This window comes from Oculina patagonica, chromosome 7, assembly GCF_052425735.1.
Source record: "Oculina patagonica isolate OP01 chromosome 7, crgOcupat, whole genome shotgun sequence".
NCBI classification, from domain to species: Eukaryota; Metazoa; Cnidaria; class Anthozoa; order Scleractinia; family Oculinidae; genus Oculina; species Oculina patagonica.
In genome coordinates this window covers 27,232,535-27,303,104 of record NC_135764.1, presented here as the reverse complement: position 1 = coordinate 27,303,104, position 70,570 = coordinate 27,232,535, and the positions used below count along the sequence as shown (strand labels likewise).

Here is a 70,570-nt window from a genome sequence, read left to right as displayed (position 1 = left end):
CATCAAGATCCTCGAGATGACTTATGCTCACAAACTTATGCTCACACAATAATACAATACGCCGTACGCCAAAACAAATATACGATAGGGTTCACCACCCCTTGAAGTTTTGCAACATTTTTTATGAAATAATTTTACGATCGCTAATGCATTTGTTATGAACCTATTCCCTGAGAGCTGAAAATAAGGAATAGTTTATAGGGGTATATTGACTTTTTCGTTCTTACTTTTTAACCATCTTTTTTTCAAATCTATTAGTTTTTCCGTGATTGTTGATGCGATTTTTAGAATACACAGGTCAAAAGCTTTCACATTGTATATCATACATGGGTATTTATTAAATTGGACAAATTCCTCAGTTATTTAGTGCTAAAAGGGTTAAATAAACATCCTTTAGGACATTCTCGAGATGGAAAAGTGAAACTAAATCCTAAACAGGCTCCGTATATCAATAAAGTTTTCTAGACGCCCCATTTGTGACCTGATCCGCCTACGAGTTTTTGGATTCAAACGCCTTTTAAAAATTCCATTCTCGCACGTTTTGTTTTGTAGGCCATTTGGTTTGGGCAGTTATATAGATTACAGTTAAATTTCAAAAGGGACCCATACTTTCGCATTTCGCAGCCTTTTTGCTATCGCTACTTTCTACTTCTCTCTTTTCTGTTTCCCAGTCAAATTTGAGCCTCGAAGAGTGGAACTGTTTTTCTTTCACAGAAAGGAGAAAGACTCGACTGCGACCAGGGTGCTTTCTGGAGGCTAAAACGTGAACTAAATTTAGCCGGGCCGATGCACGTTATTAAAACAAAATACATATATCTGTTTAGGAGGGTGGGGGGAGGTGAATAGATTCGCGGATCGATTTGGCCTTGAATGCGCCCGCACTGCGGTTTGTTTCTGATATATTGAGCGCATTCGCAGACTTAACAAAAATACAGCGGATCGCGCATTAGCTGAGAATTTTGGCATGTCAAGGAGCTCTGATCGTGGATACTAAAACGAAGTTCGGATCACTTTGGTCGGTCTTCGGCGGTATGTTGGCGAAATTGTCGCAAAAAGAAGCAGCTATTAAACGAAACCTCTTGAAAAATTGACATAAAACAGCATCTACCGTTAGTCGCAGTGAACTGAACTATATCACACAAAGTTTTCGAGCTCGAGAAATGCGGATCCGGATTTGAACGAAAATAGTGGGAGATTAACTGATTTGGCCCCCCAAAAAAAGAACAGATCGGCGGATTTGCATACCACTTTTCACCTCCCCTCTTTAAGTTTATGGACGTGCTGGAGTTGAGGTCCATTGTTAATATCCATGCATTTGTAAGGCACTTCTTGGAAATTGAACCAAGATTGCCGACCAGACATTACTAGAAAAAAGATTTCTACGAAGTGAAGCAAACAGTTTTCTTTTGCTTAAAAAGAAAAAGAGAAATATAGAAAAGAAAAGAAATCGGTGAAACTATAATTATTGAGGTTTCCATCTTAGCGGTCCGTTTTGCAAATTCGGATCGCTCAAAAAACTAATTAGACAGTCGTTGTTAGAACGCATATTTTTCAGCACGAGACCAGTTTTAAGATGTGATAAGATTCTTTAATTTATTCAAAGTCTGATCTGCACATTTTCAGGTTTACAGTGAGGCTGTTTTGTATAAGCAGCATTAACCGCCGACCGTGACATCAAGTAGAACATGAACCCGTCGAAGCGTCAAACTATTGCCATCATCGGTGGAGGAGCTGGTGGTTGTTGCACTGCTCTGGAATTGGCACGGACTAGGCGATTCAACATTCATCTCTTAGAAAAAAATGACGAATTGATGAGAGAAAGCAGTGACGCTACACCAGGACGCATGGGGCTGGGCTTCCATTACGCCGACAAGGACACTGCTTTTTACTATCTGCATGCCACCGTAGAGTTTACCAGAAGGTTCGGTCGATTTCGGCAAGAGGTGGGTCGAGATCTAGCGCATCCGCTACGTCGAGGCAGATACTTCATTATGAAGAATTCCATGGTGCCTATCAAAGAGATTCTCGAGACTTACGACGCATTGAAGGAGGAGTACACCAAGATGGTCCGTAAAGATGCAAGTTACGAAGTCTTTGGCCCACCTGAACACTTTTATCGAATTCTGGAACCCTGTGAATTCGAAAAAGACGTTGCAGTGGAAAACGTTGAAATGGGAATCGAGACAGCAGAAGAGTTGCTGGATTGGCCCAGACTGAGGAGATTTATTATCAGTCAACTAGAGCAATTCCAAGAGGACAACACGGTTGCAATTAGGACAAACACTGAAGTTGTTGAGATTACGGCTGTGAGTGATCACTGCGGCTATGTCGTGGATGCAGTGCATACGTTAAACGGTGGTGGCGTTAAGATTTTTGCCGATGTAACCGTGAACGCCTCGTGGTACAACATTGCCAAATTCAACAAGATGCTTGGCGTTTCGGCGTGGACTCGAAAAAGATGCAACCGGATTAAAGCAATCGCCACAGTGCGTCTACCAGAAGATCTTGCCAACATGCCTTCGATGTTCTTCTGCATGGGGCCCTTTTGCATGTTCTCCAACAAGGGGAATCGGGTTGGGATGATTACCTATGCGCCTGAAACAAACATTGCCGTGAGTTCCTCTGGAGAGCTGGAACCGGAATTTTCTCGTATTCACTTCAACCTGTCGGAAAATGAGAAAAATATCAAGGGCCAAAAAATTTTAGCCGGTGTTTCCAAATACATTCCCAAAATGAAAAATGCCAAGCTGGTTAAAGTGAAGATCGGGATTATCCAGACCTTCATCGATGAGGACACAATCGATTTCGGTTTCAAAATCGGAAACTTGGATTCGTTACATGACCCAGCCATGGGAGGGATTTACAAGCGAGATTACAGTGGAGTGGAGACGCCTCGACCTGGATATGTTATAAATGCATGTATGAAACTTTTATATTGCTTTGACAATGCCGAGCTTGTCAGAGAACTGATTATGTCTGAGTCCGCAAGCCGAGACCGTGCCAACAGCAGAGGCGATAATATGAAATGGTACGAATACTGAATGACATTGCTTAGTCTCTTGCCTACGCGAGGGCCTGAATGGGGGTACCTCGATAACACTAAACACTTAATTATTTGGCTCTGTAACATAAAACAGTTCAATTTTAGGCATTTTAACACGGCTCCAAAAAGGCCAATATTATTTTGTTTAGTATATCAAGAACGTTTCGGCCATTTTCCGACGATTGCCGATCATTTCGGAAGATTTCCGAAGACTACCAAAGATTCCCGAACAAACCAAGAAACTCGCTAGTCGTGAACCGAACTGGAAAGAGAATGGGGAGACGTTCTCTCTTCATACTCTCAGTGGATCGGATCCGCTCTTGTATATAATAAAGTACAGATTATAATTATATATATTACCAGGTTCCCATGTAACAAGAATTTGGCGATTTCAAAATTTTGTCTGGGGCTTTAAAGTTTTCTGCAGTTTCTATATTGGGCGAATCAAATTTTCCGGTGAATACTCGAGATATTGCAGAAAGCGGGGAGGGGCGGAGGTCTAATGTTTAATGAGCTGGATCATGGACTCCGGATCCAGCAGATCAACCGTTCCGGGGGTTCGAATCCTTGCCGGGTTCGTTGTATTTTGTGTATAAATGGGTCGGGTGAATAAAAATTTTGGGGCCGGACGGACTGGTATCCAATCCGGCGAGGGGGGGGGGAGGGAGTAGAAAAACTTTCAGTGGGTCTATGCTACGCTCTATGTTACCATTAGGCTCAAAGGCTTCATTGGGAAAGGGAGGGAGGGGAGGGCAGAAGAACGCATTTTTTATCTCTTTGAAATATGCAATTATTTCTCCTACAGTTTAGTCGACCGGAAATCTATGAGATTTCGTAAGACAAATTTTCGTGATTGAAAATAAAAAGTCATTGAAGTTCTAGAAAAATATATATTTTTTATTTCTAGGCCGAAATGTTAATCGTCTCCTTGTACCTAAATTTGTATCCGAAACAGTTATATTATCCGTACGGCAATTAATTGGGGACCATTTGCTTAAAAAATTTTTACAGGGTCTTTTAAAAGTACTGGAGAATCCTTTGTAACGTGTAAAGAGCATCCAGCTCAAATGAATATTGGAAATTGATAGAAAATAAAGTAAATAAGGAGTAATGAAAATAATTTACTGATGTCGATTTTGTTCATGGTAAAAAGGCACGTAAAACCCCGTATTATTGATAATGCGAAAACACCAGGGCCGTAACTAGCAAGAGGCAAGACGAGGCACTTGCCTCATCTTGATTTTACCCCAAAATTGAAAACAAGATATGCTTAGTAAAGAAAATAATCCCTAGTTGAACAAGTTTGATTTCTTTCACGAAATACCTTGTAAAAAAAGATAAAAAAGTGTTTCAGAGATTCTTAATTTCCACACTTTTTCTGAAGGGCATGCGGCTAGGCCTTTATAGATTGTGCTAGCATAGTTTTTGGCATAATTGGAGCTAAAAAGCATAATTTGTGAAACGAGCACTGCCACGGCATAATTAGCAATTTTTAGCACTTTTTGGAGCATAAATTCATAAAATGTAGTAAATATGGTGTACTTTCTACAGAAATAAATGAAATTTAGGTAGTTTGTTCTTGCAATGCGTGTTTTAGCTATACAATTGTGATTGTTAAGTCGTTGGAGGCATTTACAACGGTTTAGAGATGCGAGCGCTATTGGACAGCTGACGGCCGTGATAAACTGCCATAAACACAAAAAATTAAAAACAGTTTATTAAAAACTGAAATTGTGTCGACGCACCTCTATGTATAGATCTACGTCTTTTTGGCATATGGAATCAGAAGAAGGTTCTGGCATATTTGATTTCATTTGGCCTGCTAGTAGCATAATGCCACTTTTAGGAGCACAATCTATAAAAGCCTAGGCATGCCCCCAGAACCTTCTAGCAAGATCTTGCCTCGTCTATGCCAAATGTCTGGCATAGACGAGAACCTATTAGAACACTAGAACACATTAGAACACTAGAACTATTAGAACACTAGAACCTATTAGAACACTAGAACTATTAAACACTAGAACCTATTAGAACACTAGAACCTATTAGAACACTAGAACCTATTAGAACACTAGAACACACAAACGGACCATATTTTAGTTTACCTGTCACTATTGTTACCAATCATATTAATAAATTTCATATTTGTCAAGCTTTACTTCCTGTTGAGGGTTTGTGCTTCAAACTGAAATAGAATATATATTTTAGTTTTGTTCATCTTGCATCCGTCCTTTCTGTGCCGTATAGATCAGTCTGCTATCAGTCTGCTGTTTTCATTTATCTTTGAATAACGGTTTTGCTACTAAGAATGTATGTTTTTGTTTTATCGAATATATGGTCGTCGTCGAGAGAGGGTGCTTTTGTCGTTGTACAATTCGTTGTTTAACCCTATCTAGACCGGGGGGGGGGGGACGGAAAGTGCCTGCGTGCTGTCTTTGAACGCTTATAACTTTTTCAAGATTCAACCAAACGCTGCCAAACTTTGCGAGTTTATCTAAAATTCATCTGGGAATGATTTGGTTGGAGAGCACATGTTTCGGGGGGTTTAGACTGATTTTGTTTTTTTTATGTTGGGTATTTTCTGCAAAATCAGCCTGAAAATGTTCTTATAGGAGCTACGTCATAAACAACCCATCTTGAAAAAAAAACTGGCAAGTTTTTTGAAGTATGTCGTACGTAATCCGTTTTAATCTTCGTCAGTCGAAACCATCCCTGGTTATTTTCTAGTTTTTATTACTCCTTTGTTGTTTTTCTATGTTAGAAAACTATTATTTTGAGGTTTTTCGCTTCAATTTGGAAGTAATCAGAAAAATGGCTTCAAATATCGTGACATTGCTCTTTTTAGGTGTTCTAAATTAAATACTGCATATAAGAAAAAATGAAGGGGAGAAAAATTTATTAAATGAGGAAAAAAAAAAAAAAAAAAATAAATAGGGGGAGGGGGAGAGCTATTATAAAAAAGGAGCCATTTTTTTTTATAAAAGAACAATTTTTATTTTAAAGGTTGAATGTGTTTTTATGTATATGATAGTTCTTTGACCAAATTTCAGCCTGAGTGTTCTTATTCCTCTTGTTCTCTAATTTTACGCGGGTATTTTACTGTATCGGAAAAGGGGAGGTCACTTGCTTTTGGGGGACATATGTTTTTAAATTTTACAGCAAACTGTATGTCTGGTATCATTTACATACTGTGGTTTTCCTAAAGTTTCTGGTATGCTTTTTTACTATAGTACCTCGTGCTTAACTATTGATAGTGATTCCAATTTCTATCCAGAGACCGAAGAATTTACGATAATAATCCCAACCAGCCGGTATACGTAATGGGCTCCTGCCCCAACCTACTAATTAGCAGCGATCTGTCTACAAAAAATTTAAAATCGACCACTGCTTTTCCAGTTGCGGCTGTTTGAAACAGTCAGTAAAGTCAATGAACACCATTTTAAAACACGTAAAATATACTGTATATGGTTCGATTAAGCGCCTTGGAATCGCACTTAAAGAGAATTTTTGGACCTTGAGAGTGGACGCTAATTCGAGGCTAAAGGGCGCTTATTAAATTTTTCACCATTCTTAGTAAGTGGTTAGTTTATTTTAAAAATGTACTAAAGATTGGCTAATAGATATTAACTCGTTCATTGAATGTTTCTAGTACACAAATGAGCTAACAGTAAACTTGGTCTTGAAAGAATCTTTTAGAACGTAGTCAACAACATTCTTAGATGTTTACCCAATTGTCACTAAGGTCAATACTCAGGAGTGGGGTCGGCCTGGGCGCTTATTCGAGGCTGGGCTCTTATTAACTTTTGCCTCACGCTAATAGTGATGGGCGCTTATTCAACGCTGCGGTGCTTATTCGCATGGTTGGGAGCTTTTAATATAAATACAATATTCGGTATTTACATGGTGTCCTTTAACGGGAATCGTACGTTTAAGAAGTTATTAGAACTTTCCGTGTGCACCAGTGTACCTTAAGAATAAATCTTAGCTAGGCAGACACAACGCGCGCGCCAATGGAAGTTTTGGCAACAAAAATCGACGTTCGTTATATCAGGTTAATATTTTGTTTGTCAGTTTTGGTGTTTTTATACGGCAATAATTACCGCATGCAACTTCAATCAAATGTTCAGAGTCTTTCTGTTCAGGTTCACATCATTGTAAATTATATGAGTTTCACCGTCAATATTGCGAGAAAATTCCTAGTTGTACATGCTTTTCAGTGGAGGCCGTGTGTTATTCGTAATCACGCTTCAGACCATCCACGTTGCCACAACCAGCATCATAACCAAATAATTTCTCGTGTACCAAGCGTACGCGAAAATAAGCACATTGTATGTCACTGCCACCGCCAGACCTGTTGTTGAATGAGCTCGCTTCTTCGCTTCCCTGTCGCCAGCGTCTACCATTCCATCGTTGAAATGTTGTTTCTTGGCTTTTTTGCTTTTCTTCCCGCTGGCCGAAGACAGCTGTTCAAGCGATTCCACCATATTCATCTTGAAAGCCTTTGTGTTTGCCGCACAACTTCGGCGCTTTCCAAATAAAGGTTGAGTTTTCGAAGGCGTGGGATTTCGTGAACTTTGGCGAATTTTTAAAAGGTCTTGAAGGTCGATTGAAGAAGCTTTGCTGTAGATATCGATCTTTCGTCTTTTATTTTCAGATTTAAGATTATTAAGCTCAAGGGCTATGAAAAATTAAATTTATGGCTGTAGTCTGAAAGATAAATCACTTTGATAACGTCATTAGCTTTTGCCAGCCGAAAAGAAATGTAAATTCTCTTTTAAAAATTGTGATTTTGAGTTCCTAATTTTCTTACGTAAAAATAAACAAATAGCACCTATCGAGTTACATATTTACCACACAAGACCCCCACAATCATATGTTGAGCTCAGATTGTGCATCGCAACGCACTAAATTAAAATTCATAATATAAGCTATAGGATGAACAGATGGAGAATTCAAATTTAAAAAGCTTAACCACAGCTGTCAGAGCGAACGACAAGTTTTAATCAACTTCAGGCTTCGAATATTTTTCACGGATTTGCTTAAAATAAAGTGATCATTTAGTTGATAGTAGAAACCGAGATTTCTACTCTCCTATTTTACGAAATAAAATAGAAAATACGCGAAACATTTTGCTACGTAATGTGACACACGTTTATAATACCTGCGTTGGCCCGCGAAATATATTCTTTCTTTAAAAATGTATGCGAACGAGGCGAAAGGGCAAACAAGTGAACACAAGCAGAATGACCCTTTAGCCTCGTTTGTATGTTAAACCGCTGAGAACTTCAATCCACAGCTATTCAGACATGTGGGATTCGGCTTTTGTGGTTTATACACATCGCAACATTTCACAACTTGCGCGCGCGTGTATGAGCAAATCTAGTTCCTCAGGGCCTCCGCAGTCTGCATTATCGTACTGTCACTGAGCAGTAAGAACGAAGGCTCTTGGAACGGGTTTAGAGTTCAACTGTTAGATACTATTTGGACGACGGTGACAGTAGCTTCAAAAAGCCATTCATTATTGTTTTGTTTCATCAATCATCAAACAAGTTGCGTTTTTCTGAGAGAAGTTTTATTTGTCACGAAAGGAAATTTTTAATAATATTTAATTATGGTAGGAAAAAAACCAGCGGAATAAAAATCGTTAAAGATTAAAAATATGATTAAGAAGGGCGAACGTGGGAACTTTAGGACGCAAATCAGAAACGAAGCATCTATTACCGGAATTTAAATGAACGATGCACATAGTTGAGGTCAAGATGTTCCCCAAAACCACGAAATGTCAAACTAGTAACGCCGGAGTCTGCGCGAAATTCATTTCAAGCTCCTGGCACATTCAAGCTGTTTTCACGTGGGCATTTTTTTAATCTTTGCTGCTTTGGGAATTTGATAATGATAAAATTTACAAGTTTACCGACTTCGAAAGCGAGCCTCGAGGGTGAAATTTGCTGGTCTGCAAGATCCGACGTCAATGTGGATAAAAAAAAGGTATTAGGTTCTTCGGGATTGGAGCCCTAATAAATTATTTCTTGCCGATTTATTCCTTTGAGGTTAGAAAACCATTCCCCAGAAACGCCTCTGCAAGCGTCAAGAGAGAGACCGAAATTTTACCTGGATGTTTTCAACCGGATATATTTATCTTCTTGTGTATTTTATTACCTCTAATTATGCCATTAATATGCATTCCTCGGCTGATATCATATCTGTACGTGAAAAAACATGAAATCGAGAACTTGTTTTTTCTGCGTCTAACCAATGATCAGCCGCCAATCTCGTGAGATGAACCCTAAATGACCTTTGAATGTTCGTGCCGAAGAGGTTTGCATTCAAATCCCTTTGATAAAGAAAATAATAACTTCTAATAGGTAGAATCTGTCAGTTGAATTCGGAGAGCCTTGCCGTTTGATTGCCGTTTGAGAATTTACAGAGTCGAGGTAAGTTAAATAATTTTTGTCTTTTCAGAACAAATCGTCTTTATACCAGCAAAATTAGAGACAAAACATGTAAATTATAGCCCCGCTTTATCTCGCCTCATTGCGTCTATGCAGACATAAAATATTCGTCAAATGTCGTCCGGAATTTCAATGCATAATATTTGTGGACGAATTTTTTTAAAGGAACGTTAAATTGAGCTGGTTTGAGCACTTGTTGGGGTGGAGCTAGAAGAGCTAGGTTTTGGTCATTAATCACTCTCGATAATAAGAGAGCCATGTGTACTTGAAAGTAGCGAACAAATCACCTGAATACTAAGACAAGCCTCTATTTGGCGAGGAAAAAGTGAGTTGAGGTGTGAGTTCACGACAACGGCATTGGGACAAAATTAATAAACCGGGGTAATCGCCTATAAACTTGCTTTTTTGAATCATTATCGATAACAGCATGTCGGGCTCACGAAATCCCTAACCCATGTTGTTTGTACTTATTTGGCTTTTCCTGATCCATTTTGAACGTGGTTATCGAAGTGGCCAGGTCCTTTACTCGCTGTATTATATCTTCCTTTTTAAAATATTTATTTCATCTTGAAAAAAGACCAGTCGCTTTCTGGGTAGTCCTATATCATTGGTTGTACCCTATTACACGTATTGAAATATCACAATGCAATGCCATTACGATCATGCCGGGGTTACTTTAATACATCTAATTTCAATACCACCGAAAGCATTTTTATTTCTTCAGATTGTTTTTTAAAACCACCCTTTTCTGCTTATTATCACGTAATAAAATATTTTTGGTCAACATTTTCCTAATCCAATGATAGGCGTCTGTTATTTTTTTTTTTATTACTGATCGGTCAATACGTGAAGTAAAGACTGGCTTCAAAGTCCATAAAAACACTTTTTCATCAATTGAACGGGTGACACGTGCTAAAATCTGGATGAATGGACCATGAACTACAGACCAGTGTGATGTACATACTCGAAAGTATCAGTTGCGGTTAATTAGACAGCACGGCTCACATAAGGCGTAGACACGCTATTTAGATATTTCTGTCACGTATAACGCAAACTGTGTGTTCTTGAAGGGGCGGGGTCACATTATCGGTGGTGTCCATTACACGCACTGGGAGGCGCGGTGGCCTAATAGTTAGCGCGCTCGACTGCGAGTCGAACGGCCCGCGTTCGAGGCCTGGCCGGGGCGCTGCGTTGTGTTCTTGGGCAAGACACTTTACTCTCACAGTGCCTCTCTCCACCCAGGTCTATAAATGGGTACCGGCGAATTTACTGCTAGGGGGTAACCCTGCGATGGACTAGCATCCCATCCAGGGGGGAGTAGCAATACTCCTAGTCGCTTAATACTACGGAAACCGGGATAAGCTCCGGCTGTATGGGCCTCATGGCTCGGAGACAGACTTTTTACCATTACACGCACAAGCAACAAGCAACCCAAGCCCAAATAGGAGAAGGCAGACGTGACTCTTGCATGCAAGAGGCTCTTTTGCGGAGGGGATTGGGGATAAGCGTGTCTCCCGTCTAAATTTTAAATCTTGCGATGCCACAATTCCAAAAGGTGATCAAAGGTACGTATATGTCGCTGTTAGAATATTTCGTCCGACCGTGAGCATCGCATGCGCAAGAGCACAGAGCAGGAGTTTCTCAGACATTTCGATTAAGCAATTAAAACTGTTTTATTCCTTCTACAAACTAAAACAGACGGGAGTAACTGGAATTGAGCACCTCATTTAGCTAGTCAGAATTCTCGACCGATTTAAAAACGACGTGAGTACTTACATAAGTACACAGAGCAGGAGTTTCATGCAGGTATCTTATAAAAGTAAATAACACGGTTTTAATTTCCCTACCGGTAAGGTTAAAAATGACGGGACTAGAGCAGGAGTTTCTCAGGTCTTTTTATAAAGCAGTCAAAATTTTAAAGTCAATTCTCGACCGATGAAAATTTATCCGCTTATGAAAAAATCTCAACTGATAAAAAATTCTCGAACAATATTTTTTTTTGACCGATAAGAAGTTTACTTTAGTGCAATCTCAAAAGGCAACAAGTTTTCGATTACAGGCTTGCTGCAAATGAATTATCCAATTTCAGTTCTCAAAAGGTGGACTTGTATCTCGCAAGTTGAAATACCATCGGACGAGATCAAGTCTCCTTCAGCATCTCATCCCTTAATATGCTGAAATTATTCCAAAAAACGCGTTATTTTTAACCGTTAATCGATTTTCTTGGCTCTACGGTCCTAAATTTCTCTAACTTTGCTAGAATGCACATTTTGACACTGCATTAAGTTTATGATGACATTTCCATGTAAAAATGTACATCTTTTTACTTTGGCGCATGCGCATAAACATGAACCGTTCCGATTTTTTTTCCTTGCTCCTTTCCTTTTCGTTTTTCTCTGCTTTCTTATTCTCTCTATCTTTTACTCTGTGCACGCCTTCTACTGGCCGGAAAAGTTTTGATTTTAATCAATAGAAAAACCTGGAAAGGAGACCATGATCAAATACGGGTATATTGGCCTGTTTTAGCACCAATTTTACACTAAAAACTGATCACGTTTTTTTCGATTAGCTCTGTCGGAATGCAGTCAATGTTCAAGATAGACAGTCCTGTGGAAAGATCTATCCAAACTCTATAAGTTGCACGTCACAAACATCTGCTGACGTGTAAATTGGTGACGTCATAAGTGGTTGAATGGCCATTCCTCAAAATCACTGAATAATCCGGACTTAGCGTATTAAGGGTTATACTGCGACGCTTCTCGTCACTCGCTCTATTCCCTCTCTGTCTTAGAGAAATCTGAAATACGCTCCTCCTCCCCCCAAAAAAATCAATTCCCATGGTGCAGCTATGTAGAGATCTGTATCTTGTGTCTGATTAGTTGTTGCTCGCCTTTGAATTTTCACGCGCGCGTGACAACATTTTAGAGACACCAAGTTAAAATCGCGATAGAAATACGTCATCGATTTTAAATTCCTGACGTCTTCTTGACCCTTCATAGAGGGACCTGAAAGGGTAAAATCGGAACTGAAATTTGGGCAAATCTTCGTTGGGTAAATAAGATTTGGGTAACTGGGACTGGTAATCACAAGCAGAAAACAGTAGGATTTGGAAAATTGGGAAAACAATAGGCCGGGAAATGGGATTTTATACCCTCCCCCCTCCCCCTCCTTTCAGGTCCCTCGTCATAGCCTGAAACCGCGATAGTCATCACCCGTCCTCAGCCCAGGAATAAGGCTATAAGCGCTATTAAAGGGCGGAAGACTGACGTTTCAGACTAGATCCTTTGATAACGCGTATTCCTATCTTTTAGTTCTTATAAGCAATCATGCCAAACCAGTTCCAGAAAGAGTGCCTTGACAACCACAACGAGCTCCGTGCTCAACACGGCGCCCCGGCGTTAAAGTGGTCTGCAAAACTTGCCTCAGATTGCGAGAAGTGGGCAAAGGAGTTGCTACGCAATAACAAGTTGGAACACAGCTCTGGTGACTACGGAGAGAATCTAGCTTTCGCCTCTGGTAAGATATCCGTACATGTTAGGGAGCAGGGTAATTGGGTCGGGTTCTGCCTCTTTGTACGGGCCTCATCGTTGGTTCACAAAACAACAGCAAAAAGGTCATGATTGTTCGCTTGGTCCTAACGAGCATTAGAGGTACACGATTAAGGGGGTAAATAAAATAGAGGTACAAGGACAGGGGACTGTAAGAGCTCTATAACAAACGTGCAAGAATAAAGGAGGATTAGAAGTTTGTGGAAGAGGTAGTAACTTAAAGCGACAGCTCGATAGGTATTCTACTTGTCCCTCTCCACTTGCCAGCAAAATAGTTTTCTTAGGAGCTATTTTTTTGGAGACAGGCGTTTCGGTTATTGCTCTAACTGACGATAAAATGATGATTGTGGCAGTATGATTTCTAACACTTTCTTTTTTATCATTCTCAGATTGTACTAGTCTCCTTAGCAGCCGTTTTACGCATCATCCCCTCCCTCCCTTCCTCCCTTCCTCCCTCCCTCCCTCCTTACCTATCTGCCTACCTACCTCCCATCTTACCTCCGTTGCTACCTCCCCCCTTTCCCTCCCTCCCTTCTTCCCTCGCAGTCCCTTTCCAAGAAGAGTCAAGAAGATTAGAAAGAGTCTGTGAATTATTTGCTTTCTCTCAAATTTAGGTTATGAATTGACCGGGGCCGGAGCTACGAAAATGTGGTACGATGAGATTAAAGACTACAACTTCAAAAACCCTGGGAGCTTTGGGGGCACGGGGCATTTCACTCAAGTAGTGTGGGCCGGTTCGCTAGAAATGGGTGTTGCTAAGGCCGGCGAAGGATCCGGAACTCAATATGTGGTCGCCAGATACAGCCCCGCGGGGAATGTAATGGGACATTTTCCGGAGAATGTGCACCCCAAGGGTACAAAGGTCCCGAAGGGGGAAAAGAGTGGTGAGTACCGGTTTTAACTAGCTGTTTTTTTTTCGACAGATATATGTCGTGAGTAGAGAAATAAAACGTTAGCTGGCATCAATCAATCAATCCATCAATCGATCGATCGATCGATCTTGGTTGTTTCCTTGTTTCAGTGGTATACCAGGAAACTAACAAAAAACTAGGTATCTGGAAGCTGAGTGCATGATCACTTTTGAAACAACATTTCACATTTACAATCAAGCAATTAATTTTTACACGTAGTGCTTAGAGCAGTATGTTGGGAAATCAATTGCCAGTGCCTTATTTTGTAAAACCAAAACCAAAGCAATTACTCTGCCGCTTTCAATTTATTTAAGAGAAGTCCCAAAGCCATTTATTTTCTTTACACCAATAACAATACGACACAGGCCCAATCCAGTGAACCAATCAAAACTCGAAGCAAATACATGTACGTGGCACGAAGCGCGGGAAAAACCGTGCGCGAGCGATTTTGTTTGTCACAATTGGTTTTGGTTTTACTTCTGATTGGCTGAGAAAGTAGCGCGAGATTTTTAAGCCAATCACTAAGCGTAGTAATGACAAAACCAATTTCAAAGCAAACGCAAGCTAAACTTTTGACACTCAAGAGAAAACCAGCTCTATGTGGTAGTATGTTAGATTTTGGGAAATACAATTATGCATAATCCGCTTATTTTGTAGCAGCAAGAAAAGCATTTTACTTGCTCCTTGGCTCGTGACGACTTGCATTTTCCCAGTTAATTTATCCTTAACCTGACGGCAACATCACTGCAAATTCTTGGTTGATCATCATGCATTACCTCGAATGGTTGAGAGGATCAAACAGTTGGCCACACAGTAATGTTACATGAAATGATTACTTTCCCCTTTTAACATGTTTAATATTATTTTATTTGTTTCAACAGGTGGTGGGAAGCGCTGTATTATTCTATAATTAAAACCAAAATATTAACTTCCAAATAGAAGAATACACTCGTAAAGCAATCTAACATTGTCGCACATCAATCTTAACTTTAAATTGAAGCAATTAAAAAAATACACTATCTGTTTGACGCGTTAATTGCTGTCTGTCGTGATATCTCAGGCAACCTATATCCTTTGCCAAAATACTGGCGCCTATCGGGCTTAGATAAACGGACGAAGTTGGTGTTATTTGACCTGTTTTAAACGCATGTAAACAATTCTGGACGATGTGATTAAAAGAAACTGAACTGCTGAGTGGTGCTGTTTGATGACTCAATTTGTTTAAAATATTAGGGGCGGGAACCTATTCTCTGTATTCAACTTTTAAAACTTCCATTTTCTCCACTAAACAGCATCACCTCCGGGGGGGGGGGGGGTACCCAAAAAAGTTTTATAGGGGAGGTTCCGCCCCGAGCTCAAACCCCTTACCCTTTTATATGCCATTCTGACAGAAATTGGACCCCTTTTGTATACCTTTTACTGAAAAAAGGTACCCCTTTTATATACCTGAAAGAAAGTTTTGAAATATCGTAGGTTCGAGAGATCTAGATAACACTGACAACACAGTATGCCTTTATATGAATGCGAAGTCAGCGACATTTTATTATTGAAATAAGGTAACCATGATATTCTCATGTCCACTCATGAAGATTTTTATGTCAAAAATGAAAAGGTTGTTTTTGGCAAATCCCCACCATTTTTTAAAACCAAACTTTAAGAAGACCACGAAACAATCAAACAGTCTAATGTTTACATAAATGAAAAGCCATGAACAGCGACAATTTTCTGCTACTATAAAGGTTCTCCTGTCAGGAGCTATAATTCCCAGAGCAGTGCATCTCGTTGGATTTTCTTTGTCTGAGTTCTACCTTGCTAGCTCTATGCTTTAAGTACAAATATGTTTTATTAATCTGCTTATCATTAATATTGTCTCTTTCTAGATTTTTTTCAGTTTAAAGAATAGTTTAAAGATGAGAAAGGGATGTGGAAATAATATACTACTAACATTTTAATTTTCGATCGTTTTTCGCATGTCTCTTAGTTACGTGTATTACAGAAGCAATGACTACCTTCTGTTGTTGAATGCAAGTACAGCCCTGCAAAAAGACTGTGCTCGATAAATTACAAAACTTTATGAAACAGTGTTTATTTACAAGTGAATTGTCTGTAGTTGACGCAGGTACTCGAAGTTCTTATGACTTTCACTCTCCACAGTAGCGAAGCCAACATCCGGTAGGAGGGCCCAGCTCGTAGGCATAAAACGAACCACAATTTCTCACGTTGATGTCAGTTTTGAAGTAACAGCAATTATTTGACCAATGGAAACAAACTCGCCTTTGCACGATGCCTTCATACATTTCTGGATGCGTTCCATTAAACAACCAGCCTGGCGCATGCGTGTTACAATGATAAGGGGGAATGCATGTCGTCAGCATCTGGGTCCCAGAGTCGCCGCCGAATCGGTACCAGGACTTCTCGGTAATATCATTACGGTCGCATTTGATTTGGGGCGCCGCAAACGAGTGATGTCTGTCAGCGTCTGTTAGCCACTTGTACCCAGTGCAGCCTTCTGCTAAATCTGCAAGATTAGGAGTGGGAAATAGTTTTAACTATTGTTATGTTTTAAAAAACGTCCGAGGAATAACTAATTACTTATGGTTAGTCTCTGAACTTTGCCTTGTTTGTTAGCATGCTTGCAAACTTTATGATGATTTCAATTAGCACCTCAGGGGTGGCTGTGAATGTACAGTAATGGAACCAGGGGTGCTCAAATGGATTCAGGCAGGACCCAAGTGACGATAGCTCTTTTATTGTCTAACACAGGGGAAATCCTCGATGTGGGAGCAGGAATGGCGCAGTGGTGACAGTGCTCGCGTCTTATGTGGGTGTCGGTTCATATGTGGGTTGAGTTTGTTGTTGGTTCTACGTCCTTGCTCCGAGGAGTTTTTCTTTGGGTTCTCCGATTTTCCTCCCTCCACAAAAACCAACACTTCCAAATTCCAATTTGATCAGGAATACACGGCTTCATAAGCTTATAGCTTTAATCCTCACCGTGTCTAAATAAAGGTAATTTATTTATTTTATTTTATGGTGGGGTAAGGATGAAGGGGGGGGAAGGTGCTGAAACATTTTCGGAGGTGACGCCGCACAGTCTGTCACCGATCAACTGGGGCATGGAATTAATGTGCGCATAGAAATAACAATAAAATAAATCACTATATTTAAGTGTCAATGTATTTAGCACTGTTGTGCTAATTGTGGACACTGTAAACATATAAAACGAAATTGCAAATCGAACACAAACTTGTCAAAAACTCCAACTGGCAGAAAGCTAACGCATTCACCAGTACTTGCCTGCTGGAATGCAGCTTGTTTTTCCATCTCCAACGAAGCCCTGCCTACAGACACATTTGTATGAGCCCACCATATTCTGGCACAACGCGTCACTATGGCAATCGTACAACAGATCACTTTGGCACTCATCTATATCTGAAAAGCAAAAAAGGGTGTCAAAGCCAAGAAGTAGAGAATAAATTAAATTATAAATAAATTATATGTTAATTATATATAGAAAGTGATGGGCCTAAATGAGTCTGTTTCCTATCACTGAGGATTATGCTTCCTTGTTTCGACGAATTTTTACTATTGTTACACGAAGAGTTAAATTCTTTTTAAGATTTTAAGTTCTTTTTCTGTTGACAGTAACTTAGTGAAAGATAATAACACATCATGTAGTACCATTCTTCGACCAAAGTCCCATAAGCGAAGGACTATGAATTTATAAGCCGATGAAGATAAGACAGGATGGCATAACGCCCAACAGTGAGTTCCCCCTTAAATAATAATTTAAAATAATGTCAAAGATAAAGAAAAGGTTTACCATCTTGTGCACTTACCATCTACTGCGCTCATGTCACAGTGAACCAAACGCACTTCTCCTGGCGTAATGTCAGAATACAACCAGTACATACCGCTGACAGTCTCTGCTCCTTCACTGTGTTTTATCTCTCCGCAGGACACCGCGGGCAACTCAGGAATAGAACCAAGGGGGACTGGGGAGACATAATGATACAGAAAAATTTAACAACTTCCTATTCGTAGGCGTTTAAGCCGGGTTTACCAAGCATTTTTTTTTTATGTGACAAATATATTTGTTTGTGTAGATGTCACAACAATTATTTGTCAGCAGTTCACAGTTCAGTGCGCCAGTAATGACTTTGGACAGCAGAGATACGCACAGACAAGGGGTGCACGGTTCCCAGTGGGAGATTGGGGACCACCACCATTTGCCACATCTTATATAACGAGTCGTCTTCACGAGCAATTTTCGCATGTGAAAACTTTTATTTGCACAAAAAAGCTGCCACGCCAGCTACTCTGCAAATATATTTGTCACATAAAAATTGGCCAATTGTTCTCGTCTGCATGAGCAAATAAAAAAAATCACATAAAAATTGTCACATACAAAATTGCTTGTATAAACTGGCCTTCAGTCAAACGTTAGTTTTGCTGCATAGGTTTCATAAGACTGAATTGCCTCTACCTCTTTTAGCCCATCGCCTCATATAAAGACGGTCTATGTCTGCGACAAAATCCTCCGGCCTAGCCTCTTTTGTGCGGTCATTCAACTCGCAAATCCCATGAAACATGGCGTAGTTTATACTTTGGCATTTCTTGTCAGTATTACACTCCTGCACACACTCCAAAGAGTCTTCAGTCTGTAGAGTTTTAAAGATGTGACCGCGAAGCATCATGCCATAAACTGACGATTCACTCCCACAATTCTTAGCGGTGATGACGAACAGCTGACAAATCATGAAGAAAACCCGGATGCTGGGCAATTGATATCTGCCCATTTGTGCAGATAACCTTGGATTAGACCTTCAAGAAAAGCGGATAAGAATATCATTAGATCCTTTCTTTATTTTGAGCAATGCTATAATGAGTTACTTGTCTCACTTACTGCACCAGAAGATAGGGTAGTTATAAGAAGCCGCAGCTGGGCTAGCCTGCGCTGCAGCCGGACGTGTCACAAAATCCTCTATTCTGGCGGTTTAGACTATCTTTTTACGCTAGGCGTAATAAGATTATTTACGGATATATAATGTACCGTAAAATTCCGAAAACAAAATCAATAGTCTCCCCACCCCGGGAAATAAGTCCCTCAAATCTCAGACGCGAAAATTTCGCTGATAAATATTATTAGCGCTCACAGAAATAGAAGACGTTTCCGACTGAAAATATCCCTGTGGTAGGAGCTTGTTTTTGTATCTTACGACGGTTAAACTATATTTAGAATAGTTTAAAAACCATTGCTCAGAGACTGTAATGTTCATTTAACGCCTGCAGGGCTTATTTTGGGTTTTAATCTAGATATAATTATGTTTAAAGACTTTATGCCGCGTAATATTCTTGTATAAACCTAAAAATTTCCAGACGCAGTTTCACATCCAAATACCAGCCTAAACATTTCTTAACATTTCTTAACATTTCGTGTAAACGTCCAGTATAAAGCCCTTCCCTGACCGTGGATAAGTCCATCTGAAACGGACGCCGTGAGCAAATGTGTGCCCAGGGCTTATTTTCGGAGCTTTACGGTAAGCTTTAAAAACCTTCGCCAAATCATGCTTTCGCATTCGGCTACGGTCTTTGTTTCATTTTCCTCCTTGTTTCATTATCCAAAACAAATCGATCATAAAATGAAATGGCAGCGATTAATATTAAAAATGAATGACTTCGTTAACTGTCATGCACTCGACATGCATAATCCCCTTTTTAATACATTATTGCTCTTGACTGAAAAATTTGCACACGGATACGCCAACCGTCCACACTGAAACGGCGTTTTGGGTCACCGAAAACGGTACTTTTCTAAAAATGCTCTCCAAAGTGGGTATCGTTTTCAGATTTACCCGGGTTAATTTGGACGGAAAACATTTAACGCGGCGTTTTCAAATTTCTCCGTTTTCAATTTTACCCGGATCAGTGTGGAGGGGTCCTATATTCAGCCTTCTAAGTGTGAATTATGCATGAGTCCAATTCTTTTAGAGGGTTACAAGTCTGTAAAATAACCAGGTTAACATAAAAATGGAAAAATATGTCGTCAACTACAGTAGCATGAAATCCCTGGGAAAATCGGTGGAACGTACTGAGAATTCCGCTACCATAAAAAGGCAATAACTTATGTCGATATTTCTGTTTAAATGAAGAAAAGTTAAATTCTTGGCCACTGTCGATGACTCGCTCAAAGCTTCACAAATAGCTTGATCTCATAAAATGTATATAGGTCTATCTATGTATTTACGCATGGGTTACGTTTTGAGTTGGGCTTTTCGCCAGGGAAAATTTCAACGAGTTTTGGCAATTGTTCAAATTTGAAGAAAATGCTTCTAATTTTATTTTTTAGTCGCGGTAAAACGTCTTGAGATATCATTATCAAAAACCTCATTTTTCCAAAAAAAATATTCTGAAACCCGACGATAGATTTAATGATTAGATTTGCATGCTTAGCGTGCATATATTATTATTATTATTATTATTATTATTATTATATATCGAGTTATGGATGCACGTGAGAAGTTTGGAGAGCACAAAAGAAGCGTAAAGGGTGATTCTCTTAATTGTGATCGCCCCGATCGTTTCTATCGCCTCTGTCACTTCAAAAGTTTTCTTGCGATCGAGGCGATTATATGAGAACATTACACAGACGATCGCTCACGTTTTCGGCAATTGAGGCGATCACGATCGCTTGGATCGCCCGTTTCCATCCTTCTAGCTTTTATTTAGATCTTTTTATGTGTCAAATAATTAAATTAATTTTAAGGGCTCTTCCAAAATGCACGAAAAAACTTCTGCTCTGTGTACTTAGTTTAGAGTCACGTCGTTTTTTAATTGCTCGAAAACTACTGCTCGTTTTTAATTGGTCCAGATATTAAAAAAAATGAACCGCCTTTTTAAAATACAGGGGCACCAAGCAGACCGTTTCGTTGTAAATTCGGGTAATAGTATTTCTGTCCCTAAAATTTTCTGAAGTTTGAAAGTTCTAGCTAGCGTATTCGAAAAGATACACTTTTCGTAGTATTTAAAAATAAGGCTTTTTAAAAATTGCACAAAAAGGACACTAATATAACGTAAAAACGATGTTCCGCCACCTATAGTAAAATTTTCTCGTTGGGTGCCCCTAAAAATACCAGAGAAACTCCTGCTCTGTGTACTTAGGTTACTCACGCATTTTTTAATTGGTTGAAAAAATTAAAATATCTGAGAAACTTCTGCTCTGTTACTCGCGTCCGTCTTTAGGCAAAATGACGAAATTACGACAGCGGCATGCGGACCATTCTTAGTTGCGACATGGCAAGCTTTGAAATTGAGACGAGAGACATGTATACCTACCCCAACAGGGCCTCATGATTGTTTTTCGTAGGTCTTCGCTCATACCAGGCGATCGGGACGATCATATGAGAACTCCCGATCGCTTCCGATCGCTTCAATTGCCTACGAACGATCGATCGATCGATGCCATAGAAACGAGAGGGGCGATTATATGAGAACCAGACTTAAGAGTTGCTCGAGGCGTAGCCGAGAGCAACCCTAGCTTTTTGGGAAGTTTGGATATCGCTCAAAAAGCTAGAGTTGCTCTCGGCTTCGCCATGAGCAACTCTTACGCTTCTTTCGTGCTCTCCAAACTTCCCGCGTGCATCCATAACTCGATATACGCACGCTTAGCATGAACCAATTCTTATTAAATAACACACAATTTCCTTGAAACACGAACATTCTTCTTTTGGATGCCAAAAATCAATGAAATCGGTGATTTTTTCTGCCAAAAAGCGAAAATTGTAACCCGCGGTATATAAAAAAAAAAAAGCAATAGGCTCGGGCCACCTTAAGAAAGTAAGAGAGTTATGAAGACCTATATTTCCACATTGAATGCCATGCTTACATCTCAGGTTATTCACAAGCATTTTGTTAAGTTTCCGTTCTGACTCTTCGCGTGTCCATACTCGTTTATTCTAGATCTCCCTGGTGAGGAGGAACGGCAACCTGTTTTTACCAACTGATTCTCAAGAATACAGCGCAAGTAAAGCTAGAACTTCTATTTAACTGGAACACCGCTTTAATGACCCGAAGAATATTTGGTTCCTTTTTTCCCTTTGTGTACCATTATTTTGAGATGAATTTCGCTAACTTTTAGAGGATTTTGCGCTTCATAAAATTACTAAACTACACCGTGGGCAAAGCCCCGTTTAACGATTCTAAACCAACGAAGGCTGAACTCACGGAAGACCTAACTTGATAATTAACTTTTTAACGCCCTACCTTATTCGTATTCTTCGTGGCTGTTTCAACCTGCATGAGGGTCGCTGCAAATGAAAATGGTTTCAATTCATCGCGCGGCTATGTCTGCAAGCTTTAATTTCATCAGGTTATTTCCACTGCGAGAGTAGAAGACATTCTTTTTTATAAAACCAAATAGCCGCGACAGAAAATAAACCAGGCAATAAATAATGCAAGCAAATGTTTTGTAGCCAACTTACGTGGGCGCTATTTCTACCGGCTAAGTTTTAATAAGCTTCTTTTTCAGGGAAGCAAACCGCAGAATAATAATTACCTATCAGGTCATATTTTTTTCATTTCGTTGTGCACGGAATGAAGATTTTAACAATTTGTTGTGCACTTCAAGAAGATCGCACTCGCACTATAGGGTGTTTTTCGGGTGTTGTCGGCTTTACATTCGCACCGTCAGCTTTTAATTTCATTTTTCATCGCATTACACCTCTTTTTTTTATTACAGTCCATCTTTCGTGTGATGATGAAAAGCATTTTGATTGGTTCTCTCAGTGCCGTCCGAACTTTTCAATGCGCGTACCGCTAAGATGGACCGCAGAGGAATTAACTGTATTGCTATTTCGAAGCCTCGTACAAAATTAAAAGAGGTCGGTAACGTGATTGAACTTTTACCAATTAAAGTGGATAAAAAATTGTGACTCAACTAAAGACCTCAAAGTCTTTGAAGGATTTTGCTTGGCAAAATATTATCAGAGTTAATTCGAGGAAAAAATGAGGGGTTCGTAAAAATGCTGGGTAAAAAATCAGAAGCTTTTAGGAACGGCGTAATTTAGATAAGCAAAAACAAAGGTATTTTTTGCTAATCTGAAACTGTTCCCGATTTTTCCCCTGGGGAAGGGGAAAAAAACCAAAAAAAAAGTAAAAAAAACAAAAAAGGGAAACTTTCCCAAAGTCCCCCCCGGGGGAATGTCCCCCTGGGGAGCCCTTTTTTGGGCTTACATTTTCAGTCCATCGTTTTTTTTGAACAAACTGAATGTTTTTCAGCCTTCGGCCTCTTTCATAGGTATATGTTTAATTATTGATTACAAACTGAAATGCCATATTTTTGCGAGGAAAAGCCGAGGGCGTTTGTTTACAATTTGACTATAAGACCCTGGATGGTGTTTAATTGATAGCTGAGAATTAACAAAAGTTTAACTGTCGGCCTAGAAATGGCGCCGTTTTCCTGATAATTGACATCTGAGATCTACAAAATGTACTGATAGCCGAGAAATGAGCTTAAATTTTAATGCACGATTTATAAGCTAAGAAATCGCCAAGAAACACAACTGATATAACCAGTATACTGTTCATAGCCTCTCCTATTTTTTTTTTTAACGCGAAAGAACGTTTTTAGGGGGGGGGGGGGGAGAGGGAAGAGGGGGGGGGGGAGGGGGGGGGGAGGGGGAGGGGGGGGGGGGAAGGAAGAGGAGGAGGGAGGGGGTCTGGGTGGCGAGAGTTTTGCGCTGGCGCCCAGTTCTCTTGCAATTTTTCCCGCGTTCGAATTCAACGATCTAAGAAAAATGCGAGAAAATAGAGGGCTGTGAATTTTAATACCCTAACCAGAATATTGTGCAAGCTAAGCTAAGCATGTTTCCACTTTAAATAAAATAAGTATTGGTATTGTATTGTATTGTATTGTAGGAGGGGATTCATTTCTAATCATAAATTAGCTAGTTGGCGAAAAAAAAAAAAAAAAAAATATATTATAGAAATAGATGAAATAAAAAGTAACGTATGGGTGGCAAGATGACTATCAAAAACATATGGTTACCACCAAATAACTGTTTTCCTCTTTATAATTGTCTCGGCAAATATTACTACTTTGGCAAAGGGTGAGGGGTAAGGAGGTATGGCATGAATTCCTCTGGGATTTCATATGCTGACTTAGGCAGTCGGCTCCAGTGCAATGCGGCCATTAATGTTTCCACGGGCTACAGGGATTGTGGGACCTGCTTTTACGCGAAACAAATCACCGACTGACGGAGGAGGTCAAAGTCTGCCGGCTTGACAATGATGTAGAATAATTTAATACTTGTTGTCTCTATCTACAAACCTTTCCTACACTGGTAAACCAGTAGATGCCCTATAAAGATATTGATAACTAAAATAAAATATTTCAGAATTTCAAAGATAGCTCCGTCTAAATAGCTCTGACATCTAAAAAATATTCCCCTCCCTCCCTCCTCCCCTAACGAAAACGACAAATCAGCTATTCAGTTTGCCAAGCCTAAAGCCCATCAGGTACCCGTTTGCCACCCGGTGATAAACACTTAGTTTACAGCTGGTCATAAGCGCACGAATTTATAACCTTTTCGTAACAGGGGGTTTTTGACTCCAATAGTACATCTGCTTTGATTAACTATAAGTCAAAGAATACTTTCGTTTTTCGTTGAAAATTTCAGGCACGATTTTACTCTCGTTCCCTTTGCACAAACAGGCAAACAATCTGGGACAAACAATAACACTTAAAATCGCTTAAATTTTGGAATAGTGTACGATTGGACTGGACTTTCAGCTGCTGGACTGCAACACGTTAATCACAATCTTCATTCCAACAGAGTTGCGTTATCTAAATAAAATCAAGTTATAATTGCATACATACAAAATTTGCATTCTGTATCTTTTGTAAACAATGGCTGCGGTCACATCTAGACTGCTAACTATAGTTAAGACGGCGTTAACTATAGTTAGCTATTTCGGTAATGTGACCGCTTCTCTGTTCGCCCTAACTATTGTTAGAAAATTTACGCCTCGCTGATCCAAAACAGTACAGACTAACTATAGTTATACCCAAGCAGGGTTCATGGGTTATTGTCTTAAGTTTACAAACGAAAACCAATCAGAATGCGACAATTCTTTTCGCACGTGCGAGATGAACATAAATATATATATATATATATTTTTTTTAATGAACTTTATTGACAACACACAAACTTTACATGAAATTAGTTAAGTTAGTTGAAAGAAAAAGGGAACAAAAAAATTGCTAAAATTACAGTAATATAGTTTACATAAAATTAACATATCTTTTTAATTACAGTTATAAATAATAATACTTTATACAGTTACCCTGTTCTACTTGTACAAAGCGTGAAGGGAAGGAAAAACAAAACAAAAACAACATGCCAAGAAATTACATATCACCAATGTTAGCAAAAATAAAGGTTGAATTCTTCGGCTTCTAGCATCCTTACTTCATTTTATTTTCTTCAACGCCGACGGATGCCGTACAAAAATAGAAAAAAATAGAGGAACAACTAGACACAGATCGACAACAAGGGCTGTAACAAGGGCTCTAATTTAAATTCGAAATTATTCACAACCTAAACAGAACTAACTATAGTTAACTGCATTGGTGTGTCCGCAGAGATAACCGAAAGTACTAACTATACAGTTGAACCTCTATTAAGCGGCCACCCTCGGGGAAATGGCAACTGGCCGCTTAATAGAGGTTGGCCGCTTAATAGGGGTTTGTCAGAAATTAGCATAAGGTCTTTTTAAAAGGTTACATTATTTCAATACAAAATAAGGTGAAAAGGAATAACGGAATCACAGGAAGACGACAATAAACCTGTGTTTGAATGATTTTATCGGCCGTCACGGTCTGAGCTTGTTGGAAATTAATTTAAATATCGTATTTTACATTCTTATTGGCCGCTAAATAGAGGTAAAAACAATAGAAGAACGCTCATCGGGACGGCAGAAAGGTGGCCGCGGTCGCTTAATAGGGGTGGCCGCTTAAAAGGGGTTATATTTACAGTATTATACTGACAATATTTTCGGGACTTTAGTAACTGGCCGCTTTATAGGGGGTGGCCGCTTAATGGGTAGCCGCTTAATAGGGGTTCGACTGTAGTTAGGTATGACGTCACGTAACTTGAGACTAACTATAGTTAAACTTTAGTTACGTCGTAGATGTGACCGCAGCCAATAACAGAGTTACTTGAAATCAACTACCTTAAAAGGTTACTATTGTTAGCGGCTGTTAAAACACGTCTACTTAAGCGAGTTGGGCGAAAATCGTTAAATTTTGTACTCGCTAAAATTTGTCTCGGTCAAATTTAATACTCGTTAAATTTAAGTACCCACTCCCCACCCCAAAGGAAAACAAAATTAAACATAGTCGACTTGAAAATATCTTAAAAAATGGATGCCGGCAACCCTGTTCTTTCTGACAATGCAAAAGTGAGTTTGTTCTTTAACTTAACATTTTTCCACATTAGCTATCTGCTCATTGAAAACTGGTTACCACGATTAACTAAAATTAAAAAGGTCGCTAAATCTTGTTTAGAAAAAATCGCTAAAATTAGTAGCCGCTTACAATAGTATCCTTATGGTATTACATAAGTTGAAGCCTAAAACAGGTTATCGATTGCAGACCGATTTCCAGAACAAATCGATATAAATCTGCAAAAAACAAACAAACAATACAGCTGGAAAGATAAATAAAACACTTGCACCCTGAAAGAATAAAGAGTGGTCTTAAGACTGTTGGTCTGTCTACCTTTAGATTTATTCAGTAAATAAAATCAATCAATCAATCAATCAATTTATTTCCATTTTGGTCACTACATGTTACATAAATTTAGGAACATATAAAAGAATGGAGGAGGACTAAAGAAACCCTTACAGGCTTTTACTAGATAGTCCCCCTTTAACTAAGACCTTAATTACAAAGTATTTAATCAATTTGGTATCAGGATTCAGCTAGCGAGAAGTGTATTCATTACATCATTCAAAATCAACAAGTGTGATTGAAAACCTAGTACTAATATTAAATTGAATAGGCACAACAATTTGACAGTAAAAACTGTTTCATCTTTCTTTTAAATACATGTATTGAGACAGAACATTTTATTTCATTTGGAATAGTGTTCCATATATTAATTACTTTATTTCTTGTCGAGTACACACCCAAATTTGTCCTATTGAACTTTTTGTGTAAATCATTGGATTTTCTTGTAGAATGATTATGAATTCGAGAATTTTCTGTACAGAAATCATTGAAGTACGCTGGTAGAGAGTTCGACTTATGACTATAACAGAAGATGCTTATTAGAAAATCATTGATTTGGTTAATGTCTAATAAATTCAGTCTTTCAAAAATTGGACGAGAGGGAGCTTTATATGACGAGAATGTTATGACTCGCAATGCCTTCTTCTGGAGTTTGAGCAACTTGTCAAGCCTGGTAGGATAATTATTTGCCCAAATAGTATTACCATAAAAGAGATACGGATAAATTAAACTATTATATAACATTTTCAGAAGTGATTGATTAACATAGAAGCGGATTCGACAAAGAATACCTATAGTTTTAGAGATTTTTGTCGCAATATATTCAATATGACTTTTCCATGTTAAGTGCTGATCAATTATAATTCCAAGGAATTTCGTCTGATCTACTTTTTGGATTTCTTGGTTATTTAAGTTAATACACAAATTTGTTTTTATTTGTTTCATATGAGATTTGAATACAATAAAATTGCATTTTTTGACATTTAGTGTAAGTTGATTTAGTTTAAGCCATTCTTGAACATGGGTTAACTCGTCATTTACTGTAGATTCAAGTTTCTTAATATCTTTTCCTGAGCAAAAGAGATTAGTATCATCAGCAAATAGAATAAATGATAGCTTATTAGTTGACTTTATTAAATCATTAATATAAATTAAAAAAAGCAAAGGACCAAGGACAGATCCTTGTGGAACGCCACAAGTGATACTCATTTCCACTGATCTTGTGTTATTATATTTAACAATTTGCTTTCTGTTTGTGAGGTAGTCCTTTAACCAGTCATGACATTTACCACGTATACCATAAAAATATAACTTTTGCAAGAGAATGTCATGATTGACAGCGTCAAATGCCTTTGACAAATCGAGAAATATGCCAATTGTATATTCATTGTTTTCAATAGCCTTTGTTATTTTATCAACAAGTTCAATTATAGCATGATTAGTAGAGCTTTTACTTCGAAACCCATATTGATTACTTGCTAGAATGTTATGCTTATCAATATAATTAATAAGTCTTTTATACATTAACTTTTCAAGAATCTTAGAAAAACACGGAAGAACAGATATTGGCCTATAATTTGAAAATACATCTTTGTCTGATGACTTATAAACTGGCGTTACTAAAGCCACTTTTAATTTACTTGGAATTTTACCTGTGTTAAAGGTAAGATTAAAAATATGAGAAAGTGGTAATGCTATGTATGGAGCAACATATTTAATAATTCTGCTGTTTATTTCATCTATTCCAGAGCTAGATTTAGTCTTTATTTTATTGATTTCACTTACAACCTCACTACATGTTGTTTCATATAAGAACATGGAATTATTGAAATCACCTTTTAAGTATTTACTAAATCCATTTGATCTTTGATCAAAATCTTTAGCTAAATTAGGCCCAATATTAACAAAAAAGTCGTTGAAATTGTTTGCAATTACGTCTGGATCCGATACATAATTATTGTTATGTATAAAAGAACTAGGTAAATTTCTGTTTGTTTGCTTTTTCCTAATTAGTTCATTTATTGTATTCCACGTGGAGTTTAAATCAGTTCCAGCTTGTTCCAATTTTTTACTATAGTAATTCTTTTTAGCAATCCTCACTATGTGATTTAGTTTATTTCGGTATGATTTATATTTTTCTTTATTTACATTTGTTGGTTTTTTTAAGAATTTTTTATACAAACTTTCTTTCGTGGTTGAAGATTTTTTAATACCTTTAGATATCCATAAATTTCTTAGATTTCGTTTATTTCTAGTTTTAATTATTTTTTTCGGAAAGTGTTTATCATATAAATCATAAAATGCATCATAAAATGCATTAAGAGACTCTTTTGGATCATATAGCGATAAGACCGATTGCCAATCATAATTTTGTACTTCATTGGCAAAACTTTGAAGTGATGAATCAGTGATTATTCTAGTGGTATAGTTGACAGTTTCATTATTTCGGCGTAGCGCTTTGAGATCACTGATTGAAAAGATGGGGAGATGATCAGATAAATCGGTTAGAATAACTCCATTTAAATGCTCATTTTGCTGAAAATTATTAGTAAATATATTGTCAATTAAGGTGGCAGTGGAACGTGTTATGCGCGTAGGCTTTATGATAAGCGGCATAAACCCAGAAGAGGAAAATTGATTGAAAAGTTGATTCGTAAAATCACAATGCTTATATTTAAGTAGATCAATATTGAAGTCCCCCAAGATATAGCAGGGTTTGTTTTGCCTATTTAGGTTTGATAAGATGACATTTAGGTGATTTTCAAAATCATTAAATTTGTTATTGGGCGGTCTGTATATAGTTCCAATTACGATATTTTTAGTCTTCTCATTTATGATTTCAATGAACAGGGATTCAATGCTATCATCATTTGCTCCTGTATTTATATCATTTCTAAGCTTAATGTTTAAATCCTGTTTTGTAAAAATACATACACCACCGCCAATTTTATTTTTTCGGTTAAGTTTGGTTAGATTATAACCAGGAATATCAAAGTTATCACAGTCATTATCCTTAAGCCAGGTTTCAGTTAGAGCTATTACCGAGAATTTACATGTCAAGGAGTCTAATAGATTTTTAAATTCATCAAATTTGTTTCGAATGCTTCTTATATTTAGATGTATCATTGAAAAACTATCATCAGGGATATTTTGAGTTTTTATCAAGTTGGAAAAGTTAACAGTAGAATAGTAACTGGTATTAAATGTTTCATCTATCTCTGGTTCTGTATCAGTTGTTATAACGTTGTTACATTCTTCCTGTTCCGATTGGAGTGGGTTAAATGTAAGTTTATCAAACCATTGTGATTCATTTCGAGATAAATCATTACTAGAGCTATTTATACTTTGTAGATCTGAATCATTAATGTTTGCAAAAGGAAAACAAGCTTCACTGCACTGATAACAAACAAGATTTGGCGGAACGTCCAATAAGTTATCCAGTCGCAAGCAAGTCTTATTATAATGATAATGATTATGAGAGATGTTACACATTAAATGTTTTTGTTTCTCTGTTATGTCACAAGCACACGAATTGCAAGGGTTATGAGCTTTCTGCGACATTAGTTATCTAGTGGTTAGGCAGTTCGGCTAAAATCATTAAGGAAAAGATGACAAAAGGAAAAATAAGAATTGTAACGAGAAAAACAACTTACGATTTTATGAAATGCTGTTATAAATCCTATTTCAACTGTTTCAAATGCATAGTCAATCAGCGGGAGCTCTGTAAAGACTGCCATTAATATACAACTTATCTCTAACTAAGGATGCTTTCTTTCCTTGCTGTTTCGCCTGCTTGAACATTGGATACAATGCTTTACGTCTGTCATGGATTTCCTTCGGGAACTGTTCTCCAATTCCATACTGGGTTCCCTTTAAAGCTCTTGCAGAGCGGCGGACAAGCTCACGATCTTGATGACGCAGGAATTTCGCAATCAGCGGACGGACAATAGGCTGACCATTTTCTCGTTGTTGCGGCTGTTGCGGCTTTCCCATACGATGAGCCCTTTCTATTTCAATATTCTTTGGATCAATGCTGAGGTTTTTCGCAATGAACGATTTGATGAGGGTAATTGGTTCTTCTTCTCTCCCCTCCTCTACGTTGTAAAATATCAAGTTATTTCTCATTGAATGAGCTCGAATGTCAACAACCTCGCGCTCTAGTTGTTGTTTGGCGGCATCGAGGGCTTGTATTTTCTCTTCAAAATACTTCATTCTATCCCGTTGCAACTTCTGCTCTGTTTTGATTTCTTCTGTTGTGTCGTGTAGAAATGTTAGAGAGGATTTTAGCTCTCTTACATCTTCATCAATTGATGTCAGGCGCGTCTCGATGATATCCAACTTGTCAAGCTTCTTCAAATTTTCTGTCATTTGGATCATGAATTCCTTCAAAGAAGGTGGTAGTTCATCGTCGGCACTTAAAACCTTAGGTTGCTTCGCACTAGGTTTGCTAGGCGTGCTATTTAAGGAGCTATTAAGCGAATTCGACGAGCGTTTGTTCTTGCTGCCCATACCTGATACCTGATGAAATACAATTCAAAAAAAAAATAAAAAAAAAATAAAAAGAAGAAAAGCTTTTTAAAATCCACCAGTATTGCACAGCTTAGAAAATTGTTCGTTTGCAGGCCTGCACGAAATAGTGTATAGCGAGATAAAGACTTGTAAAACAGACACATTATTTTCATTTTATTCTTGTTTTCTCACTTTAACCACGCGTTTTATTCAAACAACAACCGGAATGTAGACAAACTGGATTCACTGATCGGCAATTGTGCAATTCGCAAAGTCTAATAGTCCAGAAACACAGGGTCCAGTCCAGCGTCAAATTTTTGTCTTTAAGTTGTGACTTGTCGAATGAATTTATCGTATCAATTACGTGCGAGAATAGCACTATTTATCCCAACTAGAAATACCTAATTTTTATTTCCTTCAGGTTTGTTTTTACTTCGTCATGGTGTATTGTTCCACTGCGTTCAAGCGTCAATCATATTCTCCGATATATTTGCATCAAACGTGAATAAACTTCAATGGATTTTGACACAGTTGTTTTTATCGACCAATCACCTGCGATGTTTTATTTTCAATGCAGTATCCAATGCGACAACTAATCCATTATTACAAATATTAGCTGCAAAGTTTAATTCCTTTTGTGACCCGACTAAAAACCCCCGTGACTTAGTTTATAAGCAGATTTATTTGGAATATAAAAGATTACACCGACAGAAAGTCAAGACACAATATACAAGCCAAGGAAGTTTTCGGTGTGAAAAGGAACGAAGTATTAATATTTTGTCGGCCGGATTCGTTGCGTTTAGAGGTGGGTTATTTGCATTGTTTTGGCCCCTTGTAGTTAGTGCATTTACACGAAAAGTTCAGGTCTCGGTAGGAAATGCCGGGAACTGTAAAACTGTAAAAGATGTGCTCTCATACATTATGTTATACTGCGTTTTCATTCATCGGTACACAACTTAGCTGCAAACAATTATATTTAAATTTATGGACCGTTGCTTCGATCGATTTCAACAATTATAAATTGCTCGTTCACTGCTCATTAATACAGCTTTCTGCGTTGCGATTCAATTAACATTCTTTAAGAAATAAGTCCCGACCCTCTGAAAATAGCTAATAATCCAGTATTAGTCGCATCTATAAATGACGAAAAGCAGAAAGTCATAATTGGACTTAATGGTAAATAATGTTAAAAATTAAAATGAAACGCTGTTTATAACAGTTTAGGATATAGAAATTTCTTTCGTGTATAATACAAAATATTTCACGGGAAATAATGTAAAATATGCACAATTATCGAATTTTGTCCACTCAATTTCGGTCAATTTCATTAGAGTGTCCATAATTATCAGTTCATCGGAGCATTCAATGAGAGGTTAATAATTGTGAACAAAAGAAAGCTAATTATCTGTAAGAGGTGCTATTAAACTTGGTAATAAAAGACTTTACTAGAATAAAATCTGAAAACTTTTAGGAATGAATGAATTACAATTTAAAATTATCCTGCGAAATGCAACAATAGGAAGGTCAATAACTTTGACCCAGGTCATCTCCCGGCGCCGACAAATTGACGCGGAAGATTGTTTGTTTGTTGTTGTACCGACCCCAGGGGGGGGGGGGGGTTCTCCGGCTTGTTAATGACGGGGTTGATCGAAGGATTTTTTTGGGTTTGAAATTTTCGATTCCGGGATTTTTTTGGGTTGGAAAATTTGGCAAGTATTTTTTTGGGTGACTTGATTTAGATAGGGGATTTTTTTGGGTATTAAAAATGAACTAAAGTGCCTTGGCACGGCCTTGGCGTATTAATGGTATCATGAATATACAAAACAAGCATTCTTTGTGTTATGTTATTGCCCCTCCTGGCAATTTAGGGGTAATTTGACAAGGGATTTTTTGGGGGGTTATTTTTGGTCCAGGGATTTTTTTGGGTAATGTCGGAAGACTTAGGGATTTTTTTGGGTCCTGAGTTTTGCCTCCATTCGATCATCCCCGTCATTTACAAGCCGTAGTACCCCCCCTGGGGTACCGACAGAGCAAAAACAAGTCATTAAAACCTTTTAAAACATATATTTCTCCCACGCTAATGACGTTGACTTGTTCATTCACATTCCAGAAGTGTGCATTTCTCGGTCTAGACCCCACCATCTGGCCAATGTAACGTTTTCAAAGTGTAGTTTGAGTTTTACTCTGGAGGGTGAACGCTGTTTGGGCATTTTATACATCCGCGCGGTTTGAAAACTAGATGCAGTTAATTAACCAAAAAATTATATAAATGTTCTTATAAGAATTGTTATTTTTAAAACGTCCTTCAACTTTCAGGTATTTTATTTGTATTTCTTCTAGCGGTAACTAAACAAATGATTTGGCAATCACGTGCGGCCCCCCTGATCAGGTCCGATCACGGGAATGTCATCACGCGCGCTGGAGAACTTTCAGATCAAAATTTTGAATGCCGAAAACGCAGTTTTCTGATGTTGAGGTTTTAGTTGTAATATTTTTATACATTTTGTTTCACTTTTAAATTCAACTCAGTCGAAAATTTGTTTATTTTCGCACTACCATGAACTTTACTACCTAAACCCAGTAAACCTTTAAACTGTCACGTGCAGAAACTGAAAGTCTGATTTTGTCTCCGCACTTCCTTTTTTTTTAGAAAATGCTGAAATTTTCTTAGGTTCGGAAATTTTTGGAATTATTTGAGCTGCTTATTTCGTCTATTGGCCATATTTATACTGCAAAAGGCTTAGGAACAAAATACAACGCGCCCAGGTAACGCTCGCGTGACGCGCGTGACTGTCGTTACAGATGACGTAAGACTTAACTCAAAGTTTCCTTTCCGGTTTGCCTAAAACGGGCTAAAACTGTATAAGTGTTATTTATCAAGAGTTCAGACGGTTTAAAAAGAGAAGTCGGTTGTATACTGATCCAAACAGCTTGAGACAGCATCAGAACAGTTTACTAGAACACGGAATTTCATCTAGCTCCACATTCAAACAAGGTAAGACTGAATTCAGGGCTAATGCTCGATTCACTTCATCTTAAACAATAGATAACATTCCTTCGAGGATCATCCAGCGATATTGTCGTTCATCCTGCCATCAGAACTCTTATCAGGGCATGACCAAACGAGTTTCAAAGCGAGACATGAATAGTTTATATCGAAAATGCTCCGGACAGTTCGATTGTGCGTCGAATTTGTTTCCCTTCAAACTGAAACTCTCATGGATCACTTTCGATTACTTGGCATGAATTTTAAGACTGGAATATCGCCAACATTTTCTTATTTGGGCAAACTCTCGTAATTTTTCGCCGAAACATCATATTACAAATTAGCATTTTTGTTACTCATTCAAGAGCGTGAAATATTGGCCCAGAGGCACTTCTCAGAGTTTTGCAAGTTTACAACCACTGTTTATTTTTCCAGTCTATTTATTTGCCTTGCGTCAGCTTATAATTACCTGATAATTATTGCGAGTTTAATATGTAAATTCATGGCAGAAAAAAATAAAGGGCCTCTATAAATGAGCAGGCTGATAAATGGGATATTTGGGTGGAACACGATTTAAGATACATATAATTTAGTTTCCTGTTTTTGAGACAAAACGTCATGTGTGGCTCACGAGATCTTATGAACTTCCGACACTACTAATCTTGGATAAAGTACACCAATTACGGTTAAATTCAGCTTTGACACATCTCAGCTGCTTTAATACCAGCTTTTTGGCTCATAAATTGATGAAAGCTGGGAGTCAGCTTGAACGGTAGAGAATATGCGAGCTGCGATCTTCATGGTAGAAGACTTCCTCTGCGTCTTGTTATTTTTTTAGGTCAGAAGTTCATTAAAACAACAAAGTATATGTCCAACGCGTATTGGAACAGTAGTATTTTTAGAACATTTCTATTCTACGAGGGGAGGGGGTCAGGTCAGTGTACAAAAAATGCATACTTCTTATCAAGGGGTCCGTAGTTTAACCCGTTCCATGCAAAGCAGCGCGAAGAACGGAATTAGCGCGAAGAACGGGAGTAACTAACCGAGGCCTGGAACAAGCTACGTCGATTTTCTTTTTTTGTGTGTGTCTTTTCTTTTTTTGGATAAATCGATGGGAAAAACGAGTATCCTACAGTGCGGATAGAGAAAATGAGGATATATTTTTAAAATACCATCTCTCGTTCTGGAGAAATTTCCAAGCGCCAGGATTAATCTCAAATTTCGAGGGTCGCACGTTCAGAATACGAACCGTATAAACCAAATCACAGCGCTCGTACTACCTGAGAACACTTGTTATGCATGAAATCCACATTAACAAAAATCGGGCTTTACAATCGTCAAATAAACATCACGAACTTTCACATTCAAGAGCTTAAAGACGTATGAAAACCTACAAATAGTGGTCTAGGTTTGTTAAAAATCTTTGCCAGTGTACTGAAGCTATAAACCTGTCATATTATTGTGATTCTATCAGGAACTTCAGATCTCAACTTGGTAAAATCAGGCTGATTTTTGCAAGTTTTGTCCTTGCGGCCTGGAAAAACAGCTAAAAACCCACTTCCTTCAACAACAATTTTACTTAATATCTTCATCTTGATGTTCTAGGCGCATTTCATGTACAAGCGAGAGTGACTCGCCAATGTTGGTACTTTTTACTAAAAAGCAGAAATATCTCCATGACAGTGTAAATGTGGTGCAAGTCTATGTAAATGTAAAAAAAAAAATGTAAATGTAATTTATTTACCCACGTGACACGGAAGAGCTCAGGAGCTCGTAAAGACATGTACGTGCATCCAAGATCGTTTTTGTGGAGGGAGGAAAATTGGGAGAACCCGGAGAAAAACCCTCAGAGCAAGGACGATAACCAACAACAAACTCAACCCACGTATGGCACCGGGCCGGAATCGAACCCGGGCCACATTGGTGGGAGGCGAGCGCTCCCACCACTGCGCCACCCCTGCTCCCCTAATTCTAAGCCCATTTTGTAACGAGCCACACCTTTATAATATTCTGTTTAATCCTTACAGCCATGCCCAATCAGTTTCAAAATGACTGTTTAAACGCTCACAATAAGTACCGAGCCGATCATGGTGCTCCCCCGTTAAAATGGTCATCAAAACTTGCTTCAGACGCCGAGAAATGGGCCAAGCAACTGGTGAAACTAAACCGGCTTCAACACTACAGCGGTGACGACGGAGAGAACCTTGCATACGCTTCAGGTATCCTACCCAAGCATTTTATTTTATGATTCATTTAAGTAAGATGTTTTGTTTGTTTCAATTTTTATATGGAGAGATAACAAGGTTTAATAGAAAGAGAAAGTTGTTTCCTTGTTCTTTAACTTCACTTCAATTAATAATTTACATGTAATAGTTTGATTATAGGGTACTTAGGTTTGGCGCGATTTCGCGGTCTTCACTAGCCTCGTTCTACAGGAATATAAGATTTCCAAAAAAAGAAGTGGGTGTTATCAAGTTTTTCATCCACAGTTAGCAACTAAGGTTTGACCATTCAAATGATAGCCATTGAAAAATTACTTTCAGATGGTGCATTTTTTATGCTGAATAGGTAACAGGTACAAACTGTCCAAAAATATAATAAAGTTCTCACTAAATGAGTTGAAAGTGCCTTTAAAATAGTTAAAAGTTCCAGACCTTTCGGGCTTAGCCCTTCATCAGTGGAAAGTCAGGATTTCAGTTAAAAATGCTCGCTTGCGCCATGAAAACAAATTTGAATTCAAAGGCGCGCGCGCGATAAGAGCGCGCGACATCCTAAAGATAGCGAAAATCTGAATTCAGACCATGTGGCTGACTGGTGCCCAGCTGGAAAATAAAGCGCATTTCCTGGCGTTTGCGGAGTTTATTTCCGCCGCAGAGCATGACGCCTCGGACTTGTGCGTCTTGCAGGGCGTGTCGATCCGTTTGCATTAAAATGCTCTGCGACAGGACTTCTCAATGCTGCGGAGATGCTCACCGGAGCGTTCTCTTAATGTCCGGCCTGTCTCGCCGGTGTATATTCACTGTCCAGTCTGTGAATGGAGCCCTTCTGAATTGTGACCCTTTATTGAAAGCTATTGAGCAGTTCTTTTATTGGGTACTTTTTCTTGTTGCATTCAATTTTTTTTTCTCATTTGAACTTCAAGGTAGCTTTGGATATGAAAGGGATTAGTCAGTAACAGAGTCGTGCTGACTGCTGAATCAAGACTGAATCAAGAGAGACCATTTTTGTTGCAGAGACGTAGAGCTTTATAACACTGATTTCTGTACTTTTTTGTTTTCATCCGTAGGCTATGAAATGACTGGTCAACGGGCGGTAGACATGTGGTATGAGGAGATCAAAGACTACAGTTTTCGAAACCCGGGATTTGCCTCAGGGACGGGCCACTTTACTCAGGTGGTCTGGGTAGGCTCGCGGGAGATGGGTGTCGCCAAGGCTAGCAACGCTAATGGAACACAATATGTTGTCGCACGGTACTCCCCAGCAGGAAATGTGCTTGGGCATTTCCCGGAACATGTAAAGCCTAAAGGGTCGAAAATTTCGAAAGACGCTGGCAAACGAACGGAACAGCCACGTGGTAAACCGGCCGGTGGAAACGTGCACGTGACTGTCAAAACCAGTGGAGATAAAGACAAACCACGTGAGCTTGATTTATATGAATAAGTAGTTTCGATTTATTGGGGCTCAAGTTCGATTTAGAGGGCTTTTCTTATGACTGTCGCGAAACAAATGACGTAACTACACCTAGCCAATCAAAACAAGCGTAAATACAGCAGTTAACCAATCAGAGCTCACAGTAAATCTTGCAGCCTGCGTCATGCAAGCCCGGAAAAACTCAGGAACCGAATGGTTTTATTCTTGTTCCTGATTGGCCGAGAAAACGACACATTTGTTTTGATTGGTTAAACAGGATTGGGCACACATCTTTGAACCAATATCAGCTAACCAAACTGAAAGCCAAAGAAAAGATTCCTTGAATCGAAAAGTTGTAAAGTAGAGTGTTTTTTTAATTGGCTGTTGCTGTTTTGGTTTGCTGAAGGTGAAATATAAGGAAAATTAGCAGATCCAAAGAAAAACGTTAGAGTCTTGGAAGAGGAAAGTTTTATTTCATCAACTACAATCTTGACCAAAAGTCCTTGAGACATGTACTTTACAAAATGCATGCTAACTCAGAGACAAAATTAATTCTTTTGAAGTGTTAGCCCCCACTTCCAAAGCAAAATATTGGAATATTAGCCCTCGATTAGATGGAGCAATAAACGAAGATATTGGAGAGGAACTAAGTTTGTCTTTGTTTAAATTTTATTTTTCTCTTTTCTTTCCAAACCAGAAAGTGCCAGAGAATTCAAGAATGAAATTCTTAAGTCACACAACGAGATTCGTGCTCGGCACGGCGCAACCTCTCTCAAGTGGAGCTCTAAACTGGCATCAGAAGCTCAAAGCTGGGCTGAAGACTTGGCAAGTAGGAATTGTATACAGCCTAGCAGCTCTAATGACTACGGAGAGAATATTGCTTATATGTCCGGTAAGAAGGTGTTAAGGCTAGCTAAGCATAGGCGCAAGCGTAGCGCATAAGAAAAACAAACATGCTAAGCTTATTCGTCTTATGCTGCCCTCACTAAAGTCAACATGACAGAAACATGAGCGTAAGCGCAAAAAGACGAACATTTTTTTTTTCTCGTACTTTTGTCAGTTCTTTGCTCCTGCCACACCGTTTTCCAAAGCGGAGGACAGCAAACGAAGAATGAGCATGTTTGCTCTTGTTATAAGCGCTTATGCTTAGCTGTTGGTTGTGCTTGTACTTATGCTTGTGCTTAGTTTTGCCAAATGAAAACCAACCTTTTAGGAGAGGACTGAATCGAAGGGGTAAAATGGGAACTGGGATTTGGGCAAATTTTCTCTGGGACTGAGGTTTGGGTCACCAGGACCGTTGGAATCACAAATAAAATACAATAAACAATAGAGTAGGGGCTGGGATTTGAAAAAATTGTAAAAACAATAGGCTGGGAAATGGAATGATAAAACCCCCTTCAGGACCCTCTTTTAATAAATTATCATTCTCTGAGGCACCACTTCATAAACTATCCCGGCGTTTTTGTTAAGGTCTTTCGCAGACAGTTGTTCATGTTTTCTTTAATGTTATAGACGTCTGTTCACAGTCCCCTTTTTTCCCGTGAAGTCGTGGAGGTCGATCGTTGAGTTAAACACCCAGCACCCCTACCCACAGGCTTTTTGCACTCTTCCCAATTTTCGTTCGCGTTCAGGAACCAAGATGGCGGCACATCGAACTTAATAGGGACTGTGAACAGTCTATTAATATTACTACCATTTTCTCCTCTTCACAGGAGCGCAACTTACAGGCAGAAAAGTGTCAGACATGTGGTATGAGGAACACGACAAATACAGCTATAGTAACCCAGGATTCTCCTCCACTACTGGCCATTTTACGCAGATCGTATGGCAAAGTTCCAAAGAAATGGGAGCCGGAAAAGCTGTTAGTTCAAGCGGGGCACAGTTTGTTGTAGCGCGTTATCAACCTCCTGGGAACGTCCGAGGGCAGTTCCCTGAAAATGTGAAACCCAGCGGGAGTGGAGGTGGAGGTACGTGGATGATCACATGTTTTAAAATACTGTACTTGTAACGCAACACACCGCAAATTTCTTCGCGGTTTTTCCATTTTAATGCAATTGCGACATTTGGGTGATATTTCCGACGACCTCGTCAGCTTCGCGCAGACAAAAGGGTGCTTTTAAAAGTGTCGCGTGTGCGCGATTTCGCACCGACTTTCCCTCCAGTCAATATTATTACTAGTTGTACCTATTGGTAAGTGCCAACGAGCGAAATACTCATGTTTCTTCATAAGAACAGATATTGAATGGTTTTTGATAGAACTATATTTGAAATGACCACTGTTATGGTAAATTGTATTTTAGGTAATATGCAATAAAATGGCTATTTCTCTGGTGTTCTGAAATGACACAGGCTTGATAGCCTGCGTAGCAGGCGCCGTAGTTTCCAGCGCGCGTATTCTCGCGATCGCGCACTCTTTTAAACACACTCAAAAACGTACACAGATGTCTGCTACGCTAACTTGAACGGTCAAGGATTATTTGGAGACAAAATTTTTATTCAAGTTTACATTACATTTGCCGTTAGAAGCAAACAACTTTTGACTTTCTTGTGTGTATGACATGCAGTAATTTTAGTGAGCGTCGCTTTGAATTGATGTTATTCCTACGCGGAGCGAAAATGCGTGCCAAATAAAATATAAACGGTATTTGATTTGGAATAAATCATCGCTCAAAAATTACTATAAACACAATCAACATTAAAAGGAAGCATTTACTCGACTTCAGCAATCTCATAAGTCAAGAAAACTCTATTTAAAGTCAACAGTCCGCTTTTGATTTTCATGTCTCTCTTCGATCGTAAATCAAAGGACTCCAAAGTCGAAAGATTATTTCATCGCTTTGAAGACCTTGATGTTCATTTTTTCGGCGGTCGAATATTCTGTAGGGTATTCTCTTTCGATTTATAGTTCCCTAAAGGTGTATTTATCGGTAAAGGGTTGAATGACCACATTGAAAATTTTAACAGCGAGCCGCGTGGACGCCATTTTGGTTATTTGCTCTCCAGCAAGGAGTGAGAGACTGGGAGCCAGTTGGGAAGAACAATACAACCCAAATATGGGGTTTACTTACACCCAAATATGGTAAAAAAAAAAGTCCCTTACGCAGAACGTAAGATTTTCTCTGCCTATACACTCATACGCACACGGCTCTATGATTCTGCCGCCTCGACAGCCTCACCTCTTGGCTCGGCTGTCTCGTTGGCAATAACACAAATCAGCCACAATTTTCCATGGTATAGTCTCTTTTTAACCATAGAAATGACGCTATAGAATGTTCATTCTGTAAACCTTAAATATTCATTATGGCTTATGATGATGTTTGAAACATCGAAACATGTTCCGAAAACTGAAAAGCGTTGTTGTTTTTAAAAATATCTGCAACACTTGTGCTATCAAGACCCTTTGGTAAAACAAAAAAATCCAGTGAAACCAGATTGAAAATTATATCGACGTAATTTCTATAGACTTTAAGCTTTAAGAGCATAGTCAGCATATAGACCATGTAAAAATGTGGTGGGTTTGTTAAATTAATACTTACAAAAGAAAGAAAACTTGCCACTGGGTTCTTCATTGAGAAGCTACGTGCACTGACTAACTTAAGATCGGCGGTGAACGTTTGTCTATGCACTCGACGAAAACCTAGCTGTCCAGAAAAAAATACAGTAAACACATCAAATTTTCGTAAAATACTCAGTTTTGTTGAAGTTGTTTTATTGTGTTTTTTTTTTTACAGGTGGGAACAGTTGCTGTGTGATACTGTGAAAGCAAATAGGAAATCCTATGCACTCGGAACTCTTCACAAAACCGGAATGGAATTTATCTGTTAGGTTCTTTGAGGACATAACTTAGAAACATTTTTGTAGACTAGAGACAATAAGGACGAGATAAACTGGTAGAAACAAATGAACATTTTATTAACTGCACAAGAAATGCGGATGAAAAGAAACATATACATATCTAGTCGTTGATGTTTAATATTTGCATAGCACTTTTTATTTTGAAAGCATTATTGAAGGAGAATTGCAAGTTCAAGAAAAGAAATTGAAGTAAAACCAGATGGTACTTTTCGGCAGTTTTAGTGAAGTTGCTTGTTATATGTTAAATTGAGTAATGTATTGGTACGTACCCATTACAAGTGTTGAATTAAGGCCAAGCTTACAAATAATAGCAATAAAAATACTTTATTTTTCAATGGCTTTTGTCCTGTTATAACTCAGTCTTAGAAGGCATGTATAAAACGAATAAATCAGCTTTCATTGCAGCTATAAAAAGAATAACAATAAAAAATAAAGCATTTAAAGCCTTGTGGCTCAGTCATAAGCCCCAACACTTAACGTCGGTGTTTGAAGCATGAAGCGGCTAGGAGTAGTGTTGCAACTCCCCCCGGATGGGCTGTAAGTCGATCACTGACGTCTACATTCGCCAGCATTCCGCCAGGTAACAATAAAATTCCCTGATACTCATTTGCACTAAACATTTGGCCATGTGTTTTCCTTATGCTAGAAATCCACCGAAGAGAAGTGAGATATAGGGCGAAGCCTGACACAAAAGGCTACTTTCGACATATTAAAATTCAACTTGATAACGAGGCCTAGAGGACACAAACAAAAGAAATGAATAAACATGCTTGTGAAATTCCGTTCCGAGGTTGAGCAGGGAACTGGGGCGAGTTTCAAATTTTAAGTAATCGATAATCTGACACCACCACATTAAAGATCATGGTGAGATTGGTCATTTGACCAAGTTTGATGCTTTTAGGATGACCACAGATGAAGTTATGGACCCTGAAAAATGGTTCAAAATCCATACAAACGTCTCTTATTTTGAGACAGCGTCCCCCAAAACCATATAAACCCTTAATTTTTTTGTGATTTTTGTGATACTCTTTAAAATGGGCAAACATAGTGGTTTCCATCTTAGTTTCTTTCACGTAATGGGTCTTTGACAGGATTTTACAGCAGTCACAAATCGGATACAAATTTTAAGACTTTATATGGTTTTGGGGGGCGCTGCAGGCTGACAATCAGAGACGTTTGTATGGATTTTGAACCATGTTTCAAGGTCCATAACTTTGTTTCTGTTCATACTGAAAGCGTTAAATTTGGTCAAATGACCAATCTCACCGTGATCTTCCATGTGGTGGTGTCAGAATATCGATTATGTAAAATTTGAAACTCGCCCCAGTCCCCTGCGCAACCTCGGAACGGCTAATGTCCTCTGACCTCTTGGCCTAGCTACCAAGCTGAATTTTAATATATCGGAAGAAACCTCATGATATGTTGGCGAATCGAGCGCGTTTTCATTTCATGCAGAATCAACCTACTAATAAATTTAATGTTTCCTTGTATCTACTAAATATACACCATAAGAGTGAGTTTGAATTAGACTTAAAAAAATTCTGCTCGAACTTTCTGTGGAGCCATCGGTCCCACTATCAACGTCAGAAACGCTTTGCAATCTATTGCAAAAAAGATCAAATCAACAAAAAAGCAATGCTGATTTACGGTAAGGGAATATAATGCCATTATATTCCTTTACTGATAAATCAGCCTTGCCTGTTTTCGTTGATTAATGTATATTTTTTGCTGATTAGGATCCAGTACTTCTGTTTTGTTACGCTCGTCCTTCATCCAGTCGAGGGAACAAGTGCCAGTTGATGGCGACATCACTTCTCTGAGAAGTGACTGAGCCCGCGGTTTTCGTCCCAGAAGTTGCTAAGCGACATGACGTATTTATACGCGCCACGGCTTTCGGAGAACTCGCAAGCGCTCGCTCTAGTTAATTTTTTGATTGGATAAAATAATTCGGAAATCCTTCGAGTGCTTCAACGAAAATTTGCCAAAACTGGCACTTATTCTCCCGACTGCATCGCACAATTGAAAAAAATGTTGCTTGACGTTCAGCATTGAATGGGTGAACGAAGGGGAAGAACAAAACTGCTCACCTTCTCAACTCTTTTGTCTTTGGTTTTACGCTTTTGCCCATTGCGTTTTATACCGTATTGAATCCCGAAAACTCGAGCCTTCAAGGGAAGTCGAAAACAAGTTCAGTTGAGAGTTCGAGTTGGAGGGGAATCGAAAAAAAATGTTCGATTTTATAGCGGGAGGTTTGAGTTGAGGGTTGGAGTTATCAAGCTTCACCTGTTGTTTTCTTTTATTTGCGATCGATTCCTGGTGAATACTGCCGTGAAATTGGCCTGTGAAGGTTTACTGCCCTCCTTACATTTTGCTGTCAAGACGTTTTTATTTATCAAGCAAATTCAGATTCCAAAGCAAGACTTATTGTTATTATTAGGGGGTGCAGCCGCTACCCATCCACTCTTTCCTTGAATTGGATATGCCCTTATCGATTATGCTAGCAGAGATTTTTTTGGGTAATGTTGGGAGACTTAATGATTTTTTTGGGTCCTGAGTTTTGCCTCCATTCGATTATCACCGTATTTTTGATCCCGGAGTACCCCCCCCCCCCCCCCCGGGGCCTGGGATCGCGATACTGCCGCGTTCGTCGTCTAGCGGGGCTGCGAAAATCGAAAGTAAATTCCCAGTTCCCTTATTTACAGGCAATAAAATGGCGCCAAGCAGCTTGCAGATACGAGAAGAAGAACAGCCGCCCGATAGGCCAACCTCGTTCCCAGGGCTTTTCCCTTGCCGATAGGCCAGAACCCGCAAAAATTGCTAGAGATCGGAGCCTGAAGCAAAAGAAAGGCAAATATAAGACCAGGGGCATCTATCTGACGTAGAAAAAGTTCCATATCCTGATCGCATCAAAAAGCATACTGTAAGAAAAAAAAAAGCATATGCTACTTTTAGTCTTAGATTTGTTGTATAAAACAAAGTTAAATTCTGTACGCATTGCATGCCTACAGTTTTTGCTTCGACGCCATCCTCTGGTCAGCGGTTATATTACGCAACGTGGTGAAAACTCTTCCTTTTTCACGTGTGTCCATTCCATCATGGCGCATTACAACTTCAAGAAAATTACGGTTGTTCCCTCGGCAAAGGTAAGGATCAAACAAGAATTGAATCAGCTGTTTGAGTTTATAAGTTACTGATAAAAGTTATCAATTGCTCTAGGACTTTGTCGACATCGTTCTTTCGAGAACTCAGCGGAAAACTCCAACCGTAATTCATCGGTAAGCGAAGTTGTTTATATCAGCTGTTTAATAGTTTGTGTTCGGTTTAAAAAGCCATGGACATCCTTGCGATTGTGGCACTAGAGTGTCTGTGTGAGTGTTGCTTACAAGTATTATCTTTTAAATGGTTATTTAGTAACGTGATTTATAGATACAAGTATTGCTTGGCTAACTGTTTTACTGTAACTGAGCTACAGTGCATGTACTCATTCAAAGGGTTTTTAATTTTATAGAGCCGGTAGACTTCATCAAGCCTCTTTCATATATTCACATGAAATTGTTGACAATTTAAGTTATTTTATAAGGAAGACCAATCGAGAAAGAACTGAAGTACACTTACATTGTATCAACGACATTGAAGCTTTATAAAACACTTGAAAACCCTACGCCATTCATGGCTTGATTTCATTTACAGCAGTACATGTAAGCTTAATATTTTAATGCCTGTTGTTTGTATTTCTTCTTGTACAAAAAGTTGCTAGCTGTAACTGTATAAGCTTCAATGACAGACTAGTGAGCTTGCCTGTAAATGTTGTAATTTACTGACCTCAAAGCTGTAAATGTTGGCAAAACAAAATAATTAGGGATGTAGCTAAGAAAACACTAAACCAGCTCATCAACAAGCCCAGCTGGCTTTTTAGGCCTTGGCAGGTCTAAAGGTTTACCCAAGTCTTCGTTTTCATGTGAAACTTCAGCCGGATTTAAGTCATCTTTCAGCTGGTAAAATTAGCTGGCAGCCGGTGCTTAACGACAACCCTGAATAATAGTTATTTCTGATCTATGTGCATGAGAATTTGACTAGCATACAGTTAATGCATGTGGGTGTCCTGTGCTTAGTACCCTTTCTATTTAACAATTAGACAATGAGCTTTTGATTTATAATGAGTGGTGCAGTCAACTCTTGTTATAGCAGACACGCTCGGGCGTTGTTTATTGTCCGTAATAGCGAGAGTCCCGCTATATTACTAATAGCGGGAGTCATTTCCAGTCAAACCTCTTTCGCCAGGGATCTGGATTTTGACCGTGATAGCGAGTGTCTGCAATAGCAGGGTGTCTGCAAGGCGAGAGTTGACTGTAGTTGACAAGGTCCTACAGTAGTTCCAGCTGGGTATTACTTTGATGTACTATAGACTGACATGTGATTCTCTCTGTTTACTAGACACTTCAAAATAAGCCGGATTCGTGGTTTTTACATGAGAAAGATCAAGTTTACACAACAGAATTATCATGACAAACTAACCCAGATTATCACAGATTTTCCCAGGCTGGAGGTATGTTTGATAAAGGTTCTAAATGACTACATTTGTATACAGTACCGCTCAGAAATAAGTATCCATCGTATACGCACCTTAGACGCACATACGCGCATACGCACTCGAAGAATTTCTAAATTAATTTATCCAATCAAAAACTAGCACACGCACTCATGAGTATTCCAAAAGAAATCACAGGTACAGATAAACAATGTTTTAGCGACTTCTGGATGAAAACCTTGGGTGCAGTCACCTCTCGGAAAATTGATGTGGCCATCAACTAGCTGCCAAGCGTAACCATAACTCTGAGTATAAGTTTAGAAAACAGTGTACCAAAAATTAATGTCTTCGACCATTTTATGCTTACCCACAAGAATGGATACTTGCCTGGCGAATAGGTGTTCTTTACAAGAATGTTTTAACTATTGTTTGTTCAAGTCTACAATGAATTTTAAAAGCATTCACCATTTCTTCAGTGTAACGTTTGATTTTTTTTAGGATATCCATCCATTCTATGCTGATTTGATGAATGTTCTGTATGACAAGGATCACTATAAGCTAGCATTAGGACAGATAAACACTGCAAGACACTTGATTGACAAGTAAGACTATTGCAACTACTGTACACAGTACATGTACATGTATAATTATGCTGTGGTTCATTTGTCCCCTTTTGGTACAATTTGATATTTTCCTTTGTTTTGTATTCATTTTCATATTATTACTTGTTTAAGAAAATCTAAATTGTGCAGATCCTTTGTGGAAGAATTTAAAGTTTATGACAAATTTAATTTTAAAGTGAGAGGGGGTAAGGTGCAAACATGTACAAGTTGCAGAACCTCTACAAAGAATTGCTCAATCTTTCATCAGTTACCATGCATATTTGTTAACATCCTCTCTTGTGGAGGGGGGACAGGGGGTGACGTGGGAGCCTGGAAGAAAAGGGGCAGGAAGAGGAAGGATAAAGGGCTGGTAGCAGGATACTTAAGGTGGCAGGAACCTGGAGAAAACAAGTCAAATTTCACAACATTTCCTTATACACAGGCCTTCTGATAGGGTGCGGCAAAAAAGCAGAAATTATGCGGCATTTCTAGGGCAGATTATGCGGCAAGAAAGTACTATTATGCGGCAAATTATGCGATTATATCTGAGCGATTTTAAGCTTGTTTTACAAGGTTTCGGGAGATTAAAATCCATTTTGAGCATTTCAAAGAGCATAAGAAAAGGATAAATATCTGTATTAGAATGAAAATAAATTATTTTGACCTCATTTGTGTTTATTCCAATGTCAAATGGCATTCCGTGTACACTACATGACGTAGTAGAACATAGGAGACTTTAGGTGACATAATATATGAAGTGATAAGATACCGCTGACTGAATTAATGAAGGCGCACGAGTAAACGTACATGTACGTCGAACGATCAAACAATATACAATGTTTTTTACTTCATAATTCAGCCATTTTGCCTTGTAAACTCCAGTACAATACAAGAAAGCAAAAATAAAAAGCAAATTTATTTGTGTGAATGTTGTTGTGGCTAAGTTGAAACTGAAAAAGGAAGTTGCCTGCTCGAAGTAATGTTGTTCTTTGGAAACCACATCAGAGACATCAGAGGTTTTCCAAGGTTTTTTTGGAGGTAAACCACCTTGAAACAAACTTGAAATTGTCTTAGAACTTAGTTAAAGCTCAAAATTGTGCAATTTTGTACGAATTATGCAATTTTTGATGAATTATGCGAAAAGTTGCGATTTGAGGTCAATTATGCGAAATCGCAACATCGCATAATATCAGAAGCCCTGTATACAGTACAGTATTTCTTGAAAGATATGGAAGAAATACTTAAGATAGAACCACCACGGAAAGGGGTGGGAGGTGGGATAACAGTTTTTTTTTAACCATGTGTCCAACTTAATATATGGTATAAAATTTATGTTTCAACAGTGTTGCCAAGGATTATGTGAGGCTCATGAAATATGGTGACTCTCTGTACAGATGTAAACAATTAAAACGAGCAGCTCTGGGAAGGTATGAAAGTTCTCTGTGTACTGATTTTGTTGGTCTATTGGAGAAATATGCATTTCCTTCATTGTTAGAGCCGTCCTCAAAGTTTATAAATCATCAATAAAGCTCTGACCCACATTATTTGTAACTAAAAACATACGGTAACTTTATTCACAATTCAAAAATTTTTACAAAATACAATTGATAAAACTGTTGTAAATTGTTTCAGGATGTGTACAATAATGAAAAGGCAAAATCAAAGTTTGCAGTATTTGGAACAAGGTGAGACATTTTCTTATATCTTTTTCTCTCTCTTATTAAGCTCTATTTTTATCCACAAATTTATTATGAGCTTTTCATATGAGTTCTGCTAAAGAAGGTTTATCAAACACTCAAGACAGTGTTTCATCAGCTATCTAAACACCTCGAATTTTGTCAAAAATACTCCGCTACACATCGTAACTCTCTTCTCGGTGTTTGGGATACCCTGATGAAACACTCCAGTCTCTTGTGTTTAATATTAATATTACTTGTTAATGAAAAAAAAAAATTCACCAGTAATCTTCTGGATCAATGTTTTTTTCTATGTCTTTTTTATGGGCAAGTAATTATAACTTTCATGGTCACTTGCCTCATGGGCAACCCTGGGCAACCTACACTGTACAGTATATTTAAGATAAATGTATGTTTGTCAAAGGTTGAATTTAAGGCTTTCAAGCCATGTACATATATACATAATGTAAATTAAGATACACTGACTGACTGTATACATCCACAGTTCGACAGCACGTGGCAAGGCTTCCTTCCATTGACCCAAATACAAGAACTCTATTAGTCTGTGGGTAAGTCTTTTGACATTAAAATAATAGATCAGATCAGAGTTGCTTTATAATAGTGAATTTTTGCATGCAAGTAACTTTACAGTCAATCAATAATTTTAGGAACATGCATGTGTCATGATAAATGGCATGATTATGTTGCATCAAATCTCTGATGTTTCACTCATGCAAGATGAATAATAGAGCCTGGAAAGAGGGAAATCCTTTTGCTCTTGCTGACAGCAGTCAGTACACTGCACGCACAGTGTACAGCAGTACACTGTGCACTTGCTATCTCTGTACAAAGTTAATGATGACATTGTATGCCACTTAAAAACGTGTTATGAAAATACAATGTACATCAATTTATAAGATCAGAATAATTTGTTTATTAACAAGGCTCTTTTTAATTGTCTATCAGCTTTCCAAATGTTGGAAAATCAAGTTTTATGAATAAGGTAGGAGGACACCTATAGAAAACACAGGTCAATAATTTTTGTCTTACAGCTCATTTCTGCTCCAATATAGCTCAGAAAAGTGTTTCATATACATGTATACAATATGTGTAGTACTTAATATTCAATGGCTGAGATTTCATGTATTTTTTTATGTACAAACTGCATTCCATTTTTTTGGAGAGAATCAAGACATTTCTATATACGCGTAAATGTAAAATAAAAAATAATGTAAATGTTGTTTATAGTGGTCATGCACTTAGCTTCGAGATACATATGTAGCTAGTTTACAGGCGTGCCACTGAAACAGAGTAAACAAGTATTCTGAATGAACATAACATGACTAAAAATCCCAGCTGGCAGGAGGCAGACCAATTGGCTATATACAAAGTGTGCCTGAGGATTTGAACTCGGGAGGACCAAAAACAACCGAATTACAACACCAGCACCCTAAACCACTCGGCCAAACTGCCTCCCTTATATGCAAATTCACGGGTATGTTTTACCGCTGTCTATCTCAATATATACAGTTAATTCATAACACTGGTCATACAATTGCTTATTTCTCCACAAGGTGACAAGAGCAGATGTGGAGGTCCAACCTTATGCCTTCACGACCAAGTCCCTGTTTGTTGGTCACATGGACTACAAGTATCTCAGATGGCAGGTCAGTTTCTGTACATTGTGATGATGAGGTATAATTATGTTGCTTACAATTTGCATCAAGTAATATAAACACTCAACATACATTTGTGACCCTCCATACGAAAACATGTCTTATCAAACATTGTAAATTAATGAAACAGGGTTTGAGAAGGGTTTTCCCGAAACCCGGTTTCCAAAGGGTTTCAAACGGGTTTCTAAAGGGTTTCGAATGGGTTTCCAAAGGGTTTTGAACGGGTTTCCAAAGAGTTGAAATCCAGAGTGAATAATAAAGATGGTAAATTTCAAGCTCGGTGATAAATAGTGAAGAAATTATTCAACATGACACGAGCGTGGGACAAAGAAAAAATTTGAGTCCCCGACGGGAATCGAACCCATGACCTCCCAGATAGCGGTTGGGCGCTCTAACCAGAGTGTTTCGAAAGAGTTTCCAATGACTGTTTCCAAAGGGTTTCTAAATCGTTTCCAAAAGACATGTCCAAAGCGCTTTTAAACTGACAGCCAAGCTGTACGAAACATTCCTCGCAAGTACCACAATGTCGGTTTTACTTAGATAGCGTTATGAAAATTACCTACAGCACGTTGCTCCAACTCATTTCTATAAAAAAAGATTGTGCTGCTAGTAGTCTACAGTGCATATAATGCTGTTTATAATGTAAATTAACATTTTCTGGTACATGTTGCAATCAGACGTGTAGACCGTATTGTCATGTAACAGTTAAATGTTGTAAAATGTTATTTATCGTCGTTGTAGGTGGTTGACACTCCAGGAATCCTCGATCACACACTAGAGGAAAGAAACACAATAGAAATGCAGGTTAGAATAATTTATTGTATCAACTGGTCGGCATCATTCAATAAATCTCATACATTCTTTAGTTGGTTTATGTCCATGGTCAAACATGAAAAAATGACTTGTAATTGCAATAGCTATTGAGATGTTTACTAGTCAAATTACGTGCAAATGAACTGTACATTGTACAGTTTACATTGTGAACTTGTAAAATTATCCAAGACAGTATTTTCTTTTAGAACTACAAAATGTACAGGTATCGGGTACAAAATGACTGTTTTATCCATAGTGAATGATCCTTTAGACCGGGGGGGGGGGAGGGGACTGGGGGAGAGGGGGATGGTCAAACTTAATGTAAATGTACATATTAAATAAATAAATAAAATGTGTCTTTATTTCAATTGATAACATACATATCAACAGTAATAATGATAAAAATATTAAAAAGAGCCAAATACACGAATAAGAATAAAAATTAAAAACTTAGTTACAATCTGATGACTATTTATTAAAAAAAACTGTATAAAAACTAAGAATTAATTGCTAAATTATATCTAAAAGCTAACCTATTACTAAAACTGTTCTTAAAATGATCAGTTTTTATTAGGGGCAATGCAATATAAGGTTTCCTTAATTGGTGGGCAGAGCAATGCCGCTTTGGTAATAATTTGTACTGTGGGTGGTTTTCATCTGCACTAGTCTTTTCAAATAGTGTGCAGTCCGCTTTCTCAAGAAGGTCGTTTATATAAATGTACAGGTGTAGTTCAAAAGATGTAACCTTCTGACTCTAGCAGGGCTTGAGACCAACTTTTCAACTCACTGGTTTACTGGCTAGTGACATGTCAGATTTTACTAGCCAAAAGTAATTTTTCACTAGTCACTGACAGGTATATTTATTACTATCAAGAACAGTTGACTTTTCCGAGTTTTTCATTAGTCAAATGGCTAGTAGGAATGCTAAACCTGGTAGCCAAAACCTAAAGTTTAGTAGCCTTTGGCTAGTTGGCTACCGTTAGTCTCGAGCCCTGTGACTAGCTTATTTTGAGCCAAAAGTAACTTGATTACCTTTAGTTAGTTAGTTTATCAACTGAGTATTTAATTTTATTTGAAATCTTGAATTGTTATTATTATCTTCCAGGCTATCACAGCTCTTGCTCATCTCAGAGCTGCCATTCTGTACATCATGGATATTTCAGAGCAGTGTGGACACACACTTGAGGAACAAATTGAGCTGTTTAATGGCATTAAACCTCTCTTTGCTAACAAACCACTGCTTGTGGTGATGAACAAAGTGGATGTGGTTAGACCCGAGGAATTGTCAGAAGAGAAGAGAGATCTTCTCAAAGCTTTTGATCAAGATGGTATGCTTAGATTTTTTCAATATTAGTTCTTGCGACCTTTGAAAGCCACTTCCCACACTTTCTTTTCTGGCTTCCTGTACGCTTTGTGGTTCCACCCTCCTGACTCCCTTCACTACCTCTATGACACTGATAGTTAATACATGTACATGTACAATGTACATGTAGTTAGAAAGTTGGCCCTTTACAGTAAAAACGTGAAAATTACTGCAGAATGAACAAAATGAACATGACTTCAAAACTGAAAGTTTTAAATCACAATTCAGTCTGTGCGCACAATTTCGCTAAAATATGAAGTTTTAAAGCGAGTTCATATACATAGAAAAACAATAATTTCTAATTTCTAGAAATTATTATTTTAAGGAAAATGAGTTTGAATTCTACTAAAACAATTAGATTATTTGCGCTCAATTTCTAAGTCGGCCTCACCAACTACAGTATCACCCCATAAAAATCTCGTGTTCATATATTATCTAATTGTTAAGTATTATAAAATTCATTGTACACGATTGTAGGTGTTACACTTCTGCCCATGAGCACAGTGAGCGAGGAAGGCGTGATGACTGTCAAAACTGAAGCCTGTGACCAGTTGTTGGCTCAGAGAGTGGAAGTTAAAATGAAGAGTAAGAAAGCCAAAGACGTTATGAACAGACTTCATGTTGCCATGCCAACTTTGCGAGACCAGAAAGAGAGACCACCATGCATTCCTCAGGTACACTGTAACCTACTGGCAGTGTGACGCAGCTACAGCGCTGTGTTACATTCGTCATATTCAAATGAACTGTACAAAAAAGTCATGTACATGTAAGTCAGTAAATTTCTCTATTCACCCTTTAAAGAAAGGAGCAGGGCAGGGTATCTTTGGTATCTTTTTGACCCAATCTCACGCAACCACGCCATTCAGACATTTGAAATATCACGCTTTTTTTAAAATACTACAACTTGAGGAAAAAGTCTTATTAATTTGAATGAAGAGTTAGGTTTTTTCCGTTTACCACCCCACAAAAAAAAAAAAAAAAAAAAAAAAAAAAAAAAAAAAAAACAAAAAAAAAAACCAAAAAAACAAAAAAAAAAAAACACCTTTAGGGCTTCCATTTTCGTACGGTGTACTTTCAGCTGTACTTTGGTAGAGATGAATGCTAATCGAGTAGGGAAGAGCTTAAAACCAACAAAAGCTTGCCCAGAATGAAGGAAATTGCTTCTCTGCGACTAACATTTTTAAAAATTTTCTGGGGGAGTATACCCCCAGACCCCCCTTAAAGTACAAGCCTCTGGGTCTCACTATCGCCCCTTTGGAGCAATTCAATTTCTCACTCCATACCAACCAAAAAACTTGGCATCTATGTGGGTTGGGCAAATTTAGCATAAAATAATTATGTGTGACATGTACCATCACTACATGTACCTTGGCAGGGGCCTTACTGTCTTTGTAAACCTTGTTAGTAACTTTTGTTTTGTAAAAGATGTGACTGCCCTTCCTGATAAAATGCATTAACTTAAACAGACTGTCACTTTTAATGTTCCTCTTTTAATTCAAAAGAATACAACTTTTGTATTAAGTTTGAAGAAATTTTTAAGGAAACCAAGTTGATCTGTGTCATAAAAGAGAACACAGCTACGGTAAGAAGGAAGCCCCAGGGGGGGGGGGTACTTAAAGTGTACATGATGGGGGGGGGGTCCGATATATTTTTTGGGGGTTGAAAATCTACATGCTCTGTATTTTTTTGGGTCAAGAGTTCTGTCATAATTATAATTTTTTAGGTCTTGAAAAAATATGGGTATTTTTTTAAGTCTTATCTCCGCGTGAACTTTTCGTTTTGGGTTTTCATTGCGATCAGTGTATCAGAAAAATATTCAGACATTTGAACTTTTTTTCACCTACGTGTGTTCCGGAAAAACTGTTTATATTAAGAAGACAAAACAATATACATTAAATTTGTAATCTTGTTTACTTCTCCTGTTTTTCTCTATGACTCATTACAGTGATGTCCATCAATGATGCCAGGTATTTTTTTGGGTCTAGAATTTCAGGCTTGTGTATTTTTTTGGGTTTGCAATATGAAGCTTCATTGGACCCCCCGCCATGTATACTTTGAGTACCCGGGAAGGGTAAGCCGGGAAGCAGTGCCTGCTTTAAAACTTAATTAAAAGTGCATTGTATGCACTCATGTATAATTAAATTTATCAGCCATCCTCTTCAAAAAACATTGGAAGGGAAACAATGTGAAATGACCAAATTCAGCATTTTATGGAGAATGAAGTTCAGAACAATCAGTTTTGAGGGGGAATTTGCATTATTATTTGTTATCAATTAAATTTAAACATTTGTACTATATGATACTGTACCTGTTCCCAACAATTTTGACAACAAGCCATTAAAATGAAGAGTTAATGCATTGTTCGAGTGATTTTTTGTTCTATTTTAAAACAGGCTGTCCTTGACAAGAGGCAAGCCATGGCAGTGGAAGGTGCCGAACCAAAGAGAAAACTGGCAAAGGATCTGGAAAACGAACTGGGAGAAGATTATTACATGGACATGAGACAACACTGGGATTTGGCAAAAGATGATGAAAAACATGACATTTTACCTGAGATCTATCTTGGGAAGAATGTGGCAGACTTCATTGATCCAGACATCATGAAGGTGGGTACTTACAGAACCATCACTTGTTACAAGGACTTTAACCCTTTGACTCCTGCACCGGCCTAAACCGGCCGCAAAGGATCGGGGCATTTGTCCCGCTTGTGACGTCATCACCTTTCACCCAGAAAGGCGACATCTATGCTCAAATTGTGAAGCAGTAGAAGACCTTTTCCAACGATAACTAAACCAGCGCATGGAACTTGAAATATGCACCAAAACGCTTCAAAATTTTAGCGAAAAACTCAGAGGAAAATTGCCTCTTTCGACCCTTTGCTTGTCCATTGTAAGTAGTTCTTGCCTCGTTTCGCTTTTGCAGAAATTCTTCTACTAAAAGAAGCCTGCTAGAAGGCTAAACACTGCAGCAAAAAGAAAGGAAGAAGAAAAAAAGGAAAAGCGAAAAAAAAAAAAAAAAAAAAAAAAAGCCTAAAGTGGTAGGATGGTTTATGTCCAAAATTTGACTTGTGCGCATGCACGAGCTAAAAAGTTGTTAAACATCATTCTGGTGAGAAATACCAGGATGCATTTTATGTTTCGAGGGCTGAATCCTTTGAGTGATTTAGAGCCATTAATTTTTTAGCTTATAATAGACCTTAAAAGGACAAAAACACCTAAAAAATGCGTTTTTTTGGAAAATCTCCAGGAGTCAAGGGTTAAGCAACTCGTGAACTGTTGTGTACTATCCGATCTAGAAATTTTAAATATATTTATAGTTTTCTTTTTTTTAAATTTATATTGTTTCCTCTGAGATAATTGTAGCTATCACTACATGTAGCTACTCTGATAAACTGAGTTCAAATAAACTTAAGGTATGTATGGAATGTATCGGGTATGTAATTGTACTGCAAGATTCTGACAAATGAGCCTGTGCCCATTTTTACTTTGAACAAAAGGATTATTTTTGTGGGCTTTATTTTTGGAAGAAGTCAATTAATTGTGTTCTTGTTAATGAGGAAGAGTATCTAGTATGGATAAGAACTACTGGTAATGTAGTACATCAGTCTGTTCAGAACTTTTTTGGTTTCCGTAGCATGAAGTGACTAGGAGTATCATTATTACCCCCTGGAGAGGATGCTATGCAGGGTTATTGATTTTTTTGTGTTGTTTCTTATTGAAAAAGTGTTTACCTCGGTACATGTACATTATATGCCTCTCCCCACCCATGTCTGTAATGGATATAAGAAATAAGTGTAATTGCTGGGGTGAAATATAGTATTACCCCCTTGTTCCAGAGTCCAGCAAACTAACCATTACACCACCATCCATCCCTTATTGCTCTATTCTGTAGTAAACAGTAGTTTATTACTTAGCGAAGGCAAGAGTTTTTTGCTTTTACGATCTCAAGACATGAAATATTGCTTTCCCTGTTACAGAAATTAGAAGAGTTGGAGAAAGAAGAAGAGTTGCGTGAAGCTGCAGGGCTATACGACTCAGAGCCGGTGAGTCACACTTTATGTTGTTGAACATGAAGTAAATGGTTTATGAGTTACCATCTTTCTTGCCTATATAAATGTGTTCAAGTCCACTTTGACTATTTTGAATGACACAGTCAGGCCTTATACCATTTTGTTTCATTTTTTTTAAATGTTTGAGTGTTTGCAATTTTGTTATATTTTAGGAAGAGTTAGACTCTGAAGAAGAGGACATTAGAAGTAAAGCTGAACAGTGAGTTCTCAAGCATCATGGTGAACTTCCTCTACAACACACAAACACAAAAATCAGAAAAGAAATTAATTATACCTGTAGCTCTCTAGATGTACTGTACATGTGCTGTAGTTTAAGTGATAGACAAATTAAATAAGATAAAAATTGAAGCAAACGTCAAAATAATACCTTACCATGGTTTCCAGGCAGAAAAAAAAACTGAACAAAAGAATCAATAACCTCCATACAGAAACTGAAGACCAAAATAATTAAAAAAAAAAAAGGGAAAAAAGAAAAAAAAAGGGGAGGAGGTTAAAAAGATGGTTGTGTGGGGAGGGGGTGGGGGTCAAATAAGAATGGTTGTGGGTGGGGGGGGGGGTCAAACAAGAATGGTTGTCATTGGGTAAGACAAAAAGAAGCTAAATTTGTACACTTTTCAAGCTACACCATCCTTAAAATTGCTACTTTAAGCACTTAGTTCAATCTGTACTCTTGAATATTTTTTCAACAGAATCCGAGAAAAGAAGAAGCTTGTTGTCAAGGCGCATCGGGAAATGAAGCCAAGAAACAACAAGGCAAAACTGCCACGCTCCACATTTCTAAAGGCGAGTTTAAACTAAAATTTATCAAACTTCATACATGTCACTCAGCATTTACTTGGTACGGTAGTTAAATTGCTGATTTCCTTTGTTGCTATATGTTTTATTAAATTTTTTTATTTTTGTTTAAGTTTGATATAAAGTTAAAACCACTTGTGGTGATCACAGAGATAGACTGTTCACAGTCCCCTAGCTCAGTATCCTATTTTTTTTGTGAAGTGGTAGAGATTGATCCTGGAGTTGCATAAACTGCCATCTTGGTTCCTGATTGGAGTGAAAACTGGGAAGAGTGCTAAAAGCCCGTAGGTAGGGGTGTGGGATGTTAAAGTCCACAGGCATTTTTTACTTTCCCTAGTTTTCGCACCTGTCCAGGAACCATCGAACTCAACGATCGATCTCTACATGTATGACTTCTTATAGTTCACCACTAAATTTTCTCCGATTCTGATTGGTTTAAATTGAACACGTGACACGAAAGTGCTCGTCTGCCGGAGGGCACTATCAGCCCATAGTGCCCTCCTGTGAAAAATGCCCAGATCGATAGTGCCTGCCTGTAACTGTTTTTTGTAAACAAGCTGCCTACAGACAAAAGAACCCAACCAAATTCACTGCATTTAGTGGGTTTCTCGTCTGGTTTTGTTTCGCTTTTAAATTTTGGCTTTCAATTGAGTTTTTTATCCTCAAAATTAAAAATAATTTACGATGCTTGTTTTTGTGTGTGGGCGCGGAAGAAAATTTAGTGGTGAACAATGAAGACAATAGAGTGTTTCTCTCTCGGAACTAACGGTCTGATAGTTGCCCCTTGGAAATTTGATGTTCTTAAAACTAGCATAATTATTTGCCCTCGAAGCATCGCTTCTCGGGCTAATATTTGTTTTAAGAACATCAAATTTCTGCGGGGCAACTATGGGCCAAAAGGTAGTGTGGTTATGCTAACAGCTGATAGTTCCTCAACAGAAACACTCTATTGTTAAAATGGAAAAATAGGATGCTGTGAAGAGTGTATAACAGCAGAGACAATCTTGAGAGCATTGTGATCAGTGGTGTAATAAATTCGTTAGTGGCTTGAGGTGAAAACATTTTAGTAGCTAGTACACACAGAAAGCATGTTACCTGTTGGCAAGGGTGGGGCAGTGTACAACCCCGTGACAAGTGTGGAAAGGCGTGAAACTTGGTTGAAAACGTGGGAAAGCATGCAATCGGTAAATATGTTTCATGTACCTGGCGACAAGCATGAAAATTTAAATGGGCACCAAGAGAGGGAAGACATCATCCGGGTGGCATGAATTATTGTCCACTTTGTGGCAGGTGCTCACCGTACTCGTTTCACTGTTTCTGTGTGATCTTGAGTTGTACAATTTAGAATTAAAATGATTGTTTCTCTGTGTTCAGGCTCAAGCAGCCCGCAGCAGGAGAAACGACCCAGAGTATTTGGACGATGAAATGGAAGGCATTGAGGAGGTTTGTGTTATTTAAATGAAAATTTTCTTGGATACATGTAAGTTGTGAGTTGGAAGAATTGAACACTATTGTTGGTTTTAATTGATTGTTTGCAGGGAGATGGGGCAGCGAAGAGAGCTCGTTCCCAGACTCCAATGAGCCGAAAAAGAAAGAGAGCTGCCAGCAGTGGCACACGCAGCTTATCACGGCCACCACGTGACCAGTCAGGCATAGGCTCCCCAGAGGTAAAAAAAGCTAAAAATATTTGTGGGAGAGAGTACATGTAGAACCTTCATTTTACTTAATTCTGCTTATAAAAGGGCATGCAGTATCATGAGAATCACTTCGAAAAGTCAAAGTCAAAAGAAATATTTATAGTAATGGAAAATTTAAAAGTAATGGTCTAGCTTTGTTAAAAAAAAATGACTACATTGTATAACAGTCCACTAAGGTAACAAAAGATGTATTATCATGAGTTATACAGGCATGAGACTTTAAACAGAAATTGAAAACTTCTGTCAGACGTTTTCAAACTCTGCCCATGTATCATGGACAAATTGTTAAAAACTAAATACATTTTCAATTGCTCTCCTTTGAAATGATTACGTAATATCTTCACCTTGGTGTTCTCTGCGCATCTTGTGAATGGGTGAAACTATTGAGGCACAATTTTAGCTCCGTTATGCCGAAAATGCATCAAAATCGCCCTTTAAATAATTTTATGGCTTTTAATGGCCCTTTGCAGTTCAGCTGCGTTAATAAAGCTCAGCTTAGCTACCACACTCAAACTACCCTACCACTCGATCTGTTGAACAGGTCTTCTCTGCTCAGTACATGCATAGGAATGAGTAGATTTGTATCAATGGTTGATTTTCTTCACAGAAAAAGAAGAAAGCGAAAAAGTTGTCAAAGGTTGTTCAAAGGGGCATCAACCGCATGGGCAAAGCAGGTAAGTGCTATTTCTGCCTTTAATAAGCTCCAGTGAAAACAAAAAAATAGAATCACATTTAAGTTGATCTTGTAGAGAACAGGACAACCTGTTGTTGTTAACAAGCTTGTCTGTGTACAAATTTACTTCGGAACAGTAGTGGGCGTTGACATCATGGAGCCCATTTTGGCGCATCCCCCCCCCCCCCCCCATTACAGAATGGTGTTTAAAAAAACAAATAGCATCTTTCATCCTCTGCGAGTTCTCTGAAGTAAAATAAAAGGGACATTTATTATAGTGTGACCACTTGAACCAGGCTACTTTGACGAAGGCTGTTAATGGCACCTTTGTTTTCAATTAGTGTTTTGATTGCCTGGTTAGTCTTGTTTCAAAAAGCCCAGTTTAAGTAGGCCCACTGTAACAAAACGACGGCAACAACATTGTTATTAATTCCGGTGAAAAGATCCATTATTTTAAATTTGAGGTTTTTTTAACAATAACAGTAGATTTTTTATCTAAATGAAACTACCGGATGTGAAATTCGATTTTCATTCCTCTTTGCATTTTTCACTTCACAGGAGAAGCAGACAGAAAGATCGCCACAAAAATGCCTAAACACATGTTTGCAGGCAAACGAAAGACGAACAAAGTCCAGAGAAGATAGTTCACAAGATTTCTCAGCACTATGTTCTTGTGACAAATTTTATGAAAAAATAAAATTTCCGGCTCAAAGTTGTTGGCCTAGTGCTTGGGGTGAAAATATTTAAATGTCCCAAAAAACTCTTCCCTTGAAGATAAATATAACATTGACATAAACTGTTAATTCATCAAACTTTACAACAACAATTTAATAGCATTTCCCTGCACAAAAAATGGTATTGCCTAAAAACTACATACAATGATAGTACCCAACCCCTTACATTTCGTTTTGTAAACAAGTGTCATAAAAATTCCAAGTCCTCTAAAACACTTTTTAAATGTTATGATCTTAGCACACAAATGAGAAGCCATCACAAAATATATTGTTTTGACAATATATTTTGACAATTTTGAAAATTTAAGATAGAATCCTATCAGCTACAGGAGGACTACAGGCATGCAGTTTTTTTTCTCTTCGTACCAACAAACAAGTATTTGAGTCCTCTTAACAGTAAAAAAAATGTAATGATCTTAGCACACAAATGAGAAGCCAAAATTCCTTTTAAAAGAGTGGTTACTGACCTTTGTTATTTAATTGTTTTCATATTAACGTTCCAAAAAGGTTATTAAAGAGTACGTTAATTGTTTCAATTAATGAATATTACTCTATCAGAACCCTGTCAGCTACAATAAGACAACTGGCATGCAGTCTCTTAATTTCCTCACAGATACGTTTTTCAAACAAGAATTGGGAAGGGGGGTATAATTTTTACCTCAAAATTTTTTTTTTTTTTTTTTTTTGGGGGGGGGGGGGGGGGGGGTTCAGTTTTGAAACACTACACTTTTTTTGAAAACCACCGCCCCCCACTAGGACGTAATTAACGATCGGTCTCTTAAATTCAGAGTCCTCTATTAAAACACTAAAAAAAGGTAAGAAGGCGAAGGTAAAAAGGCCAGTTAATGTACAGCTTTGAACTCATATTAGTTATACCGTTGATATCCAGTACAACGTTTCAGATGGCGAATTGATACTGTTGTTTAGTTGTGAATTGACAGTGTCATCACTTGGATCTTTGTATAAGAAATGGAAGTGGATAACTCTCATTACCGAGCCAAGAACACTTAACAAGCACACACAGACTGTGACTGGTAACGAGTACCACGTGTTGGAGTGTTGGCTAAAATAGTACAACAGTATCATGATGAAGTTTTCTAATACAAACAGGACATTGGAAAGCAGCTGCATTCTTTGTACATTCTCCTTTGAGTAATCTTCCGTGTACACTACTGAAATGTCATCTCTAAGCCAATGGGCGCAGAAAAAAAAGACTAACACGAATCCATTCGAAACCCCGCAATCACCTTGTCGGCAAAGCCAAATGGTGTCAGCTGTCACTATCGCAGAAGAATGAAACAACAAGACGCCGATAACCCACCACTTGTAGCTGACAATGAAGTAACAAACAGCAAATAGTCGACTGCTCAAGAGGAATACGTGCGTAACAAAGAGAACAAGTTTGTGTTTTACTGTCAGGTTATCGATAACCTCTTGATACCAGTACTGATCAAAGGTTGTGAACGCCCAAGCCAGACTTAGGAAAGAGACAGGTAAAGAAATGATTTGAATAATCTCCACCTGTTCCTCTTGTACACTCACGGCGTACAGTTGGAGTACAAACTGCGGGGCTGATTCAACAACTGACTCAAACAGCACAACAGTGTCAATGTGCTCCAGTAGGTTATCAGCTTTCTCTTTGCTGGCCGAGTCAATTTCATCGCCACGCCACCATTTCTTTATGCAAAAAAAAACCTTCCATTCTCGCAAAGGCGGCTGAAAATGGATGAAAACCACAAAGAATAGTTTGCGTACATATTCTGGTGTCACTGTATCGATCCTGATGAACAGTCTTAGCTAAGTACAATATCGTGAACACCAAACATGGCAAAATAATAAAAGTGAGCCCCACACCAAACCATGTTTTGTGATCTGTGCGATAGAATTCTACCAGTGTCAGTATATCGGTGATCGGATCAGCAAAACTCAAAATGGCTCCAACAAGAAACAACACTGGGCTGTACCACTTAAGTTCTTCCTCTCTCATACTGAGCTGGACTTCGGGACTTAAGTTGCACTAGCGTATAAGCCTTGAACAGTTTTTGGATAGCTGGAGTAATGAGTAGCTGTGTGTGAAAACACAGAACAAACTATTTCGCCTTCCAGTCGACGGACCTACCGAGACATAAAATATTTATTAGAAAGCTTGATTCAAAGTTCCGGTTGTTTTCGAAGCTTATTGTGCCGTAACGGCATGCCATCAAAGCTACGATTAGACGTCAATGAAGATCGAGAATTGGGCTGGCCCGGGTCAAGTTGGTAAAACAAATTAGTGAAACAAGAATAGTAAAAACGAGCCTCAGCTTAATATTATTGTTTGGCGTCTTTTCAGAAAAGAAGGTTTATCGAGCGAAAAAAGAAGGTATAAAGGTATTTTTCTCGCTGACTATCATTAGAGAAAGAAAATAGTAAAGGGAATCGACAAAACAAATGAAAATGAAAACCTCTAACAAAAAACTGCTGAATTTTTAAAACGCTCTGAATCCGTGATATGAAAGCCATTTTTAATGCGCAGTTGGACTCCTTACGTGAAAAGTTGTATGTTTTTCAAATAAGCCGCACGCGCGTTATTATTTATTAACTTGATTTTAGTCGTTTAAATTGTAATTTTTTACCTTTAATTTTGTTTTTCAATAACTTTAAGATGACACCGAGACGTTGCTTCCTCCTGAGAAAAGACTTCTCGATCTTAAAGAAATGTCAGGGAAAACTTAACTGTTTAATGTTTTAAATGTTTTTAATCCGCCATAATCAGACCTATTGTTAACACGCAGTCGGACTCCACACGTGCAAATTAAAATTTTTGGTTATTGAGACGAATGCACTTTGTTTCCTGAAGAAACCATATAAACGTTCGATTCATGTACCTAAACAATCCATAATTAATCAACGATGCTTTTTGTAGAATTCGAACTTTTTTGCAAGTGATCTGTGTGATGCAGAGCATGTCGGGTACACCACCCTGCATTCTTCTTTGCCATCGCAAACAACTGAAAAAAAGGCGACCTGAAAAAAGACTTTCGGAACTTAAAGAAATGTCATGGAAAATTGACTGCTTAGGGCCGAATCGCACTAGCGGACAAGTTTTAAATGTCATAACATTTTTTACAAAAACAAAATTGTCGCGACAAGTCAGAGACATTTTGAAGAAAACAAAAGGTGTAATTATTAGTACAATAGCTCTGCACGTGCTTCTGCCATCCCTGTACATTTCTCAGCACGGCCGTCTTGGGCAAACATCAAATATGCAGTACAACGCGGTAAAAAAATCTAAAACAATTGGCATTTAAAGTACGCGTTCTCATGCAGGAGAATAATGAGTCGTCTCAAGATAACTTTTTCTTTTCTCATTCTTACATTTGGCCGAAACAATTTACTTATAAATATGCTTTGCCTCTCGCGAAAAGATTTTGCGGCTGGATTACGATAGTGAGAGCCAGCCACATCACGGTGCATACTATCCCAACAACTTTTGAGTGCGTATTGTTTTTCGGTGCAATTTGGGCCAAACACAATAGCCAATCAACAACGTATTGTTATCTAGCATTACGAGGGGCATGGGAATGCGACTTGTCATGAAAAGTCCTGCCTTGAGGCATGACTTCGGCCCCTTTGATGATTTGTCCGTTTTGACAAAATTTGCCGTTGTCCAACAAGTCGTTCGCACTTGTTTTTGCAATTGTTGACAACATCTATCGCGCGTGCAACGCAGGCCAATCATAAGACAACTGCTTCTTTGTTTTCCTGAAATGTTGGACAAGTTCTAGGTCTCAAAAACCGCACTCGCACTTGTTTTCTGTAACAAGTGACACGTTAATGATGAAATCTACCAATTGTTACAAAATTTGTCCGCTAGTGCGATTCGGCCCTTAGTGTTTAAAATGATTTGGATTCGCGATAATCGGACCTATTGTTAACACGTAGTCAGACTCCACACGTGCAAATTAAAATTATTTGGTTAATGAGCCGAACACATTTTCTGTAGAAACTGTAGAAACGTTGGGTTCCTGTAACCTAAACAATCCATAGTTAAACAACGATGCTTTAGCACAACTTTTATAAAAGTGTTTTGTGTGATGCAGAGTACGTCGGCTACAGCACCCTACATTCTTCTTTGCCATCACAAACAACTGAAAAAAAAGCGACCTGAAAAAAGGCTTTTTTGATCTTAAAGAAATGTTAGGGAAAACTTTACTGCTTAGTGTTTGAAATGCTTTAGATCCTTGATAACAGGCCCTATTCTTAACACCCAGTCGGACTCCAAACGTACAAATTAAAATTATTTGGTTAATGAGCCGAATGCGCGTCAGTTTTTATTGAGTGACTTTATTTTTTTCTGATATTAATTACTTGTTTTCTTTTGACCGTTATTTTCACTTGAAAATATAGTGTCATGACACTATATTTTCACTTGAAAATATAGTGTCATGACACCCAAACGTCGTTCCTTTTTGCGTTCAACGAAAGATAACGTTTATCAAGTGTTGCTTGTGCATGCTGTGTCATGATTCAGGGGCTACTCAAAACATTTATCTGGCTTGGTTCTTCCTTGTCGCTCGGCGGAATTCTTTGGCAGGTGCAAAGGTGGTTGCTTAGCAACTCACGGAGGTCACAGTCCATTCAGAACAGACTGGCGGCACTCGGTGAAAAGATATTTGCATTTTATAGAAAGATTAACGTGCGATTAACTCACGACAAAGAAAGAGAGTTTTTTCATTCACTTATTGTGAATTATTTCAAATAATACACAATGATAATCATGAGGCTGGCCGATGATGTTTTTCAAAGCGACAAGAGTCAAATTGCCCGTGCAAATCTACATACGATTAAATATTAACATTATTTAGACTACGAGTAATCTCTTATTTTTCCCAAGGTTAGTCGAGTAGTCGAGTATGACTCACACGGGGCGATTTTCGCACGCGAAAAATCACTTAAATATTCAATAAACTGAGGGCCCCGAATAGACATCGAGTTGTACGATCATGTGTTTTACTCCTGTTAGGAGAACAAGGAGTATTTTCCGCTACACATCATTTCTTTTCACACAACTGTATTCTTAATTATAAGAATAACATCTAAGGAGAAAACTCTTTCCGCAAAGCTACTACGGGGGTCCTACAGCGAAACACCGCAACTGAAGGAGTAAGCAAGCACTATTGTAAATCGCAGTTGGCGCTGTACAGTGGGAGAAACCAGGGAGGGCGAATCGCTACGGCTGGCGGAAAAAAATTCTGAGGAAAAACAAACTGCGCATGTCAGTCGGTTACGTCCAGCCATGGTAGCCCTCTGTTTTCTCGTATTTTTCTTCGATCATTGAACACAGGAAAGAATTGCGAAATGGACGCCAGCGCAAAACGAGAGGCACGAGGATGTTGCTGGGCATGTTGGGTACAAGAGGTGCAGTCTTTGTACATGACACTTAAAATGATTTGGCGATTAAGGCGTGACCAGAACACACGGATGACATGTAATTGGGTGACAAGTGCGGGAAACCTTTAACCGGGCACAAAGAGAGAGGAATATAATGTGTCTGGGTGGCATGAATAATTGTCCGCTTTATGGGGAGGTTTTTACTGTATTTAATGGCAACAGTTCTGTGCGATTTGGAGTTTTTATATAGAACTTTAATTGTGTGTTCCTCCACGTTCAGGCCCAAGCTCAGTGCAAGAGGAAAAACGAAACAGAAAATTTAAATGAAGAAATGTAGTGAATTGAAAAGGTCTGTTTTCAGTAACATGTAGTATTTATACTGTATTCACGTTAGCTGTGACAAAAATTATTTGCAAAAAGACTGGTTCCTGACCTTTGTTATTTAATTGTTTTCATATTTATACATCCCAAAAAGGTAATTAAAAAGTACGTTAAATGTCTCAATTAATGAATATAACTCAATTAAATTAGAACCCTGTTAGCTACAATAAGACTACTGGCATGCAGTCTCTTCTTTTCCTCGCAGATTGTCATTTAAATTCTGAGTCCTCTAAACATTAAAAAAAGGTAAGAAGGCCAGTTCATAGCAAATTTCACAGCTTTGAACTTGTATAAGTTATACCGTTGATATCCAGTACAACGTTTCAGGTGGCGAATCGATACTGCTACTCAGTTGTGAATTGACAGTGTCATCACTTGCATCTTTGTATAAGAAATGGAAGTGGATAACTCTCATAACTGAGCCAAGAACACTGAACAAGCACACGCAGACTGTGACTGGTAACGAGTACCACGTGTTGGAGTGTTGGCTAAAATAGAACAACAGGATCATTACGACGTTTTCTAATACAAACAACACATTGGAAAACAGTTGAATTCTTTTCAGCTCAGTCGTTGAGTACTTTTCTTGCATGATCCGTAATGCAATGTCATCTCTAAGGCAATAGAGGCAGAAAAAAAGGGCTGACCCGACTCCTACAGCGACACCGCATTCACCTTTTTGGCAAAACCAAATGGTGTCAGTTATCACTATCAATGAGGAATGAATCAACAAGACGCCGATAACCCACCACTTGTAGCTGACGGTGAAGTAACAAACAGCAAATAGTCGACTGCTTAGAAGGAACGTGTGAGCTACAAAGAGAGCAAGCTTGTGTGCTATATTTCGGTTGCCGATAGCCTTGTGATGTGTCAACTTATCAACGGTTGTAAACGCCCAAGCTAGACTTAGGAAAGAGATAGGTAAAGAAATCATTTGAATAACCTCCACCGGTTCTTCTTGCACACTCATGGCGTATAGCTGGATTATGAACTGGGGAATAGATTCAAGAACTGACTCAAACAGCACAGCAAAGTCAATGTGCTCCAGTAGGTCATCAGTGTCCTCGCTGCCGACAGAGTCGATTGCATCGCAGCGCCACCATTTCTTTATGCCAAAAACAAACCCTTGCAGTCTCGCCAAGGCTGCTGAAAATGGATGGGAAGCACAAAGAATAGTTTGCGCACATTTTCTAGTGCCACTGTATGGATTCTTATGGATCTTAAAAAGGTACAGAATCGGGAACACCAAACACGGCAAAATAACAAAAGCGAGTCCCACGCCAAACCATGTCTTGTGATCTGCGCGGTAGAATTTGACTAATGTGAGTATGTCGGTGATCGGGTCAGCAAAGCTCAAAATGGCTCCAGCAAGAAGCACGATTGGGCTGTACCACTTGAGATCTTCCACTGACATACTGAACTCAGTGAACTGGACTTCGGGACTTAAGTTACACTAGCGTCAGTTTTTGGATGGCTGAAGTAAGGAGTAGCTGTATGTGAAAACACAGAACAAAATATTCCGCTTTCCAGTCGACGGACCTACCGAAGTATGAAATGTTGATTAGAAAGCTTGATTCAGAGTTCCGGTTGTTTTCGAAGCTTATTGTGCCGTAACAGCATGTCATCAAAGGTACGATTAGACTTCAATGATTAAAGAAAAAAGAGCAGTAAAAAGGAGTCAGAGCTTAATATTATTGTTAGGCGTCTTTTCAGAAAGGAAGGTTAAAATATTGAGCGATAAAAGAAGGCATAAAGGTATTTTTCTTTCTGACTATAATCAGAGAAAGAAAATATTAAGGGAAATCGACAAAACAAATGAAAATGAAAAACTCTTAAATAATCGTTTCATAAGACATTTTGGGCGCATAAGCTGCGAAATGTTCAAACTGGCTGAATAAAATCTTACCTGTGCTGAATTGATTGCTGAATGGCAAATTAATTTCTATTTTTGTTCGCTTGAAGGCAAGAAACAGTCCAATGCGCTCTTTGTCATTTAAAGCAAAATAAGTGGTTTCGCATTTAGACGGGGGCAAATTAAACAAACAAATTTGACAGCGCCCGACGGAAGAGCTCGGCTTTCTGATTTGCTTAGTGGACCGGCAACCGTGCTAATCAACTTTTCTCGATGAGCTGTTGGTACATAAAATTAGGTAGTGGGAAGTATACAACACAAAGTGTTGGTTTCTGCTATTTGTGGGTGATATCTGCATAACACGAAAATAGAAAAACCTTTAAATCTAAACATTTCACAGATAAAGGTCTTAAATTTACATAATAATGTCATAAGAAGCACAAGAGAGGTAATTTCAAGCACACAACTGCAAGCTTCAAATTCCAAACTTTATTAGATTTGTTATTGTGCCGAAGGGACCTTTTAACGTTGAACGAATGATTTTAACATTATAAGTATACTAATCTCTACCACTTCTTTTTTGTCCTTCTTTATTTTGTAATATATAATGCATACTTTTGGAGGGCCGGGCCATCCATCATGCAAACTACACATCGATACACAATATAATCTCAGGCAAATTACAATTAGTTTCGTATTTACACTGATACGCGCCCAAAAAATTATACTCATGTCTCCATTTATGCTTGAACATGTAATAATGCATTGGAAAACTTTCCTCAAAAGGTCTTGAAATGTTATATACCTTTTTCCTAAGTGGTGCTATTTTACAACTTCTTTTTCTAATTTACAACTTCTTAGTCTGTTACAGAGTGCAAGTTTTTGTCAGTATTAATAAAATTGAAAGTTCACAAAAAACGTGGATTTGTCTTGCATCAGACTCGTGTGACTAAAACTGTATTTGCGTCCAGACATCAACGGTGTATTTTTATTCCACTTACTTTATATTCAAAAAAGTAATTTTGTTATTTAGCAATTTTAGTAATTTTGTTATTTAGCATTAATTTAGCATTAATTTCCAGTGATACTAATAGGGCGAGGAGCGCCTTTAAATATTAGGAACTGACACGTAATGTTCACTTCAAGCTTGAAAGTGTTTAAAACTCGTAAGATCTGGGTGTTCTTAACAGCCCAAAAAGTCCAGAGTCCAGAACCATGTAAATTCTCGCTGTCATCCTGTAGCAATCATGCTGTTAGTGTACGTATGTTGGCAGATCGACATATCACCTGACCAGCTGTGAGTTGTTGTTGTTCAATCATTAACCGATATTATTATTATCGCGGCAATCTTCGTATCAAAAATACTCTAAAGAAAATGGCAACCACGTTGATAACGAACACGCCGAGTATGGAGTCCACAGAGATTTCAGAGATATCATCAAACAAGATCGCCAAGAACATCGTCGTGTTTTCTAAAACAAAAAGAGCGTTAGAAAGCAGTAGCATTTTTCTCAGTATACTCTTCTGGACTTGTGGTTGGACGCTTTCTATAACGTGCTGTGGCGGCAGGTAATCTCTTATCCAGTGTAGGAAGCAATACAAAACTGACGTAAATACCGTACTTGCATTAAGCTTGAATTTTTTACACAAGGAAAACAAAACGATCTCAGCTGTCACCATAACAAAAGTATGGATGTATAAAACAACGATCACCCACCACTTACGTTTCATGGTGAACGCAAAAATGATAAATAGTCGAGTGCCCAGTGGTAATATATGCGATATGAAGAAAGCAACTCTGTGCTTCACTTTCAGGCTACCGACGCCGTTTACTTTCTCAAACAACATATTATCAGCGATTGAGAACATCCAGACTAGACTTAGGAAAGATACAGGTAAAGAAATGATTTGAATAACCTCCCATGCCTCTTCTTGATTTAAAGCGGCGTAGAGCTGGAGTAAAAACTGAGGGGCTGACTCAAGAACTGATTCAATGAGAACAGCCAAGTCGATGTGCAACTGCGAAAGGGTGTATTTATCTTCGTTCTCCGAGTCGATTTCCTCGCCACGCCACCATATCCTCAGGCCATAAACAAACCCTTGCAGTCTCGCGAAAGCGGCTGAAAATGGATGGAAACCATAAAGAAGAGTTTGCCAACATTTTCTAGTGTCACTGTATTGTGTTAATGTCTGATTCCATACAACAAGGTACGCTATCGGGAACACCAAACATGGCAAAATAACAAAAGCGAGCCCCACGTAAAACCATGTCTTGTGATCCGCGCGGTAGAACTCCACCAGCGTGAGTATGTCAGTGATCGGATCAGCAAAGCTCAAAATGGCTCCAAAGAGAAGCGTAGAAGGGCGGCGCATACTAAGAGGACGTCCGTAACACCAGCGTCTAAGTCTTAAGTAGTGTTTGGAAAGCCGGAATTAGGAGCATCTATTTGTGAAAACACCGAACAAAATACTTTCACTTTCTAGTAGACAGACCAGCTGAAGCATGAAATGTTGATTACAAAGCTTGATTCAAAGTTCCAGTAGTTTCCGTGTAGCGGCATATCATTAAAAGCACGATTTGATTCTGTAGACTGAAAGTCTACTGAACAGGACTTAA

General features: G+C 38.3%; 6 protein-coding genes and 1 pseudogene across 9 annotated transcripts in view; 4 read left to right on the top strand and 3 right to left on the bottom strand.

Moving 5' to 3' along the window:
- The window catches only part of LOC144660615 (uncharacterized), a 6,953-nt gene extending 3,282 nt beyond the window's left edge, over positions 1 to 3,671 (top strand). Inside the window, exons 2-3 of one of the 3 annotated variants that reach the window (XM_078521288.1) lie at positions 715 to 763; positions 1,624 to 3,671. In XM_078521288.1, coding sequence (XP_078377414.1) covers positions 1,686 to 3,041 — 1,356 coding nt within the window. In that variant the 5' untranslated portion in view covers positions 715 to 763; positions 1,624 to 1,685 and the 3' untranslated portion in view covers positions 3,042 to 3,671. Of the gene's footprint in view, positions 1 to 671; positions 764 to 1,623 lie in introns of all 3 variants that reach the window. The other 2 variants (XM_078521289.1, XM_078521287.1) reach the window with 2 other exon arrangements.
- Positions 3,672 to 9,342: 5,671 nt separating this feature from the next.
- LOC144660366 (Golgi-associated plant pathogenesis-related protein 1-like) lies at positions 9,343 to 15,148 on the top strand. Its single transcript, XM_078520970.1, has 4 exons — positions 9,343 to 9,477; positions 12,807 to 13,011; positions 13,658 to 13,927; positions 14,836 to 15,148. The coding sequence occupies exons 2-4, from the start codon at positions 12,822 to 12,824 to the stop codon at positions 14,862 to 14,864; spliced, it is 489 nt and encodes a 162-aa protein (XP_078377096.1). The 5' UTR covers positions 9,343 to 9,477; positions 12,807 to 12,821; the 3' UTR covers positions 14,865 to 15,148.
- Positions 15,149 to 16,095: 947 nt separating this feature from the next.
- LOC144659338 (uromodulin-like) lies at positions 16,096 to 21,329 on the bottom strand. The gene is made up of 5 exons (XM_078519752.1): positions 21,287 to 21,329; positions 18,438 to 18,775; positions 17,791 to 17,946; positions 17,249 to 17,383; positions 16,096 to 16,472 (listed from the first exon to the last, which is right to left on the bottom strand). Exons 2-5 carry the CDS (start codon positions 18,748 to 18,750, stop codon positions 16,096 to 16,098), a joined length of 981 nt encoding a protein of 326 aa, XP_078375878.1. The 5' UTR covers positions 18,751 to 18,775; positions 21,287 to 21,329.
- Positions 21,330 to 31,882: 10,553 nt separating this feature from the next.
- On the top strand, positions 31,883 to 42,056 carry LOC144660631 (uncharacterized). Of its 2 annotated transcripts, none has more exons than XM_078521309.1 (6): positions 31,883 to 32,055; positions 36,264 to 36,455; positions 37,523 to 37,873; positions 38,564 to 38,758; positions 39,579 to 39,833; positions 41,598 to 42,056. In XM_078521309.1, exons 2-6 carry the CDS (start codon positions 36,266 to 36,268, stop codon positions 41,624 to 41,626), a joined length of 1,020 nt encoding a protein of 339 aa, XP_078377435.1. In that variant the 5' UTR covers positions 31,883 to 32,055; positions 36,264 to 36,265; the 3' UTR covers positions 41,627 to 42,056. The 2 variants fall into 2 exon arrangements, with proteins under 2 accessions (XP_078377435.1, XP_078377434.1); XM_078521308.1 differs by lacking the exon at positions 31,883 to 32,055 and adding an exon at positions 34,178 to 34,245.
- Positions 42,057 to 44,783: 2,727 nt separating this feature from the next.
- Positions 44,784 to 60,325, top strand: LOC144660592 (GTP-binding protein 4-like). Its single transcript, XM_078521256.1, has 20 exons — positions 44,784 to 44,864; positions 44,938 to 44,996; positions 46,156 to 46,267; positions 46,748 to 46,851; positions 48,195 to 48,278; positions 48,484 to 48,536; positions 49,033 to 49,096; positions 49,494 to 49,530; positions 50,102 to 50,194; positions 50,945 to 51,007; positions 52,122 to 52,344; positions 52,857 to 53,053; positions 54,773 to 54,985; positions 56,356 to 56,421; positions 56,601 to 56,647; positions 57,138 to 57,231; positions 58,618 to 58,686; positions 58,782 to 58,910; positions 59,548 to 59,614; positions 60,172 to 60,325. The coding sequence occupies exons 1-20, from the start codon at positions 44,817 to 44,819 to the stop codon at positions 60,255 to 60,257; spliced, it is 1,908 nt and encodes a 635-aa protein (XP_078377382.1). The 5' UTR covers positions 44,784 to 44,816; the 3' UTR covers positions 60,258 to 60,325.
- Positions 60,326 to 61,190: 865 nt separating this feature from the next.
- Positions 61,191 to 62,447, bottom strand: LOC144661441 (XK-related protein 7-like; annotated as a pseudogene).
- A 3,725-nt stretch (positions 62,448 to 66,172) lies between these two features.
- On the bottom strand, positions 66,173 to 67,822 carry LOC144660356 (XK-related protein 6-like). Its single transcript, XM_078520961.1, has one exon. It carries the CDS (start codon positions 67,513 to 67,515, stop codon positions 66,397 to 66,399), a length of 1,119 nt encoding a protein of 372 aa, XP_078377087.1. The 5' UTR covers positions 67,516 to 67,822; the 3' UTR covers positions 66,173 to 66,396.
- Positions 67,823 to 70,570: the final 2,748 nt, after the last annotated feature.

What these genes read in the sequence shown, in the direction of transcription:
- LOC144660366 (XM_078520970.1), top strand. Translation starts at nt 12,822, where the DNA reads ATGCCAAACCAGTTCCAGAAAGAGTGCCTTGACAACCACAACGAGCTC. An exon ending in GAATCTAGCTTTCGCCTCTG is followed by an intron (nt 13,012 to 13,657) that starts GTAAGATATCCG and finishes TCTCAAATTTAG; the next exon opens with GTTATGAATTGACCGGGGCC. An exon ending in CCCGAAGGGGGAAAAGAGTG is followed by an intron (nt 13,928 to 14,835) that starts GTGAGTACCGGT and finishes TTGTTTCAACAG; the next exon opens with GTGGTGGGAAGCGCTGTATT.
- LOC144659338 (XM_078519752.1), bottom strand. Translation starts at nt 18,750, where the DNA reads ATGGGCAGATATCAATTGCCCAGCATCCGGGTTTTCTTCATGATTTGT. An exon ending in GAGGCGATGGGCTAAAAGAG is followed by an intron (nt 17,947 to 18,437) that starts GTAGAGGCAATT and finishes ATGTCTCCCCAG; the next exon opens with TCCCCCTTGGTTCTATTCCT. An exon ending in AACAAGCTGCATTCCAGCAG is followed by an intron (nt 16,473 to 17,248) that starts GCAAGTACTGGT and finishes CTAATCTTGCAG; the next exon opens with ATTTAGCAGAAGGCTGCACT.
- LOC144660631 (XM_078521309.1), top strand. Translation starts at nt 36,266, where the DNA reads ATGCCCAATCAGTTTCAAAATGACTGTTTAAACGCTCACAATAAGTAC. An exon ending in GAACCTTGCATACGCTTCAG is followed by an intron (nt 36,456 to 37,522) that starts GTATCCTACCCA and finishes TTTCATCCGTAG; the next exon opens with GCTATGAAATGACTGGTCAA. An exon ending in TGGAGATAAAGACAAACCAC is followed by an intron (nt 37,874 to 38,563) that starts GTGAGCTTGATT and finishes TTTCCAAACCAG; the next exon opens with AAAGTGCCAGAGAATTCAAG.
- LOC144660592 (XM_078521256.1), top strand. Translation starts at nt 44,817, where the DNA reads ATGGCGCATTACAACTTCAAGAAAATTACGGTTGTTCCCTCGGCAAAG. An exon ending in AATCAAGTTTTATGAATAAG is followed by an intron (nt 49,531 to 50,101) that starts GTAGGAGGACAC and finishes TTTCTCCACAAG; the next exon opens with GTGACAAGAGCAGATGTGGA. An exon ending in TTGATCCAGACATCATGAAG is followed by an intron (nt 54,986 to 56,355) that starts GTGGGTACTTAC and finishes TCCCTGTTACAG; the next exon opens with AAATTAGAAGAGTTGGAGAA.
- LOC144660356 (XM_078520961.1), bottom strand. Translation starts at nt 67,515, where the DNA reads ATGTCAGTGGAAGATCTCAAGTGGTACAGCCCAATCGTGCTTCTTGCT.